This window comes from Medicago sativa, chromosome 5 (genome assembly GCF_051527215.1).
Source record: "Medicago sativa cultivar Bolivia chromosome 5, Bolivia_mono, whole genome shotgun sequence".
Taxonomy (NCBI): domain Eukaryota; kingdom Viridiplantae; phylum Streptophyta; class Magnoliopsida; order Fabales; family Fabaceae; genus Medicago; species Medicago sativa.
The window spans coordinates 74,158,487-74,230,575 of NC_140753.1; the positions used below are offsets into that span (position 1 = coordinate 74,158,487).

Here is a 72,089-nt window from a genome sequence, read left to right on the forward strand (position 1 = left end):
GGTGGGGATGATATCAACACTCGACCTCGACTTTAAATAATCAAGCAAAACTCGGACCTACATCCACATCTTGGTCAAAGCGGAGATTTCTCGTCAAAATTATCACAAATTTGAGTATAAGCATATTGTGTTGTCATACCCAAAAAGGAGAGTTTTCTAAAAGTAATCTATTATACATGAGAAACAAGAGAGTTCAAATCAAGACTAAAATTAAATTACTAATTGGTTGATATGTTTGTACAGTTGATTTAAACTTGTTTACTCATGTTCATAAGGTCACAAATGAGACAAATTAGAGTAGGAATATTCTCGTTCGTTTTAAAGTTCTATCTTACCATGTCAACTAACACCTTTGAGATACTCTTAACTTGGATGCGACTAATCCATATCTATCTTGATATGCATGCCCCACATCTCAGCATAGACTGCATTGCAAGAACTAATCCTACATTCATATCGCTCAAACAAATACTACTCCCTCCGTTTCAAAATGAGTGTCGCTTTAGCCAATTGCACACAGATTAAGAAATGGAATAAAGTGGTCAAATGTCATAGCAATTTTACCAAATTATCCTAATCAACTATTGGTTTGTTTTTCATTAAAGAAAAAATAATACTTTGGAAGTAATGTAACATAGTATTAATTGAAGGGTACAATTGAAAAGAAAAGAAAAAGTTATTATTGCATTGAAAACCGAAAGTGACATTCATTTTGAAACAAATTTTTTTAGCTAACGCGACACTCATTTTGAAACAGAGGGAGTATTATTATCTTGAAGGAGACTCCCATAGCAAGAAAAGTTGAACTAAGTTTTTATGTACGCCATCACAATCGAGCTTGATTCGTCACTTTCGAGATGCCTCGAATCAATGTATAGTATCATTATATATGTTGAGTCCATCAAATAAAGGGTGTTTGTTTGCTCAAGGCTAATCTCCACAACCTACTTGGAGGTATCTTTAAAGATACTCCTGTTCCTCCACACACTCCTTTTGGAATATACATTTTTTTTTTTTTATACTTTTGATAAAAAAATACTACTATCTTAAAAATAAGGATCTTGCTAATTAGTGCCCTTAGAGCAATGGTTAAAGAAACTAAAAGTAGTAGTTTTGCATTGAAATTTATAACTTTTTGACTTTTAAAAAGTTGAATTCAACACTTTTCACCATTTTCAACAAATTATTTCCATTGAAGTTCTCTTAACCAATGCCCTAAGAACATTTTTTAGCATTTCCCAAAAAATAATTAATCACTTATTCTAGTACATACGTTTAAATAGTCGAAAATCTAGTCCGTCCCTTTAAAGAAAAAAATTTGTAATATGATCGGAAGTCACTAACAGAATTCAAATTTGACTTGGCCGGATGCAATTTTTTTTCGTATAGACGGTTTAACAACATATGACTGGTTATCGAATTATTATTTCTTTACCCAATTTGTTCATTGAATTTAACATGAACATATTTGGTTTTTAAAGCTTAACTCAGTTAATACGAACAACGTATAATATATCTAAGATCTAGCGTTCAAACACTGGTCACACAAGAAAAAAAAATGGACCTGGATCCTCTCCTTCCACAATTCTCTCCTTCTCTCTCCTTCACCAAATCTTAACCAATAGATCAACCCAATGGTTGATAATTTAAAAGACAAAAACCTTAAAAATATCCTCCCTCCCAATTTTTAATTGTGCAGGACTTATGTTTTTACACTTCCACAATATATTCTTCATTCATCTTCCTCTATTCAGTGCAAACTATTGCCGCCATATAGCTCATCCTCACCTTTATCGCCTTTGCATTCTCTTCTGTGCCTAATTTCTTACTTAAGTATGTTTTACTGTGAATTTCTTCACTACATAAACAAAAATCCCCTATTTTAGTTTAGAAACACTACCTCTAATTGTTTTTATCATTTAGCATGAAATTAAGCACTTGTTTGTAATAACAAAATCATTGTTTTCAACATATGAGAAACATATTGGTCATCTCTGAAATGAGCAAAAAAGGCAGAAACATAAAAAAATTGCAGAAACATGAGAAGTATATGGGTCGTAAACCACTCGTCAACCGCCGCCGTGCCGCCCGCCTTTATGCCATCAGAAACAAAAAGTTGTTAATTGAAAAAACCTTTGATGTTGGTTGAAGAGAGATTTTCTCAGGAAACAGTGAGAAATGAAAGGAAAGGAAGGGAAAACTGAAGAGACGTTGGTAATTTACATTAATCTTGTTGATGCCGTTGCATTGCTACCACGCCGTCGGTTGCTGCTGCTGTGCAGTCCTAATTGGTGGTGTTGACAAAGCTGTCGGTGGGAAGGGAAGGGAAAGGATTGGAATATTACTTTCTTTTTAAATTTTATTCACTTTTAAATTTTTGACCATGAGATCGATCTAATGGTTAAGATTTAGTGAAGGAGAGAGAAGGAGAGAATTATGGAAGGAGAGGATCCAGTTCCTCATCTGCAGCACTTTCTCTCCTGCACTCCCTGCTGCCCTTTTATGTTCCTATCTCTCACATGATTTCCCTCTCTCTCATCATTTCTTCTTTTTTTATTTATGGTTTCTTTCTCCCCACAAACGTACACCTTCCAGTCATTAATATAAGCAAAAATTCACTTTTTAGATTCATTTAATTAATGATGTATGTGACATATAATAAAGACCACATACATCATTAATTGAATGTATTTAAAAATTGAATTTTTGCTTATATTAGTGACCGGAGGGTGTACTCCCCCCTCCGGTCACTATTATAAGCAAAATTTTACTTTTTAGATACATTGAATAATTAATGTACCTAAACTTTATTATAGACTGGATACATTAATTATTTAATGTATCTAAAAAGTCAAATTTTACTTATAACAGTGACCGAAATGAGTAAGTGAACATATCTTAGTCAAGAGTGTGAAAAAACAAAAAAGTAAGTGAAACCGTCCATGTGGATGGTATAGGCTTTAGATGTCTGCCGACGTGCTTACTTTTCCCAATAAAATAAATGAGATCAAATTCAAGGACCCACTTTGATGTAATAATTAGCATCAAAATCAATATAATCTCACTTCTTAACACAGTTTCTTCATTTCTCTTGCTGACTCATCACTCCAACTGAAAATGGCGGAAAACTCCAACTCCAACGGCAACGGTGTCCACGTGGAACACGAAGAAGAAGAAGAAACAAACAACTTGAAGCGCAGAAATACTAAACCGGTGAAACAAACTTTACCGGAGGTCCTCAACCGTCTCGCGTCCACCATCCTTTTCCCGGACCCGGCTTACGGTACTTCCTTACTTCGCCGGATCAAAAACTCCGTCGCCGATAATGCTCCTCTCATTCCAGAAGCTTCTAGAAACTCTGCCAACGATGTTCTCGTATGGACTCGCCGTGGAAGCCCCCTCCGTGCTCTCCTCGTTATCTCTGTAAGGATAATTCAATAACGCGATGTTGATTTGATTGAATCGAATCGAGTTTTCTCACAGTTTGAAGATTCTTCAACCATTTATAGATCATTTCAGTTCTTTCGAATTGATTTTGTTTTTTCTGATCTCTGATTTTGTAGATGAATTGTGTCTAGTTCATTTTTTTAACTTGAACTAGACACAATAACTCCCTGCATAAATTAAACTTATTATTTACATTAAATAAATAATAACTCATATTTATTTATGCAGGGAGACATAATTATGAATTGTAGATGAATTAATTCAGTCATGTTGATTTACTGTTTTGTTTATTTAATGCAATTTTTTCACTAAAATTATAAATATTTCATTGTTTTTCATTATGTTCTATTTTAAATCTTGGATTTATTTCATATAAAGAAGTAAGTGTAGATGTTTTGTTTTTATATCCATCAATCAATCATAATTCTCATATAATTATAATTTTTTTGACTTTAATCTTAACTACTTATAAATCAGACATAATTTATATGATTGACTATAATATATCAACTACATAAATTGTAAAACAAATCAAATAGGAGAGTGTTTAAGTATGGATGCATTTGACTTGGATTGGGTTCATCTGTGGAACTAGTTAAGTAGTAGTACTTATAAGAAGTTTTATTTCATTCATGAATGGTGCTTAGAGAGGGCTTTTATAGATTTGTTCACATGCAGGGTAGAATCATTAGATTTCCAAGGATGCAAGATTATGATTTCCGGTTTAGATGTTTATTTTAGATCATCACTTGGTTTAAATTTTTTCCTGGAAATTCGTTGTTTTTGAGACTGGTCTCTATTTTAACTATGTTTGTTTGCAAGTTCTGGAAATTAGTTGTTTTTTTTTTTTGAGATTGGTCTCTATTTTAACTATGAGATTGATCATAGCTGAGGTTTGTTTTTCCTTTTTGCTGCAGGTTGGGACGGTTTCTTTTGTGTCTCTAACAGGACTGCTTGTATTTATGCTTTTCTTTCTGACCGCGACCATAAATGCCATTGTCATATCGCTACTGATATCTTTGGCTGCAGCTGGAGGGTTCTTGGCTCTTTTCTTTGCTTGTGCTACTGCTATATACATTGGAGCACTCTCAATAGCCATATTTGTGATCTCTGTTACTACATTTTGGACAATTGTGGCTATTTTGATTACCTCAGGTAACATTTTTTGGCTTCCTCACCCTTTTCTCTTTTATTGCGCAGATATCGGGCATGGGGTTTGATGTTCTTTTGCTACTAAATTGTTTTGAAAACTTTTATAACTTGTGTGAAATCAAGGATTAATACACGTAGAGATATAAACAAATTTGGCAATACGGCAGACATTATGTAGTTTGTTGTCCTTTTCAGTATAGATGATGTGAGTGTACTAGTAGCAATAATGCTACTTTGTTGTCCTCCTGTTTGCATATACATCTTCAAATGGAAATGGATATTTACAATTTTGAGTATAATTGTACTTGTTCTTGGTACATATTCTTATATAAGACCATGTGATGAACCCCCAATGAACATGGGCACTGTAATGTTGTTTGTCCCTTGCTCAAATATTGATATTCTTGCCAATCCAAAGCAGTTCCCACAGACTAGCATTGTCTAATGATGTTCTTACCTTAAAATTTCCACAAACCACCATAGACTATTTATGTGAAGATGACAGCCACAACGGAGGTTATGTGGCATCTATAACCTAACTAACTGCAACTTGACATTTCCTTGATAAATTTCTATAAAACTCTTATTTATCTTTTTAATTTATCTTTTTAACACTGTAATGTTCCTTGGACATGGATATCAATTTGAACCAGGGTGGATTGGATTCTTCTATACTATTTGGCTGATAACAAGAAAGAGCTTTGGGTTTGCTAAACACTCACTGAGCATGACAGGCTCTGCAATCACAAGTTACTCTACTTCTCGAGCGGCCCGTCACCACACAGATTCAAATTAGGGGAGAAGCAATTATGCACAAATAGAAGCTTATGTACAAATATTTAGTTACATTAGCATGTTTTTAAATTATATATACAAGCTTATATTGATTAGTAAGATGCCTTGTATCTAGATCTTTCACAGTTTGGTATTGTTTTGTACTTGTGCACTTGCACATATTTTCATCAATAATTCAGGTTATTGTGTGTTGTATTTGAAGTTTGGTGTTAATATAAGCGACTCTTCTTCTTTAGACTAATGTTGTATATCAGATAGCATAATACCAGTATCAAATTAACCCGCGAGTATATGATCTAATAATTCTCAAACTGAGTAATATTTCCCAGGTCCCTTTAAGCCTTTTTATTTTTTATGTAAAAAAGAAGCTAACCACCCAAACCACAAAAAGGAAAAAAAGAAAAAAAAAACTAATAGCAGTTGGAAAAGGTAAAACACTATCAGTCACAAAGGCAAATAAAGCATAGATGAAAATTTGAATTCGAAAAAGGCATCCGCAAGCCATACTTGGCAAAGACATACGCCACTTGGTTAACTTCATGATATATGTGAGTTGAAGAGACATAATCCAACTAATGCAAGATAACAAGGATTTGATTCACCAAAAGTAAGGAAGGATGGTTAGCACTACAAACATCAATGATTAGGTATTGTGGGTTTTGATCTTCATGCATTGGACTTGTCATTCATTCATGGTATGCCATTTGATTTTGATTTGTGGTCTTCATGCTCCTCATGCACCAAACTACCCACTCAATTTCAATTTGTTTCAAATACTATAATAATGTCATGCTTTATAGATTATTAATTCCTGGGATCCATTGTAAGTTACTAGCTGGGCTGGGCGTAAGTAAATCATTTTTCTATTATTAGTTTGAATTATGGAAATCAATTGTGTGTCAGCTGCTTAATCAATTTGTGGTCTGAATCACATTGCATCGGTTATATCATTTATGGATCCCATCTTCTTTGGTATGAAATGATTTTAATTCTATTAATCATGTACGTGATTCTAAACTTTTTAGTAGAACAACCAAATAATCCATGCCTATAACCAAATACATGTGTTCATGGCATCATTTATGTTATGATGCTTCTTTTATGTTAATATATCTCAAATGCAGTTTGTTTAAAAGAGCATCGGCGCTTCTATGGACCCATCTACAATGCAACCAATGAGCAATCTACCGCCTAGACCCCTGAAAATCAATTCTAGTAGACCACTGGTGCTGCCATATGACTGATGTTCCCTTTCTCGATTCCCCATCTTGACCCAGACAAAGCCGTTGAGCTTCAAATTTTATTTCGCAAATATAAGGTGTGTTTCTCAAACTATTAAATGATCTGGTCCGAGGCTTTGTCATATTACTAAGTTTTTTGTTTTGTCAATTTTGATGTCATCTGTTCTAGAGATGAAATACCCAGGTATACTTTTTTTCCACTTATGGAACACATTGTGGGGAAGGAGATGCTTTTATCAGCAGCAGCAAAAGTCAAAACCGAGTTATGTGGAGTAGATGTTTTATGTAGTGTTGCACATCATAATCCATCTATAGTATAGCAGATGAGCAATCTACAGGTCACAGTCAATGAACAGCCCAGCACCCAAATCAATTCTACTAAATCGGTGCCTTATGACCTGATGCTCCCTTTCTTGATTCCCCATCTTGATGCAGGCAAAGCTGTTGAACTTCAAACTTTACCTGACAAATATAAGGTGTGTTTCTCAAACCAGTTTCACTATCATCTCTTATGTGCTAAAAACTATTAAAGTCTGTGGTGCAAGGCTTTGCCGTATTACTAAGTTTTTTGTTTTGTCAATTTTCATGTCATTTGTTCTAGAGAGATGAAATACCCAGGCATGCTATTATACCACTTATGAAAGACATTGTAGGGGAGCAACTGCTTAGATCAGCAGCAACAAAAGTGGAACAACAGGTAGGTAGAGTGGATGGTTTATGCATTGTTGCACATGATTTTTCTTTATGGCATGAGTTGAACATTGATTTTAATCTAAGAACCATTTTTCTTTTTCTTTTTTGTCTCTTGTAGAAAAGATCCAACAAAGGTTCTTCTGGCACATCTCTCTAAAAGTATGAATGCTGCTATGGACCATTCTCATAATACTTCTTCAGCTGTCCAGGCGAAGAGTGAGCCAACCTAATCAATCATGGACATTAGCCTTAATAGTTAATAATAAATGTTGAATACAACTATAGGCATACGATTTTAAGTTCTATAAACTGCATCCTCTTGAGGTAATAAGGCAGACATTATATCAGAATAATGACTTTAGTAATTTGATGCCCTTTCCGGTTAAAAGGAGTACATGTGAGTGCACTAGCTATATTGCTAGTTTGTTGTCCTCATGTTTGCATATACATTGTCAAATGTAAATGGATGTTTACAATTTTGTTGTCCTTCCTTAAAATTTAAACAAACCAACATAGACTATTTATGTGAAGATAGCCACAAGGGAGGTTCTTTGGCATATATAACTCAACTGCAACTTGACATTTCCCTGATGAATTTCTGTGATGTTTCTCTATTTTATTTTTCATTTTTTTTGCTGTTCTGTAGGATAACACTGTAATGTTTCTTGGACATGGGAACCAATGAACCAGGGTGAGATTGATTCTTACATACAGCTTGCTAAACACTCATTGAGCATTACTGGCTCTGCAATCATGACTTACTCTTTTTCTCGGGCAGTCTGTCACCTAGTAAACAGAGATTCAAATTAGGGGAAAAACAGTTAAGCACAACTAGAAACCTTTCGTTACATTTGCATGTTTTGAAATTATATAAGCCTATATTGGCTGGTGATGGCTTGTATTTTGATCTTTCACAGTTTGGTATCAGTGGCTATCATTTGTTTTGTACTTGTGCATTGTCTCATATTTTCATCAATAATAATCCATGTTATTGTGTGTTATGTTTGAAGTTAATATAAGCGACCTTTCTTCTTAAGCTTGACGTTGTATACAAGATAGCAAAGTACCAGTATCAAATTAACATGTGAGTTGTAACCAAAACAATTTAACCTGAGTAAAGATGATGTAATCATTCTCAAACTGAGTATAATTGTTGGGTCCGTATATGGCGACCTTCTAAAAATGGTTCACCAGGGCACCCGAAAGATTTAAACCTCTAGATATATTATAAGACTAATTCTATGGTGTGCAAGTGAGACATGTTTTGCACTATACACAAACTTGTTTCCACCATTGGATTTAGATCGATAAGTCTTTTACTATTGGATCAAATGTTAGAAACAAATTTGTGCATAACGAAAGAGGAATTTAATTGTACACATTAAACAAAGTCATATTATAAATTTAGTAGAAGGATCAGACGATTTACTTGCTACTAATATAAATTATCCTTGTTGTGTAGTGTAAGCAATAATAATTGTTATTTTTTTTTTGTTTTTCCTTTTGAAATCAATAATAAGAGAAACTTTATTGAAATTATACCAATCTCATAGACAAGGATGGCAGTGGTTACTTGACTCATGGGCAATTTGAAGATAAGTGTTCCTGGAAATTTACATCACATAGGGAGTGAGGAGTACAATGTAAAGTCGACTAATCACTACATCATGGAAAGTTTAATAAATAATAGTGATTAATGAGCTTCTAGTAACCGGATGAAAATATGAAATATGAAAATCCCTCAAAAAATAAGTTTTTTTTTTCTGTGGCACGCGGCGAGGAGCTACCTCCCTACAAGGGATAAACTTCACACTAGAGGAGTTTAATGCACATATAGATGTGTTCATTCTGAGAGATCTTACAAGAATGGTTTGCATGTTTTCTTCGGTTTCAACAAAGTAGAGGAGGTATGGGCTGATGCAAGGTTGTGGAATTTCATTCTGGATAAATTGGAAATAGTTGATGGCTTCGTGGATCTGTTCTTCCAATTGCTTAATCTGTAATCTCATGATAATGTACATGTTTGCTATGACTATGGTGTATCTAGAAGCGTAGGAATGAGAAGCTATGGGATGATGTGGAAACACGACCTGCAATCTCAATTGGGTTGGCACATATATCAATGGCAACATGTACGTGCTAAACAACATCATATGGAGTTCAGTGGCATAAGAACAACTTGGTACATCAGCAACAACATTATTGGATGGAGAAAACCAGTTTTGAGTGAGGTTAAATGCAGGGCCGTCTCAACAAATTCGTAGGCCCGGTTTTAATCTAGTGAGGGATGTACAAAAAATTTAATTTTGGGCCCCAAAAAAAATAAATAAGACACTAAAAAGAAAAATATATACCTTGGTAGGACTTGAACCGAGGTCCCTTCACTCACAACCACACATCCGCGCCACTGAAGCACATTGAATTGTTTGAAACATTTTCGCTTTCTTTCTATATAACAATTATTTTAGTGTCCTTCAAAACAAAAAAAAAGTATTTTGGGCCCCAAAAAATTCGAGGCCCAGTGCCATAGCCCAGCCTCGACGGGCTATGGGCCGGCCCTGGTTAAATGTAATGCAGCTGTCATTTTCAAGGAACAAAGGTGCTACATTGTAGGAATGTGTTTGGGGTGAGAAAACGGCGAGTGCACAGCAGCAAAAACAGTTTGGTTTCAAGGAATTCCACAACCACATGAAGCGGAAGCGTGGAGTCTAAAAGAGGCTATAATTTGGCTTGAAAATCGAGGTTTACCGGCGGTGTCCATAGAACTTGATTGTAAGCAAGTGGTTGACAACATATCCAACAAAATCCATACCAAATACGAATTAGGAGCTATACTAAATTATTGTAAAACTTCACTTTTTAGATTACCAAACTTTAAGGTAAGTTTTATCACGACACAAGCAAGCATTGTGGCTCATCTATTAACATTTAACAAGGGAATCGGGAATAATTGCTATTTGCTAGTTTCCAATATATGTCATCTTGTATTTAATCAGCTAATTTGGTTACCTCAAAATAAAAGAGTTATACATTGAAATGTAGATTTTATTGAAGAAGGAACAATATCGGTTGGATTATTTCTCATACTTTTAACAATTACTAACTCTCAAAATTAATTTTGGGTCTTACCGTACTCGTAGTCGTAGGGCAATAGTTAATTAAGAAATCTATAAATACAAATTTTTTCTTGAAAATACTAAGTTTTTACTTTTGATCAAGTAATAATTACACAATTTTTTATAAATAAGTTATGTGTCATGCTAACTTATGCCTTAAGGGCACAAGTTAAAGAATTAAAAAAAATATAAATTATCAAACTTTTATAAAATTAAACTAACAAGTTTAAAAAAATAATTATATCTTTAACTTTTTAACTTGTGTCTGGAAGTTATTTGTTTAAGTTGTTTAACATTGGTCGGCATTCTACTCTACGCTAATTTTTTTTTCAGGAAAACCAAACACTCTGACGTGCTCACTAATCAACACCCCAATTTAATTTTTTCAGCGGCAGAACCAAACACTCCCTTAACACTATAGTTCAATCTCATCTCGTGTCGTTGCGCGCACATCTCACTGAAAGAGAAGAAGCAGTGCACTTTCCTGTGGAACCATGAAACTCTTGAATCATCTCCGAAACCTAAACAACGGTATCACAATCCACCATCGCAATCGATTTCACCCTCTCTTCTTCAACAACCCCAAATTCTTCTCCGATTCTTCATTGCCTCAACAACCCACCACTCCTCATGTTCAACAACCTTCTCCTCCTTCTTCCTTGAACCGCAATGAGCTCGCCAAGTTCGCTGCCATTGCTGAAACCTGGTAACGCCTTTCAATTCTCCTCTTTCTCATTCTGATTCTAATAAAAAAAAAAACAAATTTTTGAAAGATTATGAAAGTTACTGTCTTTTCTAATATTGCTTAGTCAGGAACATAAGAATTTGAAAGGCTGTGGATTTAGGCCCTGTTTGGATAAATAGCTTAATTTGCATCTTATAGCATAAAATAAGCGCTTATAAATAAGCTATTTGTATCACAAAAGATAAAATAAAGTTAAATTATTTCTGTGTAAGCTGTTTTAATAAGCTATCTTAGAGAACTGGTACTAATAAGCTCTGATGAAAGCAGCTTATGAACATATCATAAGCTGTTTTCATAAGTTCTCAAACAGTTTCATAAGACTCAAATAAGTCAATCTAAACAGACCATTAGAGGTTGTTATAGTAAGAAAATATGGATGATAATTTTTTGTATTTGCTCTTTAATTGATGTATGTATGTATAATAGGTGGGATTCTGAAGGGCCTTTTAAACCATTGCATGTGATGAATCCAACAAGACTTGCTTTCATTCGTTCTGCTTTGTGTCGACATTTCAAGTAAGCAACCTCTTATATGTTTCTGTTTTCCAATATAACTGTTAGTTTTTCCAATTCATTTATTGTCCCTTGCAGTTGGTACCTCTATTTTGAATATGATAGAATGTTGTAAGATGTGTACTGTGCTTTAATTTCATTGTTTTACTTGTGGAATTTAGCAAATTATAAGACATAATCTGGCTGTGCTGGGTTAGAAGCTTAGATACCAAAACCACTATGATGATTGTGTTGCCTTTAAGCACCAAACTGGCTATGCTGTCTGAGATAGTATTGCCATGTGTGTAGAATAGATGTTATAACTTATTGAATCCCCAGTACTCAATATTTGCAATACAAATACAAGGCTAAAAATCTGGTTTAGTGCCAACAATAAGCAAGTGATATAAGTAAACTTCTAGAATCCAATTTAATCATGTGAGACGACTCTTTTGAAACATTCGTCAGCAAAAGCTTTTCTTTTTGATGTAACCCGAATGAGGAAACAAGAGAGAAAAACAAAAGGAAAAAAGCTATCATAGATAATAATAGGTGTTATCAAATAGGGGCTAACGAGGATTTTTTGCCAACTGCTATGGCCAACTTTTGAAGGATGGCAGTTCCATGGCGTTTTATGGTGGAAATGATGGCTTAAAATAACGGACAATAATTATAGGTTCTTTTATATATTTGTATTGTTTCTTTGGGGTATATTAGGACAATAATTAAATGTCCCTCGTCTCAGGAAGGACCCCTACAGTGCTAAACCCCTTGAAGGACTTAAAATTGTTGATGTGGGCTGTGGAGGTGGAATTCTTTCCGAGGTATACATTTTATCCCTTTCCTTGTTTGTGAAAGACATTTTCTTTTTTATCTACTAGCCTGTTATTAACTTTGGGGAGGGGTGTGTTCAAAGGCTATATTGGCTGGAAATGTGGAAATATAAAATTGTATTACTGTATTATTTTTTATCCTCATGGAAATCTGTAACTTTATGATGGGTTGAGAGTCAACTATGTTTGTTAGCTAGACAAGTGGAAACCTAAATTCTTTAAGCAGTATGTATTCTCCCGTCTCTTTTTTGCAGTGTGTTAAATTTTGTGTGTTTAACATCAAAAGAATGCTATTTTATTTTGTTATTTTTACTTATACATCTCTTTTGTTCTTCAGCCATTAGCTCGGATGGGAGCTACTGTGACAGGTGTTGATGCTGTGGAAAAGAATATCAACATTGCCCGACTTCATGCTGTATGCTTAGTGTATAAGTTTGACTATTGATTTTTTGCAATGGTTGTTTCTAGTTTGAAAATTGTCTGAATGAATAGTCCTCTCAAATTGATTAGATTGCCGTTATGTTGGGTCATGCTAACTTGTGCCCTTAGGGCACAAGTTAAGGAGCTTAAAATAGATTTAAAACACAAGTTTTATATTGAAAAGATAACTTTTGAAACTTCTACGACATCGAATGCACAATTTCCAATAAAAAACTTCTACATTTGGCTTCTTAACTTATGCTCCAAGGGCACAAGTTAGCATTTCCCTTTTACTATTACTATCCATTAGTATTAGGTAAACTTGGTAAATTATATCTTCAATATTAGCTGAACCACTTACTGTTGCCTGTCCACAGGAATCGGATCCAACTACTTCAACTATTGAGTTTTGTTGCACAACAGCTGGTACGTATGCAAATCTCAATTGTGTGGGACAAACATTCTTGTACACTTTTGTTTCATATCCATGGTGTGCATGCTTTAAACCTGTTTCCATTTGGAATCTATCCCACTCATGATTATAATTGCATGCCCTACGTTTCCTACTAAATTTTGAAGTAGTCTTTACACGGGTTGCAGTTCTTTGCTGGATAGTTTAGAGATTGAGAAAGTTCTGAACTTAAGATGCTTTGGCAGAAAAAAATATTTGTTACAAATTATTTTTCACTCGGTAGTTGGTATTAGCTTTTGTGGTTCTGGGTCTTTATTTCTTGTTACAACTTGCAATTAATAGCCAATTTATGTTATGTATCTTAGCTTAGAATCAATCTTTGGCTGTGGAGAAATCAAAAACCGAATGTTAACTTTTTGGAAAACCTTTTTTTGTACTTTGATCTTAATTGTCCTAGTAGGGTCTTAAATTGACGAAATAACTCTCTATCCCTCAGCAGTTCTCATCTAACAAGGTGATACTTCTGCATATGAAACCGCTGCCCAAATGGGATAATAAATTTCCAATTCAAAAGATAGTCATTCCTTCCTTCCTTCCTTCCTATGCTTGGAACTTTTCTTTTTTTTTTTCACTTGTGATATTCTTCCAATTTTGTTCTTGGCAATTACGCAGCATGCTTGTTGAAATTTAAACACTCGTGCCTCGTGTAAAAATTAAATGCTGGTTATTGCTTTGGATATCATTTGTAGAAGTAGATTACATTCATCTGGTATATTTATAGTTATCCTTCTGTTTTAGGTTATTATGTATTGTATTTTTTTACTCGCAATTTATAATAGTTTTTCAAAATGACTGATCAGAGAAGCTAGTTGAAGAAGGACGAAAATTTGATGCAGTCATGGCCTTGGAGGTACTCTATCTGCTCATTTCCTCTGGTTGTGTTCTCACACATTGGGTCACATAATGAACCTGGGTTTTGTCACATAATGTAGTGTAAAATCTTAGATTGTAGTACCCAGTACTCGACAAAATAATACCTAAGTTCACAACAAGCATTGGATTTGAAGTGTATCTTGTTTTGGTACTGCTCAAATATATAATGCACACACGCACCTATATATAATTTGCAGGTTCATAGATGTGTATAATTACTGCTGCATCACTGATATGCATGTTTGAGTTGACCTCCTTGTATAGAATAACTCAAATAGAGGCTGGTTCTAAATATGGTTTAGATATTGTAATGATTGATCATTATCCATTTTTGGAAGATAAAATGCTTTGAATTTTGTTATCAATCCACATGGTTTTCCTTGAATTTTTCCAGGTGATCGAGCACGTTGCAGAACCTGCAGAGTTCTGTAAATCTCTAGCAGCATTAACGATTCCAGATGGAGCTACCATCATATCGACGATTAATCGTTCAATGAGAGCCTATGCAACCGCCATTGTGGCTGCAGAATACATCCTACGCTGGGTATTTTATATTTCTCAAGCTCATTCCTTTGTTTTATTCTTAAAATTTCCTCGTTATATTAAAAAATATTGGGGTGGTAATCATCATAAGTTCATAACAAAGAAGGTTATACATCATCAATAAAATATCAACAGAAAGAGTACATGATGAAGCATTACAGTTTCAATTGTTATGAGAAAGTGGCCATCAATGTGACATATATTTGAAACATGGCAGCTTCCAACTGGCACTCATGAGTGGTCCAAATTTCTTACTCCAGAGGAACTAGTTCTGATCCTGCAACGTGCCGGTATCAATGTAAGCAACACCCATTAATCCATAAATAAGACCCTTTTCATTTTGATTTTTTTTTCTTATCATGTTTCTGGTTGTGCACAGGTGGAGGAGATGGCGGGATTCGCGTATAACCCAGTGACAGGAAGATGGTCGTTATCAGACGATATAAGCGTCAATTTCATTGCCATGGGCACTAAAACAAACAACACTGAATAGAATAGGATAGATAAAAAAAAATATTACACTTAGAACTTTCACTTTATATTTATTTATTTATTTGTAAGATGATTTTAAATTTGTCCTGAATGCTGAATAAATACTGAAACTGTTTATTGAGACTAAACACATCAGAACAAAATACTGAAGGGAACTTGGACATGGATTGCTAGTTTCTCTAGATACATTGGGAAATCAGATGTCGTGAAAGCTGAATTGCCTGCTATTCTGCAAGGTCTTTATCCAGCCTGGAGCAGGGGTTCACCCACGTTGTGTTACACTGATTTTGTGTTGTCTGTTTTGTGTCAATCTTGTTAAAAATGCAACTTCAGAGTTTAACAAGTATGCTACCATTATTCAAGTTATGAAGGATATGCTGCTAGCTAATTCACACCCTTAGGAAAGGCAACTGCTATGCCGATTTCATGACCAAGTTTGGTGCTACTGATGATGATTTTCTGACAATTCTCCTCAAGTTATTAGCATTTTAATTCTTGCTTATTGTTCAGGCTTCTCGTTTGTGAGAACCTGATATTTTGTTATTGTCTTTTGCCTTTCTCTGCCAAATTCTACCAAAGAATTAACAAAAAAAATATTGGTTAAAAGAAATAAAAGTCACCCCCTTCTCATTTTAGGGGTCTTATTTGAACTTTGCACACTTAAAATAATTAGTTAATGTTGTTTTCAATGATAAAACCAATTTCAATTACTAAAATACTCTTATTAATAGAAGTTAATATATTTGTTTTCTTAACCATTGCCCAGTTAGCATTTTCTTTAATTAAATACCACTTGAAATGACATCAATAAATGTATATTAGTGGAAAATAAATTAAACAATCAAACTTTTTCTCGAGGGAAAAAACGATCCAGGTGATTTTTAACCTGAAAAGGTGACAACTTTTACTCATTCCACATTTCTAAAAAATCACAAGAATTATACATTCTAATGGCATAAAAACTCTTGCTTCATCTAAAACTACACATTCAACTAATTTGATTATTAAAATTGAAAAGAGAAAGAAAAAAAAAAGTTGATTTTAGATTGATGGAGAGGAACAGAGTTTCCTGAGAGTAAGAGAAGTCCTTGTAGTTTGATCCAACAATTCACCCTTCCAAGATTGATGAAACCCATCTTTCCTATTAATCTCATGCTTCCAAACATACCTAGCCTCACCATACATCATCACCAACGAACCCGGTTCAAGCAAAACCGGAACAGTTTCATCACCCAATGTAAAATCCATAACACAAGAAGATTCCAACGAAACTATCGCAATTCCATCTTCAAACTTTAACAAATCAACATGCGCACAAATTCCTTCGCCTGGTTGATAAACATTCGTTATCATTTGATCGAAAAATGGATACCTCATTGAAAGATTTTGCAGAAAAGGGGAAGGCGAAGAAGAACATGATCTGCAAATTGAATGAGAGAGTTTGATTGCCCAACGAGGAAGATTTTGATGACCGAATCGCATTGATTGATTGATTGATGGTTGTGTGAACCAATTTTCCGATGCGATTGATGAGAGTAAACGGGATTGTTTGTGGGTTGATAGGAAGTTTCTTACTATCCATAACCCTTTTACTTTTTCTATGGGTTCCCATTTCTTTAGATTCGAATAGCAGTTATCGGAATCTGAATCGGAGGAGGAATCGGAAGAGGAGTGGCCGAAGACTTCTTCCAACACTGCTGCTCTATAATGCTCATCGTCGGATGAATCGTCGGAGGAGGAGGAAGACGAGTGTCCGAAGACTTGTTCCAAAACTGCTTGCTGCTCGTACTCGTCGTCGTCTTCATCCTTGCTCATCTTTTTTTTTTCTTTCTCACACTCGTTGATTCTGTTTTCTTTGAAGACTCAATTGTTCATACAGTATACTGTATATGATATGATTATGATAACCCTAATAATTATTTAAATCCTCTTTCTTGTCCAAAAATAAAAAAACTTAAAATCCTCTTTATTTAATTGGATGAAAAATTAAAGGGTCTCATTAAGAAGGGTGAAATAGTAAAATCAATTAAAAAACTATAGAGACATTCTAGTTGATTTTAATGGTTTAATGATTAATTTAATGTGAGAATATTTTTTTTTTAATAAGATAAACTAGTCTATTAACAGAGTGTTCTTTTACGGACTAAATTAACTGTTTGTTCTTTTTTGTTTTAACTCTATAAGTTTTGGAGGAATGTACTAATCCGAAATTTGATAGAGATGTAAACAAAATTTTAACAAAAATTATTTAATCAATGAATCAAAGTTAGCTTCTCTTCAATTATTCATTCTTAAGCATTTAAGTTTGATAATTTTTTTTTTCTTTCATGACCTCATAAAAAATTTAAAAAAACTAGAGAACTATCAAATATATTCAATCACAAAAAATAATAATATAGAGTAAAAGATTTTTTTATATAAAAAAAGAAATGACTGCCAATAATTCTTTCAAGTCATTGATAATTGAGATTGAGAAACAATAGCATATACTTTTAAGTAATCAATGAATTTTATGAATGAAAAAATAGGATTTTTTCCCAACAAAAACATAATTATAAAATATATAAAAATATGCATTATTGATTTTGGTCATTTGATTTCACGAGTCATATCAATAATAAAAATATTCATATCTAATTTAATAAATATGTAGTATAATGCCTAAAAAGTACTCACTCCGTTTCAAAATACATGTCCATTTTGGAGAAATTGTAGTAACCAAGAAACCAAATAAATTTTGTTATTTTTGGTGAAATTATGTGTATGTTTTCTATAATACCCTTAACCATTTATTATTTTATTCTATTTTTTCTCTTTCTACAATAAATATGTAAGAGAATTATTGACAAGACAATAATTAATTATGTATTGAAACTTGAAAGAGACAAGTATTGTGAAACAAAATTATTCTCTAAAATGGACAAGTATTATGAAACAGAGGGAGTATGTAATAAAATAGTTTACATCAATTTTCTTTAACAAACTTTTAATAATATTTAAGATAAGAGAAAGCAAAATTAAAACTATTGATCTTGTGCACTACCTCCGTCCATAATTATAAGACCTTTTCGAGAATTTTTTTGTCTCTTTTTATAAGACCCATTTGCTATTTCTAACTAGATTAATTATTTCTTTACATGCATGTCCATATTTATTATGCATCTTTTTCTTCAATAAGCAATAAATAGCATATGAAAAACATAAACTAACTCTCTTTTAAGGATAAAATTGTAAAAATAATAGTGATAACAAATAACTTTAACTTTAATAATCTCTCAAAAAAAAACAAATAACTTTAATACAAATATCCACTTTCTTAATTTCCGTGATTTTAGCAAAATAATTTTATATATATGGACGGAGATACTTTTAGCTTACCAAATCCATATGAATTATGAAGGTGTTAAGTTAGGACTGAGCAACATTTCTCTACCCGACCGAAAACCGAATAAACCGATAAAAATAATGAACATTCGGGTGGGTCGGTTCGGGCCACGGGTTAAAAAACAAGGAAAATAGGGTTGACATAGATAACAATGGTCGATTTCGGTTTTGTAATTTATCATCCATCGATAACCATAACCGACCGATAAAAGGAGAAGGTAGGATTTATACATGCACAACTAGCACTCTATGTATAAAAGGCTACCTCAATTAGTCAATTATAGTTCCAACACGCCTGGTTTGTCTTGTTTGAAACATAACATTATTAATTATATACTATTACTTATACACATTTCTCAATAAAAAGCATTCCTTGAATTAAGGCTATCTAGACAAAAGCTGCAGTGGTGCACGTTCTCACTTTATTGGTCTTCCAATATTATTATAATTATATTATTAAAAATGGTAATAAAAATGATGAACATTTCTCAATCCTTATATTTTAACATTTGCTTGCCTATTGCAGTTACTTATTAGATACCCTTCTTCTATCCAAAATTATTTTAATGTGTCTAAATGAATGATAATCGAACACCACCTTCAAGAAGAAGAAGAAGTATATTTTGCGGTCTTGATTCATCATGGTGAAGTCTTTGTTGTTTCTATTTGTTTGCTTCCTTTCCTTTACTCACAGTTCCTCTTCTTATTTGAGCTCTTTTGAGTTATTGATGCATACATAAAAAAGGATCCTCTTCTCAAATTGTTCTGTTCAGCTCCGCCACAAACCGAATATAACCACCCGTCCAACCCGCCGTCCGTCCAACCCGTCACCCGCACAAACCGCTGGAAGAAATGGTCGGAAATGGGTGAAGTTTTAGTCTCCTCGGTTTCATGTGGTTGAGCACTTTTTGGACCGAATCCGGCCGAACCCGTCCGATGCTCAGCCCTAGGTTAAGTTACGTGGACCGACATGCATGCCCATGTAGTAGTAGTAGTTTATTCCTTTTCATAATTTTGCGTGCCAATATCCATATATATATATATCTCTATCTCTTCAAACTCTTGTCAATCTCAATCTCAATCCATCCAATTCCATCTCCTCTGCAAAACAAAGAAAATGTCAACAGATTCACAACCACCAGCGGTACTCTCCCTTGCTCGTTTAGCCACCCTCTCAGCTCACCTTCTCCCCTCCGGCAACGAGCAATCCACCGATCACCTCCTCATCCTTCACCCTGTCTTAGCTCAATCACCGCTGGCCAACCTCAATGGCACCTTAACCATTGTTGATGAGAGAACCGGCAAGAAATACCAAGTTCAAGTTTCTCCAGATGGCACTGTCAAAGCCACTGATCTCAAGAAGGTAGTTACGTTATGTTTCTTCATGATCATTAATCAAAGTTTCATTTTTTGAATGTATCTCGATTTTTTTATTGAATTGTTTGGAATTCTATAGTTTCCTATTATTGAATGCTCTTCTTTTTGTTCATTATGGTAGTTTTTCAATATATTGTGATTTGTTTATTCTTGTTGATTATGCCTTGTTTGGATAAACAACTGTTATAAGCGCTTATTATATAAGTGGTTGTTTGGATTGACTTATTTCAACTTGTCGATTGATATAAGTTTTGTGAGACCATTTAGGATAACTTATGAAAACAACTTTTGACATTAATCATAAACTATTTTCAGCTTACTTTCATAAGTTATCAAAGATAGCTTATGAAAACAGATTAAAGCTTATACGAAAACAATTCAACTTTATTTTATCTTTTTGTATTGAAATAGCTTAAACATAAGCACTTACTGTATGTGCTTGTGCTATAGGTTGCAAATAAGTTGTTTATCAGAACAGGGTCTATATACAGACTGTTTCTATTATAGAAGATAAAAGCAAATCAAATTGCGTTCATGTAAGCTATAGGTTGTTTTCAGAAGCAAGTTTGAAAAGCTTATGGAAATAAGTTGAAAACAGTTTATAGACATGTCATAAGCCATATTCATAAACTCTGTCAAGTAGCGTCATAAGTAATTATTATGCATGTAGATAAGTTTAAGTGATTATTATGCTTGTAGATAAGTTTAAATAAACAAATCCAAACATCCCTATTTTATTCTTTTAATAATTAATTGTGTTGTACCTGTGGCCTTGTGTGGTGTTCTCTAACTTTTTGTCTATCTGCAGATATCGACTGGTAAAAATGACAAGGGACTCAAGTTATATGATCCTGGCTATTTAAACACAGCTCCTGTTAGATCAACAATTAGTTATATTGACGGTGATGAAGGGATTCTTAGATACAGAGGCTACCCAATTGAGGAGTTGGCAGAGAAAAGCACTTTTATGGAAGTGTCTTATCTCATTAGTGAGTACTGTTTTTCACTGCCAGTGTGCGTGTATAAGATTTTGTTTATTGAAGAGTAGATAAGACATTTACACTAATAATTCACTTAAACAGATAAGACATTTTATAGTTATTCACTCACTCAAAAGCCCTTACAAAGCTTATAGATTTTTATGAATAAATTAATCGAGAGAGTTTTTAAAAAACGGAGACATACGAAGCTAAATTCAATTTATACAAGAAGTTGTTTAAAAAACCCAGAGTCATAGTAGTTATTATAAGATTCTTTTGTTATATTTTGTTTCTTTTGTAAGTGCTTGCCAAGCAGCTTATTTAAAATGTCTTTAACTTAAACTTCTCTTTTTTCCAAGTGTATGGAAGTTTACCCACCGAAAGTCAGTTAGCTGAATGGAATTTTGCTATATCTCAGCATTCAGCTGTTCCACAAGGAGTTTTGGTGAGTTTTTTTTTTTTTGCTATATCTAGTAACCCTCACAGTCTCATCGGTTTTGTGGTTGGAAAATCCTATCTGCCAAATCATAGCATTTTTGCTTCAGGCATCAACAGCTTTTAGATTTATAAACAACTTCCACTGATTGTATTACTATACAGCTTGAAATTTCATATTGTCGTAGGAATGTAGTGGATCTTTGATAGCAATATTTTTATGAGGTGTAATAATTTTTCTTATGGGGTTTTCTAGAAGAATCTATATTCAGAGTTACATTTTTTCTCTCTCTTTTTCTTCTGGTTGAAGCAAAATTTGGCTGACTTAAAGTAGTTTTAGAACTATAATTCATTTATTAAAATATCACTTACTAATTTTCTAACTGGTTTGTATTTTTATAGATGTATGCTTAGGAATTTCATTTGCAACCATTTACAGGGTTCTTTTGTATTCATCTTAATTTTATTTTGTAGGATATCATACAATCTATGCCTCATGATGCACATCCTATGGGTGTCCTTGTGAATGCCATAAGTGCTCTTTCTGTCTTTCATCCCGATGCAAATCCTGCTCTCCAAGTAAGTAAAGAAAAGCTTCCATCAAGTTACTAATCTTTGAACTGTTACTGCATATCATGCAATTATATGGTACTGTCATCTAATTTTCAGCTGAGTTTCATTCATCTAAATTTTCTTATAATTTATTGCAGGGTCTTGATATTTACAACTCAAAGGAAGTGAGAGACAAACAAATAGCTCGGATTATTGGAAAGGTGTGATTACTCAGTGCTTTTAATCCTTTCATCCCTCTGTCTCTTTTATATACAAGTTACTTTGAATGCTTCTTCCACTTGTTTTACAGCTTGTATATTTGGAATTTTCTTGCACTTATTCCACTGCTTTATTGTAACATACTATTTTTTACTGCAGATTACAACGATTGCTGCTGCAGTTTATCTTAGAATGGCAGGAAGGCCTCCTGTGCTTCCATCCAACCAACTATCTTACACAGAGAACTTCTTATACATGCTTGATTCTTTGTATGTTTTATGGTTCTTTTAGGTCTGATTATAATGTTTCTTTTTTCCCGAAGGAACTATAATTTGATCTTAGATGTCAAAATCTTTATTGTGCGTGCTTTCAGAGGCAACCGGTCATATAAACCCAATCCTCAGCTAACTCGTGCACTAGACATTATCTTCATCCTGCACGCAGAACATGAAATGAATTGTTCTACATCTGCTGTCCGACACCTTGCATCAAGGTATTCATTTTACTACAATACTACTCAACATAAAGTAATCGGTCGAGTATTACTTAACTGTTATCTTGTTTCAGTGGTGTGGATGTATATACAGCTATTGCCGGGGCTGTTGGAGCTCTATATGGACCTCTTCATGGTGGAGCTAATGAGGTGACTATAAGTTGTTAATAAATCTGTTATGATCTTTTATTTATTTCTTGTTCTAATGTAGTGAGTAAACACAAGCACAATAAACAATAGTGTTATTTAACATTTTAGCATGCTAATATGACCTTTGATTCTGTAGGCTGTCCTCAAAATGCTAAGTGAAATCAGAACTGTTGAGAACATTCCAGAATTCATTGAAGGTGTCAAAACCAGGTAGCTGTTACTTTCTTTTTGTTAATTGGGTCTACTACTTTTTCTCGATTTGTTATGGACATCATGATTCGTTGCTCTTGTTGCCTCTTTTGGGGGGTTCTTCCCAAAAATGATAGTTTTATTTGACTTTCTTGTCCTGTATTTTTCTCCAGGAAACGAAAGCTCTCTGGTTTTGGACACCGAGTTTACAAAAACTATGATCCCAGGGCAAAGGTCTTAAAAAAACTGACAGAGGAAGTGTTTTCCATTGTTGGCCGGGATCCTCTTATTGAGGTGTTTATCCAGTTTATATATTAGTGCCGATATGGTTCAGTATAATGAAGTTTGAATTTTAGAAATTCTAACTTCGCCATGCAATTATTTGATTATTCAGGTTGCAGTTGCTTTGGAGAAGGTCGCACTATCTGATGAATATTTCATCAAGAGGAAGCTTTATCCAAATGTTGACTTCTACTCTGGATTAATTTATAGGTAACCTATGATTTCATCTAGTTACTGTGTCTAGGAAAGATAGAATATGTTGCTTCCCCAAGAATATCATACAATGCTTGAGGTAATAAATTTATGCAATCAGGGCCATGGGTTTTCCACCCGAGTATTTCACAGTTTTATTTGCTATCCCTCGAATGGCTGGGTACTTGTCACATTGGAGGGAGTCATTGGATGATCCTGATACAAAGATTATGAGACCTCAACAGGTAATTTCCTTTCTTTAAATAATTTCTCTGGTTAAAAACATCACAATCATTGTCCAATTTATTAAGTCGATTTGAATGTACATTCTGTTTTAGGTTTATATCGGAGAATGGTTACGGAATTATACGCCAATCAAGCAAAGGATAGTCTCAAGTGATGCTGACAAGCTTGGTCAAGTGACCATATCAAATGCCTCAAAGAGGCGACTTGCTGGATCTAGGATGTAGCCTATATGGACTAAGATAACAAGGTATTATTCTTCAGAATGCATAAGAAGAAAATATTTATAAGATATTTTCTTATCTCAAGTTATGGTTTTTTATTATCACAAGTTAATTATGCTATAATCAGGATGATGCAAGGGGCGTCTGTTTCTGCAGAAACAATGCAATTGCGGTTCCAATCCCTTCAATAACCTAATGGAAGAATGATGCTGGTGGATTTGTCATCAATAGTTATACTTTTGAAGTCTCTTTTGTTAAAACTGCCAAAAGAATTACTAATAGACATAGTTTCAATATCTCATGGGTAGTAATATGTATAATTGATTTCATTTGTTGTGTTAAAGCAGTAAATATAATATTCAGTTTACCTGCGTGAGCATTTTCTCTTTTGCCCCCAAAGTTGGGTGCATGAGATAGATAAAGTATGGTGATTTTTTTTTTTTTTTTTTTTTGGTGTTTCATTTAGACTGAGTTTAATATGTAACAAGAATAATCTATTCTTTTAATATTTTTATTAAAAACAGCAATATGTCGATATATATGACTATGTGTGAATGTGTTAGGATGCAATGAATCCATCACTGATGAGATATAACTCTTCATATTAATTTCTCTTTTTTTATTTCTGTATGAAGTTCATCACAAGTTTTTGTAATGAATACATGTTAAGAAACTATCTTCATTTGTCTGATCCAGCTGAGTTAATTTTTATAGGACAGTTACTCTTCTGTTGCAACATGTGAACAAGAGGAATCAGTATTAACAATAGGTACTGACATGCTCTATGGTCTGCTTGGATTCTCCCATAAGTGACTCCTTATACTCTTATGTTTGGAACTTGAACCAGCGGCCGAATACCCCGAATCCGAAAGGAGATCCTGAATGTTGGTCCAACCTTCAAGCATTCTTACAACTTGGCTCACTGTTGGCCTAAATGTAGGAGATGCTTAAGTACACAAGAGAGTGACATTTAGAATTACAATAACTTCCTCAGTTGAATATTCTGAACACATATCTGGATCAACTAGCTCCAGAAGACATTTTCTCTCTTGTAAAACATAGGCCTGATAGAAATTCAAATTTCAAACCAGGGTTACTCTTTAAGAAGTTGGTGCTAGCATTATTAAGCCCTTTGGAATAAAAACTAGCACAAAAATGTGGAGAGGAAACATGAAAAAAATTGAAATCATTTCTAATTACCCAATCAACAAGGTAGTAAAATTCCTGCTCCTCTCTGCAACTTCTATTTCTGTTTCCACTTACAATTTCTAATGCTACAACGCAAAAGCTATAAATATCTGCCTTGTCGGTTAAGTGACCATGAATTGCATACTCAGGAGCCATATAACCACTGCAAAAACACAACAAATCATTTAGATGGAAAATGATATTGTTGAAATAAAACACAACCATGTTATGCCATATATAGACTTTATGATTTGAGTTTATATGAAAAACTTAGACTGTTCCTGCAATTCGGGTGCTGACATGTGTTTTGTCATCTTCAATCAGTTTTGCTAAACCGAAATCTGAAACTTTGGGGTCGAAATTCTTGTCAAGTAACACATTACTTGCCTTTATATCTCTATGTATGATTTTAATTCTGGACTCTTTATAGAATTTGAAACAATTCAGCTTGAGGTCAGTGGCTTTGATAGTACCATCTGGAGAAACTTCAACTTGGCTTTCATAACAAAAAATATACTCTCACACCGGTGACTAGCTGGATCTAGGAGCCTATATGGACTCGAAGTGAATGTGAAAATATCACAAGGTGATATTATTATTCTTCAGAATATATAAGAAAATATTTCTTCGTTCATGGTTTTTTATCATCTAAAGTTAACTTTTCTATAATCAGGGTGATGCAAGGGGTGCATGTTCTGCGTAAACAATGCAATTGCGGTTCCATTCTCTTCAACAGTTCAACCATAATGGAAGAATAGTGTTGGTGAGATTTGTCATCAGTGGTTCTACTTTTGAAGTCTCTTTTATTAAAAACAACAATATGTCACTATAAATCATTTTCAGCTCTAAGTGATTGGTTTACCCTAAAAAAAAATTGATTGGTTTAGTTTTTTTTTAAGACTAAGTGATTGGTTTAGTAATATATGACTATGTGAATGTGATATGTGCTAGAATGCAATGAATCCATTAAGAATGAGATAGAACTTTTTATATTAACTTCTCTCCTTTGTTTTTTGTATGCAATTCATCACAAGTTTTTGTAATGAATACATGTTAAGAAACTATCTTTATTTGTCTGATCCAACTGAATTAGTTTTTACAAGATGGTTGCTCTCTTCTGTTGCAACATGAGAGGACGAGGAATCAGTATAAACAGTAGGTATGGACATGCTTTGTGATCTACTAGGATTCTCCCAGAAGTGACTCCTTATGCTCTTATGTTTGGAACTTGAACCAGCGGCCGAATACCCTGGATCTGAAAGGAGATCCTGAATGTCGGTCCAACCTTCAAGCATGCTTACAGCTTGGCACATTGTTGGCCTTAGCGTAGGAGACGCATTAGTACACAAAAGAGCCACATTTAGCATCACAATGGCTTCCTCAGTTGAATATTCTGAACCAATGTCTGGATCAACTAGTTCCAGAAGATTTCCTCTCTCTTGTAAAACATAGGCCTGATAGAAATTCAAATTTTAAACTAAGGTTACTCTCTTAGAAGTTGGTGCTAGCATTATTATGCACTTAAAATATAAACTAGCACAAAAATGTGGAGTGGAAACATGAAAAAAAAATTGAAATCAATTTTAATTACCCAATCAAGAAGGTAGAAAAATTCATCGTCCGGCCTGTAATTTGTATTGCTCTTTCCACTTATAATCTCTAATGCAACCACGCCAAAGCTATAAACATCTGCTTTGTCGGTTAAGTAACCGCGCATTGCATACTCAGGAGCCATATAACCACTACAAAAAGACATCAAATCATAAAAATGAAAATTACTGTTGTTGAAATAAAACAGAAATTCTCACAAGAACTTACATTGTTCCTGCAATCCGGGTGCTGACATGTGTTTTGTCATCTTCAATAAGTTTTGCTAAACCAAAATCTGAAACTTTGGCATTAAAGTCTTTGTCTAGCAACACATTACTTGCCTTTATATCCCTATGTATGATTTTAATTCTTGACTCTTCATGAAGATAAGCCAAAGCTTTCGCTATACCAAGGCAAATTTTCTTCCTGGTAAGCCAGTCCAGTTTTTTTTTACTGTCTGATCCTTTCCCTGTAGTTGTATGATTGGAAGAAGGATAATCAATTACGTTTATTTCAAAAAATAATTAATTATGGCCAAGTTTATTTATTGTTTTGTGATTATGATCATATAGTTAAGCTTACCAAAAAGAATGCGAGACAGACAATTATTTTCCATATACTCATATATTAGAATTAGTTGGTTCCCTTCCACACAACATCCATGAAGCTTAACAAGATTTGGATGTTGAAGTCCAGATATCATTCCTATCTCATTCACAAACTCACGGTTTCCTTGCTTTGATTTTGATGAGAGCTGCTTTACTGCAATTACTGTACCATCTGATAGCACCCCCTATAACATGAATATTTTTGTCTTACATTACAACATATATAAATGCGGATATATAACATATGATAGGTCTAATGAATACCATGTATTTGGTTAGTTTTTTTTCTTTCTTTTCTTTCTATTTCAATTTATTAATCCACCAAGATAGATCTTAACTTTGATATTGTCTTAAAATTTAGGATTATGCTTAACTAAACCTTAAAATAATAAAATGTCTCATTTCCTATGTCTTACAAGGACTTATTTTGATATAAACTCGAGGAGTATCAAAATACCTTGTAAACAGAACCAAAGCCACCTTCTCCAAGTTTATTTGCTGCATCAAAGTTTTTTGTGGCTACTTTTATTTGTCTTAAAGTGAACAATCCTGTCTGCAAATCTATACCCCTAAGCTCTGAAGAAAAAAAAACGGAAATTCGGATTCAATAACAAAGTTTACAACTTTTCCTACAATTTCAGTCAATTTATATATAATATAAACAAAATAAGTGGAGAAATGTAGTGGTATATTGCATACCTTTATACACAGGATCCTTGCCCCCTAACAATCCCTTCCTCCTCATGACAGCCACCATAATAAGAACAACAACTAGAACACCGCAAACTATGCCAACTGCCAGCAGTATGACATGAGTTCTGTTGCCATGCTCTGATGGAGGTTTAAAATCTGTGAAAAGGAAAAGTATTTATTTATAACCCTTGTAGAAATGAAGACTAAAAACTACCAACAATAAAGGTAAACATAAAAGGAAATAATATTGTACTCTTATTTTCCTACTAATTTTCATTTCTTTAATACATGCTACTTCCTCCGTCTCCTTCTAATTGTCACATTTAGAAAATTTAACTGTCTCAAATTATTTGTTGCTATATAATACCAAAACAACATATAGAACTAGCCTATTTATAAATCCAGGATGTGACTTACTAGGATCCACTGAAATAGCAGATACCAGAGGACCATAAACTCCTCTTGTTGGTATACCGGTGGTTCCTTTCCCAGCCCAGTAGAATTGAATCTTCAAAGTATTTTCTTTGACAGTAGCATTAAATTTTTTAACAATTGGCTTTTCAGCACCACCAGCTTCTCGTTCGATATCAAAATCTCTCAGCACCAATTTCCCCTTAATCATAGAGAACAACAATATATTTCAACTAAATCAGTGAATGGTTCAACACATATCAATTATTTTTCATCATGAATATATCAAGGAATTGTTACCTGGATGTAGACATCGAATATCCGCCTCCCGAGACTGTTTAATGACCTATCATTGATGAAAATAATCTCTGCAAAGTGAAGTTTGATGGTGTAATTTCCATTTATCATACAAAGTCCATAGTATGTGAGAGAAAGAGGCGAAACACGAGCTGTTGTGTATAGTTTCGAGTTGATCACAGAGACATTCAGAACTCTAGAAGTATTGGTCACGATATAGGGATCAGAGTCAATATCATTGTCCATGAAGCTCCCTGTACTGCTAAGAGCCCAATCCTCAGCAGTGATATATAACATTGAAGCGCCTTTTTGTTCTATGTCAGCTGCATAAATATTACCACTAACATTTGCTTCATTACCTCCGCAGTTAATGCGTAGGGAGTAATGTCCTGTTGACAAAATAATGGCAAACAAGAATGAAAAGAAAAAAAAAATACTTGATGCTAAATGTTTCAAGGAAAAGTAAAATTCAGAATGTAGCTACCATAGTTTGTTTTTAAATTTTTAAGATTTTAGTGCATTTTTCGTGAATTTATTCCATAAGATGCAAGTCATGTTGCATTTCTGATAAGTTTCTTAGAATTAGCCAACTTGTTTTAATCTCTCCTTTGTTATTTAATCACTTTGATTTGAGAATTTCTCATCCATATATACTTCATTAAATTTATGGTCGCAAAATTTGAATCACTATTCAAAGAAGCATATCATATAAAAGTATATATTGTAATTTGCATGGTCACACACTTACGTGGATTATTCGACGTGCATGGGAAGTTTCTTTTTAGGCATGAATGAATGTTACTTCTGCAACAAAGAGTGAAAATTAAGGTAAGATTCTAATGCTGCAATCAATGACCTTATTTTACTGAACATTCCTCAAAAAGCAAAAAGGCAGGAACACATTATGTTCAAAGCACACCAACTTACTTCTTTGTCGCAGATAAAGAGTAGCTCTCGACAAGGTTTCTGGGAAAAATTACAAAAACTTGTTACAATGATAACTAATAATTCATTCAGGATAACTAGAACTCAAAGCTTGAATGAAACTTACACACTCCCTCGTTGACATTCAGTTGGACTTGAGCTTTCCCATTCAAAGTTATTGTAAGATACATCACTGTGGACCAAAATATGTATGTCATGTTGTTTGCAATAGTCATTTTTTAATTCCAGTTATATCATATATTAACTTTATGCACGTATTTTTTAATTTCACTGTGCTTTGAAACATATGTCGTTCCTAAAGGTATGTTTACTAAAGGTATTTAACATACATATTTTTGTTATTTTTAAGGACCCAATCCGGTATAGTTCCTGATAAGTTGTTCCTAGTAAGATACCTGCATTATTCAACAAAAAATGTATTTCATCATATGAGATGATCAAAAGAGATATTCCAAAAACATGTTTTGTTCAATCCGTCTACTTACATGAAGTCCACTTTGTCAAGGTCACGAAAAGATTCAGGTATCTTTCCACTCAAGCTATTGAAACTCAAATCTCTATATCAATCAAGATAAACAGATCAACATATTTAGTATGAGTGAAGTGTTAATTTGAAAATAAAAAGATAAAGCATTTTACATCACTTCTAAAACCACTTACAAGACTTTCAGTTTTGCCATTTCCCCAATATATTCTGGAATCTCTCCTTTAATCAAACATTTTCTCAGAACACTGCATTACGATGTTCAAGTAAAAATATAAGTCATTTTAAAAAGACTTCAAGAAAAAGAGAAATATTTTTAGGTCATTGGTTGAACTCACAGTGTCTTCATGGATTTCATATTACTTAGTGGCGGAAAAGTAGATCTTCTACTGCCTCTCAAGTCAGTTATCCTCCTAAGTATCAAAATAAACAAAACAATCACTTGAAAAACTCATTTCCTATGATAAGAAGTTAAATAGATATAGAAGTATTAGAAGCATACAAATCACTCAATCTTGTCAATGCAGATATGCTGGAAGGTATAGGTCCCTCTAGAGAGCAACCTTCAATGTGTCTGAAACCCAAAATCTAAATGTGTGACATGAAAAGTATGGTATATAGAACAAATACATTTAGAAAGAAGTAGGTAGGAATCTTACAGTTTTTCTATCAATGTCCATTTACTAATGAAATCAGGTATCTTCCCAGAGAAGTCGTTGTCACTTATTCTCCTAAAATATTTTTTCCAAAAGATTAGTCAGTAAATTGGTTCAATAATTCATTTACTGCAGATTATAGACAAATTAAATGGACAATAAAGATAGTACTTACAAATCATTCAACTTGGTCAACTTGGAAAACGAGGATGGCAATGCTCCGGTGAATCTATTCGATTGCAGAACTCTAAACAAACATTCATCCATATTAAACACTACAGAAAGAAGCAGAGATTGTGATTCATATAAGAAGACAGAAGTTTCAGAAGAATTACAATTTTTCTAAGTTGATCAGCTTCCCAATGTCTTCAGGAATAAAGCCTGAAAATTGATTTCCTTCAATACTTCTGTAACATTCATACAAGTATTATGTTATTTAAACAAAGTAGTGACATAATTTTGAAATCATACTATAAGCTGGAAAAAGCTACCCTTGAGATAATCCTTTTTCTTTCCTGATTTTCTTTTAAAAACATTGGTTTTATCTTTATGTTGGACGTTTATAATCTCGAGGACCAAAGTGCGGATTTACTCATGTTTGAAAATAAAGAAATAATATAACATACAAGTTTTTGAGGGTTGTAATATTGGTGAGAACTGTAGGGAATGGCCCTGATAATCTGTTTCCCATGAAAGATCTGCATATTCAATACACAAAAATCTTTAGTGTCACTTTTAGTTTGGTTACTTGAAAAAGAAGAAATTTAAGAGGCAATGACCAAAATGTGCATAGCAAAAAGTTCTTACAAGTCAACCAAGTTCATTTTAGCCCATTGTTGAGGTATAGAACCAGTGATGATGTTACGACTAAGGTCCCTGATCGTACAAACCAATATTGTTCGTAAAGTGTCAGTTCAGTGGTAAAAAGTATAAATTGCATGGAAAATCATGCAGAGGAGAATGATAGTTTCAAAGGTGAGGTTCAATAATGTTACAATGCTTTGAGATGAGGAAGCTTGGAAAACTCTGGTGAGAGGGTGCCAGACAGATTTTGAGCCTTCAAAAATCTGTTGAACGTGTGAAATTAAATAAAGCAGAAAATTAGAATTTATATTATGGTTGACATGATTATTGCAAAATAATCTTCCAACCAATAAGGTTAACAGGGGTATAATTTGTAGTTAGTTCAATTACATTTTTTGTGGCTTGAAATCCGAATGTGCTACATTCATGTATGAACCAATTGTGTTTACTAAACCACTAACCACTCTTTGAACATAAACTAATTAATTAATATGTTTATATTTGAAAAATAAGTAATCGATTATTACTAAACACAAATCTTCATTCCAAAAAAGACAGCAGCTTCCTTCAAAAAAAAAAGACAGCAGCTTGGTGGAAGAAAAATACCAAATAGTTTAATTTTGTCAAAAAAAATAAAAATACCAAATACTCCGTTTAAAGTAAAAAAAAAAAGAAAGTTTAACAGAAAAATTAAGACAAGGAAAAATATAATAATTTAAATTTTACCCTTAAAAGAATGAAGACACAAACAGCACATCCTTTTCAAAGTCAATGTTTTGCATTTCTTTATTGATCGGACTGATTGTTGGTTTGACCAATTACAGAAAATTCCAAACCTTATTTTTATTTTTAATAATTAAGTTCAATAATCATTCCCATGTAGACCAACAATGTGACAACCGACAAGCCACATATGTGCATCATAAATCACTGAAAATATAGAGCTAGGCAAAAAATGGAGTACAAAAGTCTTTTGTTTGTTGAATGTTCATTGAATCCAACAACAAAACATGAATTTACAACCAATCAAAACTTTCTTAAAAAAAATGAAACCTTCACTTTGCTAGTTTTTTATGTTAAAAAAGAAATTATATGTATTGCACGTGAAGACTTTATGGTAAAATCAAAGTTTCTACAGTAAAAAATACGTGACCATAAAAACACACAAAGATAATTTAATCCACACTTGTGTAATAAAACATCTTCCTAAGCCTAACTACACATGATTGCACGTGATTTTCTGCTACATGTTTTTGTATTGAAGAATCCAAAAAATTGAAACAGAAGAGAAGATGAGAAAGAAGAGAGGCTAGTACGTACATGCTTACAACATGGCAAGAAGAACTATGGTTGAATGAACAATCACAAATCACAGAACTCTCAAAGCCTTTTCTACTATCAGAAATATTCCATTTTCCTTTTCCACTGCAAGGGTCAACTCCAAAATCCCAATCTTTCTTCCCAATCTTGTTCCCTATCTCCTTCAATGCCTTCACTGCAATAAGAACAAATCTGAGCCATGTGAGATATTAATTCTAACAATAAATCTGATCCAAGCTTAAAAATAATATCTTCTTTAATGGAACCATACACCAAAAAGAAAAAGAACTTGAAACTTGGAGAAATGAATAAGTTTTAGTTACCCTCTTGAGTGTTGAGCTTTAGTGTAGCTGCTGAAGCAAAGTGTGAGATGAAAATCAATGAAGTGAAACCAAAGAGAAGTACAAAAAAAAGTATATTTGACTCCATGAAAGTGTTTTCACTATAGAATTAGATAGATGGAGAAGGAGTGAAAAAGAAAGACTATATATATTTATGAGATTTCATGTCATATAGATAGATTGTGGGTTGCTAAAAAGCATTAATGTTTCTAGCTAAGCTAGTCCTGCTGTATCTGTATTATGGTCCGCATATAGGACAAACAGTAAAAATGTTAATTAATAATAATAAGAACATATATATATATATATATTGCAAAATTGGAGAGTTGCAAGTTGCAATGAGAAGCTATTGTGATTCTGATCTTAGCGCGTTATTAATGTGGCACAAATTAATTTTCATATGAGTGAGTGTTCAAACATGGATCAGTTATACAAATTAATTGAGATGGACCTCACGCGCATACGCATATACTCATTAGTGTACTACGGACTAATTCTCGTACTAATGGCACGAAATACTTGTGTGATACGGTTGTTTTGTTCAAAATCAAATATTACGTGTCTTTTAATTCCAATATATCATTCAAAATCATTTTATCGCCTTTTTTTAAAGTAATTTACTGTATAGAAATTCGGAGTTCAAACTCCGACCTTTGTATATAACAGTAAATGTTCGTGCATTGAACTTAACTCATAAAGACTCATCATTCTTAATTATAAGTCAACATTAAAAGTAACGTTCTTTTTATGCTATTGGCTAAAGAGATGAATTTTCATGTTGTTTTTTGCTACACGAATTCCCTACATTGTGTTTATATCCTCAAGGGAGCCATCTCTCCGATTTCATAAATATGCTACTTTGATTGAAGACATCAAGGATCTCCTCAACCATAACTATCTAGCTTCTATGGGTCACACTCCTTGAAGGCAACAACTGTGTTGACTTCCTGGATAAGTTTGATCTTCTTCTACCTTGAAGAGTTGAAGTTTGTTGTTCACACGTCTCCCATGTTAGACTTATCCGACCTCCTCCTTGCAGACTCTGCCGAAACTTGGTTCAATATATTAGTCTTTTTTTGTTTTTTATTCATTTAGCTTTGTAAAAAAAAAAACTACTATCATAATTATATTTTTAATTATGATCTCATTTCAAAATAGATTATTAATTTCATGACAATAATTAAGAAGAACCAATTTGGTCTTTCACAATAACTAAAAATGGACAGATTGGTCTTTGAAACATAAAAGATGCGAAAATAATTTCTTCTTCAATTTATCACTAATTTTAAGATCAACAAATTACTTTATGCTAATGCAAAAGAAAAGAAGGCCTGTTGATGGAATAAGAGAGAAACACTTGTGTGGACCAGGACCAAAGAATTTTGGTTTGGTCACACACACAAGTTTTTTCATTCTCTCTCTTCTCTTCTCTCTTCTCCATTTTCTCTCTCTTCTCTCTTCTCTCTTTTCTCTTTTTTCTCTTTGTGTGACCAAAGACCACTTGTGTGGACCAGGACCACACAAGATTTTCTCGGAATAAGAAACTATTTAGAGATCTTTGGAAACAACTTGTCAGTTTTTCTTGTGTTTCTTATAAGTTCACTCCATTGAAGGTATGTATTATCAAACACTAAATGTGAACAACACCTAAAATTCAAATATTAGTTCGTCGTATGTAGGAGTCTAACCTCTTCTGGCTCAGATTCATGATTCAATATTTGCTGGTCAATTATTATTGTTGTTGTTGCTGTTATAGCTTTATCTTTTGAAACGATATCATCTTAAAAAAGAAAATTAATCTTTTGATAATAAAATTGTAGAATATACCTTTAACATATACAATTTTATCATCGCAAAATCACATTCTAATATATAAGATTTGGTATCTAACAATTGCTAATACAAAGAAGAAGAAAAAGTGGCGGTGACCTAGGGTGCGTTTGTTTCAACTCAAAAAAAAAAAAAAAAATTTTGGGTTAAAGAATCTAGAAATTTTGTTTTAGAGATTTTAAAAAAAAATATGAAGCTACTTCTGTTTGTTTACTATCATAAAAATCATTCTTATAAAATTTTAAGCTCTTATACTTGAGTTTCTTGTTTTTGGAGAAAAATAAATTTTAAAAAAGAAAACAGGAATAACTTTTCATTTTGAAGCTATTTTTTTTTTTACAAAATAGATTTTTTTAAAATCTGAAATAAACACTACAAAAATAAAAAAAACGATTTTTTGGTTTTGAAAACAGATATATTTTTTTAAAAAAATCCCGAACAAACGGACCCCTAGTACCATTAGCAACGCTATGAAAGAACAACTACTTTCAACTTCTTTTTCTCCAGCCTAGTCAAGTCATTTTATCTTCCTTCTTTTTATATCTACCCCTTAATTAACAAACTCTTAGAATTTCCCATCAAAGTCCACTCCATTGTCATCCAACAACATAACAATCTGAAGCACTTTATGAAACATTCTTGTCTTGCCTAGCACGTCTATCATTAGCTTATACTCCCTCCGGTCCTTATTATAAGAAAAAGTTGACTTTTTAGGTTCATTGTGTAAGTGATGTATCTAGTCTATATTTATAACAAAATACATTAATTATTCTATGAACCAAAAAAATCAATTGTTTCTTATAATAAGGACCGGAGGGAGTAACTAGCAACATCCATCTTTGACTTCTTGATCATTAGGTCAAATGAAGACTTGGCATCATCAAATCTTTCAAAATTTAATTAAACCCTCAACCCAAGTAAAGTTACCCCTCAAGCCCGACTCTACCATTTTTGTAAAAAAGTTATGAGCATTATCAAGTATGTTCTCTTTGATATGCAACGTCACTCATTTTTTTCCTCAGATTTTTCATTGCACTCCATGCATGGATTCTTTCTCCATTCACTTTAGAAAGTAGCTCTTGATTAAACTGAACAAAACAACTCTGCCAAAATTCTCCTACAAGCAAGCCAAATTCTCCATTTTACATAGATTAAGAAATGCAGTTGTATAGGAAAGAGTAATTGTGTGTTGTTTTACAAAATTATCCTTCATTAATGGTATGAAAAACATAAATTAAAAGAATTGGAAAAAGATAAAGTAAAAAATAGTAAGGGACATGATAAAAATATAAACATTAATGATTTCTTGATATTGTAAAGTGACATATAATTTGGAATAGACAAATTTTGCTAGAATGACAAATAATTGGAACGGAGGGAATAGATTGTTAAAAATAACAACTTGTATTTTCTATGATATGACTTTGATCTCACTTAATAAATTTTTTGGATCCGTCCTTGCTTACGGGTCCCCATAAACCCTAAAAAACCATACCCATAATGAAATGTAAGCATGACCCAATATTAGATAATGATAAACATATGGATCAAGGGAAAACCATTTGACTTCAGTTTGGTCTTTGATATCCATGGCATAGTCAAGTGTATTGTGGTGGACCAAGTCCTTTACGAGAATGTGGAAGGTTGCACGAGAGATAAGTGTTATGGATACTTTCTTTCTAACATTCTCTTTTTAACATATGGATTGTTGATGAACATGTAGAAATGTTCTAGGCCTATCTTTGGTTGGTGGCGATCGAGATATATTTGAAATATTACATTGTACGCGTGATCATGTTGGGGATATAGTTGCTTTAGATAGTGAAGTAATTAATAAAGGGAAAAGAATTTGAGATAGTGACACTGTTGGAAGAGGAGTGAGTACTGCATTGTTGGTGAAAATAGAATGTTCTTCATGGATTCATATATTTGTATACATTTTTCAATTCCTTTTTTCCCATTATCTAGCTAATTCTTGATAACGCAGTAATTAAGATATGCATGCATGTATAACTCTCGATAGCTAAATTAATAACAACGATTTAGATTTAGAAATTATTATTTAACTTTTTTTTACAGAATTTAGAAATCACCATTGGTGCTGTCTTATTAATTTGGTTTTGGTGGAAGAAAAAAAAAAGGAGATGGACTAGCGTGTGGGGACACATTAAAGAAAGTCCAGACATACAAAGTGGTAGCTGCAGTATCTGCGTGGGGCAGAAAATGAACCACCGCAAGATGGGTCCTTTCTCTCCAAAATTACAAATTTATAGACTAGAATTATCTTAACATACAATTTGTTTTAAAATAGGGACGTAAATGCATGCATAATTGCAAAAGCATATGAGATTGATAAACTAATATATTTATCTAGCGGAAGTGAGAAGTGATAGAGCGTGGAATATATGAGAGTTTATCCATACGCACGTAAATGCATGCATAATTGCAAAAGCATATGAGATTATGATCATAGATTCAAAGTTGACTATGAACATACTGCTATGCCAGCTAGCTTATCTTAGAAGAATGCGACGTATAATTTTGGAGTCTACCTTCTTTTGATCATTACTTTGGGTTCGACCTTACTACTGCCTCGGTCAATTGTGTTTGCTGGGGTGGATACGCGTTAATTGAAATGGACCATATGATATGATATATTATTCGAGATTTTCGTGTGGGGCTAATATATTATACATTATCTCAGTTCCTTATACTTTTCGAAGTATCTTTCTTTAATTAGTTTGGGTTCTTCATTTTTGTTTCTGAATTTTCTTAAAGTAGAAAATCTTATCTTACAATGTTGTGACATGTCATTGTTTATCCTATATTAATTGTATTCTGGTTTAAGTCTTGTGCTAGTTTTGTTCTTCTTCAATAAAAGTTTGCCTATAAACAATGTAAAAACTACAAAATGTTTTTTATGTTGAAATTGGGGCCTAACTCATCGTCACAAAACCGGCTTGTAAGGTGAGAATTACCTCCTCTATATAAACTCTTATCAAGAGTCTTATCTATCCATTGTGGGACTTGAGTTTTTCTCAATACACCCTCTCAAGCCCAGCACTCTTTAAGCTTGGTGCGTGAATAAGTAGGTGGGCCTTGAATTCGACAAGCTCTGATACCATGTTGAAATTGGGGCCTAACTCATCATCACAAAACCGGCTTGCAAGGTGAGGATTGTCTCCTCTATATAAATTCTTACTTTATAGGTCAAATGCATCATGAACTTTTAAATTTAGTGTTTCTATCGTTTAAAATATATCATGTCCTTTAAGTCATAAAATATATACAACATTACTTTTCTTTTATCTAACTCGGTTATAAAGTGCTTATGTGGTTTATTGTTTAGCCAATGGTTCCAAACTATATGCTCTCAAAATTAGAGTTTATTTCAGTTTTAGTTTGAAACAAAAGTGATTGATAATTTGATTTATTACGTTGTTGAAATTAAGATATTTATTACATTGTTGAAATTAAGATTGAATTGAGAAACATAGAAAAGAAAATATAGGTAAGTAATTATGTTTTGTGTCATAAACACTTTTTAGATCTTCCACCTCAATGTTAAATGATCATTTAGACATTTTTTTTAACAAAGTTGAATGAAAGGATCAATTTGTCAAAATTAAATAAATTAAAGGATTAACTTGTTCACATTTACTTTATATAAAAAATCAGTTTGAAACTAAAATGACTAATCGGTATAAACATTAAACTTAAAAGATTTCGGAATCTATTTGTCTTTTATCTTCATTTTTCTAACAAAATATTTCTTATCTTTATTACTCCCTCTGTTTCAATTTATAAAAGAAAATTGGGTTAATAAAAATTGATCTATTTGGTTAAAAATTCAGTCCATATATATTTATTTTTGTTGATTCAATTTTCTCTTATAAAATATGATCATGGAAGGAAGTATATTTTTTTTGTTTGTTTTGATTATGAGTTCCTAAACGTATTGTCGCATGAATCACGGAAAGCTACGGTTGTAACTTATAATCACTTGAATAGGTTACATACAGAACCATCAGAATACAAACTTTTGTAAGATAATCAGTCTAAGAGTGAATGGGACGGGACCTAAAGAAAACTGAGATCTAGGAATGTATACTGAAAGGTATTTTTTAAATTAAAATAAAATAAAATATCACTAATATACTAAGGATTTTTTTTAGTAGAATGTTGACGAGTGCTCCATAAATATTGGTTAAACGATTAAAATAAATAAGTAGAAACTTATATTTTCAAGACAAAATTTATGTTTATGAATTATTTAACCAATATTCTTAGGGCACTAGTTAACAACAATTTTTTTATAGGCCCAAACCCTAATTAATGCATTTGCCAAAGCCTTGGATACGACCGTGAAAATAAAAAAGAGAAATTATTTTTTCATCCTACACATCTTTCAGGTGTCTTCAAAAATTTATATTTCACCATGTTTGTATTATATAATTTGAAAGTGTTTAGAACATAAAAAAAATATAAAAATCGACCATTAAATCACATTCTACCACTACAACAACAACAATATAGTTTAACCATAATATTTTCAATAACAGTAGTATTAAACATAAACAAAATCATGAATCAACCAAACAAACTTCATCTAGTTCTTTCATGCAAATTCTGATTTCTTTGTATGTATTAGACCGAATCTAATTTTTCTGAATTCTATGAAAAAACCTCTCTAAGGAAACGTTTAATTCGATCGGTCCCTTCAAACTATACTGACCAAATTTAGAGAACATGGTTCCCACATAGTTGTTGTTCTGGAACTTCATTTAGATGAATTGAACGTTTCATATGAGACGATCGACGGACAACGATTCTCAATATTGTCCACTCTTTTTGTATCTCCATGGTTGAGACAACCATTAATTTTATACATACAGAGCTATGCCCTGACTTTAAATGCGGCCTCAAGTGATCTGATCTCTAAGTTTAACAACTTATAGTATCAATCCGGTCTCGAAGTTTACCCACTTACTCTCAAATTAGTTCTTAACTTGTTTTTTGAATGATTAATATAAGTAAAGTTTGAGAGGATAATTATAGACCAATTTAATGCTTTACCTATTATTTATTTTTTCTACCAAAACTATTTTTCAAAATGAGCGCATGAATGATTTCTTTCGAAAACTAGTTAGTTTAAAAAACGCAAAATATATGCCTTCTATAAGGAAACCTTTATTTAATATATTTTTCAATATAACAATACATATTGAATATAGTTAATTTTGAATGAGAGATGCATATAAAAGAATGTTCCAGGTAGACACCAATGAGTGCAATCTTTGTTATGCATTGCCTTCCATGTCTTGTATATATAGGGTGACCATCTTTCCGCAACTGTGATAAGCTGGTAATATTAAGCAAATGAACTTGCTTTGACATGGATCCAACTCAGCTTGATGTGAATATCCTGGATACTTGGATCCAAAATTTGGTTGTTTTTGTCCCTCACATTTTGTAAATGTAGAGTGCTCCCAATTTGGTATACTGAAATAAGTATTCGAAGTAATTGAATTCCAAATCCACAACTTGTACATTAATTTATTGTTCAATTAATTTTTATAATCTTCTATGATCTTATTAAATGTTTTCCCACCTGTTCAATTTTCCAAAGCAGGGCACACATTTTAAATTAGTAGTATATATAGTGATTATTTAAATTGTACTATTGTTGTGATCTAATATGAATGGATTTTTTTAGGGACAGTCTAACAAAAATGCTAGGTTCAATTCGGTAAACAGTTAAACTAATTGTGCACTTTTTTTAAAGGGTCCTAATTAAAATCTAGTTTTTTTTTTTTTCTTTTTCACATGCGTTATAAGCGCTTGTTTGTAATTTATCAGCAAAGTTTATTGAAATATATCAAAAAGAAATTAAGGGTTTGTTTGAATTGGTTTATTTTTGAGCTTATGAAAAATAACTTATGCAAATAAATAAGCTTTCGTGTTAATTTATAAATTCTAACGAACGAAAATCTTACATTTTACTTGTGCGTAATTTTTCTGCTGATCTAATTTATTTGTAGGTTATTCGTGAATTTGGCTTCGCTACAAGTAGCAAAGCTCATTTATAAATTGATGCGGCATTCGCAATTTGGAAACATTGTCTCGAAAACTTAAACATGTTCAACTCATTCACTCCGAGCTTATGATAATATTAAAATCTAGTTTTTTTTTTCTTTCTTTTTCATATGCGTTATAAGCGCTTGTTTGTAATTTATCAGCAAAGTTTATTGAAATATATCAAAAAGAAATTAAGGGTTTGTTTGAATTGATTTATTTTTGAGCTTATGAAAAATAACTTATGCAAATAAATAAGCTTTCGTGTTAATTTATAAGTTCTACGAACGAAAATCTTCCATTTTACTTGTGCGTAATTTTTCTGCTGATCTAATTTATTTGTCGGTTATTCGTGAATTTGGCTTCGCTACAAGTAGCAAAGCTCATTTATAAATTGATGCGGCATTCGCAATTTGGAAACATTGTCTCGAAAGCTTAAACATGTTCAACTCATTCACTCTGAGCTTATGATAATATTAAAATCTAGTTTTTTTTCTTCTTTTTCATATGCGTTATAAGCGCTTGTTTGTAATTTATCAGCAAAGTTTATTGAAATATATCAAAAAGAAATTAAGGGTTTGTTTGAATTGGTTTATTTTTGAGCTTATGAAAAATAACTTATGCAAATAAATAAGCTTTCGTGTTAATTTATAAGTTCTAACGAACGAAAATCTTACATTTTACTTGTGCGTAATTTTTCTGCTGATCTAATTTATTTGTGGGTTATTCGTGAATTTGGTTTCGCTACAAGTAGCAAAGCTCATTTATAAATTGATGCGGCATTCGCAATTTGGAAACATTGTCTCGAAAGCTTAAACATGTTCAACTCATTCACTCTGAGCTTATGATAATATTAAAATCTAGTTTTTTTTTTCTTTCTTTTTCATATGCGTTATAAGCGCTTGTTTGTAATTTATCAGCAAAGTTTATTGAAATATATCAAAAAGAAATTAAGGGTTTGTTTGAATTGATTTATTTTTGAGCTTATGAAAAATAACTTATGCAAATAAATAAGCTTTTGTGTTAATTTATAAGTTCTAACGAACGAAAATCTTACATTTTACTTGTGCGTAATTTTTCTGCTGATCTAATTTATTTGTAGGTTATTCGTGAATTTGGCTTCGCTACAAGTAGCAAAGCTCATTTATAAATTGATGCGGCATTCGCAATTTGGAAACATTGTCTCGAAAGCTTAAACATGTTCAACTCATTCACTCTGAGCTTATGATAATATTAAAATCTAGTTTTTTTTTCTTTCTTTTTCATATGCGTTATAAGCGCTTGTTTGTAATTTATCAGCAAAGTTTATTGAAATATATCAAAAAGAAATTAAGGGTTTGTTTGAATTGATTTATTTTTGAGCTTATGAAAAATAACTTATGCAAATAAATAAGCTTTCGTGTTAATTTATAAGTTCTAACGAACGAAAATCTTCCATTTTACTAGTGCGTAATTTTTCTGCTGATCTAATTTATTTGTGGGTTATTCGTGAATTTGGCTTCGCTACAAGTAGCAAAGCTCATTTATAAATTGATGCGGCATTCGCAATTTGGAAACATTGTCTCGAAAGCTTAAACATGTTCAACTCATTCACTCTGAGCTTATGATAATATTAAAATCTAGTTTTTTTTTTCTTTTTCATATGCGTTATAAGCGCTTGTTTGTAATTTATCAGCAAAGTTTATTGAAATATATCAAAAAGAAATTAAGGGTTTGTTTGAATTGGTTTATTTTTGAGCTTATGAAAAATAACTTATGCTAATAAATAAGCTTTCGTGTTAATTTATAAGTTCAAACGAACGAAAATCTTACATTTTACTTGTGCGTAATTTTTCTGCTGATCTAATTTATTTGTGGGTTATTCGTGAATTTGGCTTCGCTACAAGTAGCAAAGCTCATTTATAAATTGATGCGGCATTCGCAATTTGGAAACATTGTCTCGAAAGCTTAAACATGTTCAACTCATTCACTCTGAGCTTATGATAATATTAAAATCTAGTTTTTTTTTTCTTTCTTTTTCATATGCGTTATAAGCGCTTGTTTGTAATTTATCAGCAAAGTTTATTGAAATATATCAAAAAGAAATTAAGGGTTTGTTTGAATTGATTTATTTTTGAAAAATAACTTATGCAAATAAATAAGCTTTCGTGTTAATTTATAAGTTCTAACGAACGAAAATCTTCCATTTTACTTGTGCGTAATTTTTCTGCTGATCTAATTTATTTGTGGGTTATTCGTGAATTTGGCTTCGCTACAAGTAGCAAAGCTCATTTATAAATTGATGCGGCATTCGCAATTTGGAAACATTGTCTCGAAAGCTTAAACATGTTCAACCCATTCACTCTGAGCTTATGATAATTTTAGCTCATTGTTGCAAGGGATGTGAGACTAAATGAGGTAAACTTGTTATACACAGTCTGAAAATTTAGGCCAAATACCTCTTTGGGTCCTTTAAGTTTCACGTTTGTTTCAGATAGGTCCTTTAAGTTTCTAAGGTTTCAGATAGGTCCTTTAAGTTTCTAAGGTTTCAGATAGGTTCTTTAAGTTTCGAGTTTGTTTCGGATAGGTCCTTTAAGTTTCTAAGGTTTCAGATAGGTCCTTTAAGTTTCGAGTTTGTTTCAGATAGGTCCTTTCTATCAAATCAACTTTGGCTTAACATATGTTGATAGAAACGACCTATCTGAAACAAACTCGAAACATAAAGGACCTATCTGAAACCTTAGAAACTTAAAGGACCTATCTGAAACCTTAGAAACTTAAAGGATCTATTTGAAACAAACATGAAACTTAAAGGATCCGGGGATGTATTTGGCCGAAAATTTATTTAAATGGTGTGAACAAACGGGGTATTATAGTCTACATGACAACGGTTCACGAAGTGAACAGCCTGTGTAGACATTTTCTGTTCAGTATATTATTGTATACGAGCTCAAGATTAATCCATCATATGTTCATTACAGTATACTATATATATACACGATTGGACACATATATAGCTCATACAGAGAAGTAACAACAGATTTATGTGTAGAACATTGCCAACTCTACTATGATCGGCAAATGCATTGTATGATCAATATTACTGAGCTTCAAACTTTAGGAATTATAATTTGTAAAAATCCATCCCTGAAAATGCAAAAAGAAACAAAAACAGATCATCAGTTTCCAATGTATATATACATGTACAAAACAAACATGCGAATGTGTGTTATCAACGAGAAGTCTACTCAGTGGTAAGACTTTGATCTTGTAATCTTATAATCAGAAAGCTTACCTCATCTAATAAAATAATTTTGAGGTTGAATTAAATCCAACTCAAATTCTAATAAAAATGTGTGCATGTATCTTAACAAACAATCGAGTATTAAGTTCGTAATTCTTTATTATTAAAGTGATGCAGTAGCTAGGCTCTTAAATTTGTTTCAGAAATGTGATCTTAAGTTCTTAATATGCATGAGGAACACCACCTCAATTAATTTTTAGTCATTTGAACTGCCAAGTTAGGGGGAAAAAAAATGAAAGGAACTTGTTTCTAGGATTTATGAATCAAGATTTAGTTTCCTTGCCTCCGATATAAGCATGAACATCAGCAAAGATACAATTTCTCCATAGTTAGAATATTGAAATGACCATTTTTACTTTTCTACTTTCAGGATTGTCAATCTAGAATTTAGAAGATGAAATAAATAGAGGTTTTTCTTTAAATTATAGCTAGTGAAATCAATTAAAAAAAAGAGACTATAGTCAAGAACCATGTGAGCAAAACTAAAATATAACTTACAAAAATTCAGCTGATACATTGTCCTTGTTCACACGAGGAGGAAGTGGCCAAACAACCTCATATGGTCCATACAGTATCTCCCTCTTGTGATATGAAGAAAATGAAGCATTTGGACAACCTGCTTCTCTCCAAGAACTAGTAGAGCGTCTACCTTTGATCGACAATCTGTCAAAAATTCACATTTGACTCTTTTATTAGAATAAAATGAGATCTAATACCTAATAGTACCATAAATTGCAAAGAGCGACATAGCACTGACCCATAGACCAACTCCAGACACAACATCGACACAAGAAATATTTTTTAGAAAATGAATTAATTGAATGTAATCGCATGTGTCGGTGTCGGACACCCCCACGTGCCAGACACTAGACAAGCCTTGCATCAAAAGTGTCAATGTGAAAATAATAAACTGCTGCTTACTTTTGATCATCAACCTCCACTCTTATGTCACCCACACTGACACCAGGAACTTCTACCATGATAACATATTTACTTTCTGATTCTGCAACATCCATTCTTGGTGACCACTCAATTCCTGTAAAAGGGAAAAAAAAGGGTTACACAAATAATATACTTCTAACCATATTTAGCTAACCATATATTATAACTTGTAATCATTAATTTTCGAAGTTCAAAATGCTAATCACCAATTTCAGAATGGTGTATTCTTTTCTCATTATTTAGCTGTTCTCCTTGTATATTCTGTTTGCTTGGCCTAGAAAATGAAGGTGGCTCAAGTGAATCAAAATTATAGCCTTGCATTTTAGTCATTGGTTGGACAACTGAATTTGAAACGATTGATTCTTTCCTTGCAGGTCTTGCAAAACATGGCTCTCTTGCATAATTAGGACCTTCATATTTAGCCACATTGGTTTTAGGAGCAACAGAGGATGTTAAGCCACCCTGAAAATTCGTCGTACTAAATAAGCCGATGTAAAGTTAATAATTACAAGAGAAATAAAATACATAAGAGCAATGAATTTGGATTGCATGCAGTTGGAATATGCAATTTCATGGAGTCAGAACATCAGTGGCCATTATATCAATATCGAGCAGTGCAAAATACCGAAATTGAAATTTGGACCATCCGATCTTGCTCCTGACTGCATGACTGCGCGAGATTATGACTTCATACAATCCATATCCAAGAGCAATATTGAGGAGTATTCATCAATAAGAACAGTGGAAGTACCTCTTCAGCTGATGTCTGCCTCATAAAATGACCAAAGGAAGCAGATGCTTGGCGTGCGAAATATACCTTATTGTCACATCTCCTAAGCACAGAGTTCAGACTACCACTGCAATTCTGATAGGGAGAGGAAAATTGATTGATGAACAAACAATTTGGAAACAGATTCATCAAAAATAGGATAACAATTGGTTTTGGTCCCTGGTTTCTAATAGGATAATTATTGCTTTTGTTCCCTGGTTTTCTGAAATGGATCAAATTGGTTTATCTCCATACTCTTTTGATCTCTGGTTTAGTCAATTTTTATTGTCTGATTAAGAAGGACCAATTATGATCATTTTGAAAAAGGATAGACAAAAAGCAACAAAACTATAGAGACAGTGCATGTTTGAATTGGTGGTGTGTTTGGCAAACTATGATTTTGCAAAACCAACACTTTGAAGCATCAAAAAAGTCACCCTGATTTTGCCAAACCCACCGTGATTTCAAACATGCACAAAAACATATATTGCTTGATGGACTCAAAACATGTTTAAGCCTTATTTTATTGAATATTATTATGAAACAAGAAACAAAATTAGAGGTATAGTAAGAAGAGAATAGAAGTAATTTCTATGTGCTAATAATAGCAAGTGCAGAATATGGAAATTCTGAATTAGGGTCTCAACTCAAACAATTAAATTCCCAATCTTGAACTTAGGGTGATTAATTAATTGTAACTTGCATAAGACTTCAGAGACATGCATAAAGATATTATTATTCTTAATTATATACCAAAGTTATATAAATATCACCATTAATACAAGATATAACTTTTCAAAAATGCAAATATGCAATAATAAAGTAGTAGTTATTATGTTTGCATGTAATTAGAACAAGATATGATAGATTAGATTACCATAGGCAGAAGATGGGTAGATGAAATCTCATCACTGGAAGCAAAGTGGGCTGCAATAGTATCAATTCTGCGTTTCACCAACTCATTCTCCATTTCTAGCTAGTTAACGTGGTTCTCAAAGACTTCACATAGTAAATGGATAACGCAGAATGTGGCACATATATGGAGGGGAAGTGAATTGTGTGAATAGAAGAAATTTTTATGACAAAAAATAAATAAAAAATCGTAAGTGGGACCTAATCGATGTAAATAGTATGTCCGGAAAGAGACAAAGATAGATTTCACAAGGACTGTGCTAGCTAGGAACAAAACAAAACATATCAGTTTCCGTTGGCAATTTAAACTCTTCATATTTTTTTTTGTGGAATATGATTTTTTTTTCATTTAGATTGTCAATGCACTTCAATTTAAACTCTTCGGCCTCTTTTACTCGACATTCTTATCTTAGCCATCTTCGTTGAAACATGTTTACTGGGAGACTAATTCTTGTGCAAATTTCCTTACGAATTTGAGTGATCACCTTGAATGATTCTTCAATCTTCTTATTCTTTTTTAACCCTTAAACCTCGCTATAATGTATGATTCGTTTAGATTGACTTACTTATGAATTTATCCTTAGATTAGTTTTTTAATATTCTTTTGTAATTTCATTATCTCGTAAAATAAAATTGTATGATAATTAGACTCATAATCGATAGGTCTAATTAGAATACGTTATGTTTTACAAGTCTTTAAAGAAGATATCACAAAAAAAAATGTCACGTCCAATTAACTTTTCTCTTTATTAATTTCCTTACGAAAACAAGTTATGGAACTATTAATTTGTACAACCTGTGACCCAATAAGAAAAGAATCAGTAAAATGGTATATTTAATTAACTCTTTTAAAGCAACTTTTTACAATTTATTTACTATAAGAATCTAGCCACGAAACTATTTTGAAAAATAAATTCGATTTTTGTTTTATCTACTGGAAAAATATTTGAAGAATCCATAATTTCTAGCTAAACCGACAAATGAGAAAATTATTAGGATGAAAATTCACGATGTTCCGAATTTGAACTCAAAATCTTTCATTTGTGTGTGTACGTTTCAAATGGTATTTATCACTTCGTTTGCGACACAAATCTAGAATTGTTTTTTGTGAATGGTAAATCCTCTGCGCACAACTGTAGAAACTAATCTTTTGAGGTGGGTTAGACTGCAAAAGGTGGTAAAACTCTTCCACAAAAGAATTTAACATTGTTGTATTTGCATGGATGAATTCAAACTTATGCCTTTGATTAAGCTGGACAAATCCCTCACCGTCTCATTACACAAATATATTCTTAAAGAAAGAGTCAACACCTTAAAAAAGAGGGAACATTTGATACACACCCAAAACCCAATTGACACCTTGATAAAGGCGTCTAAATATTTGTGATATGATAAGAAGAAAGATAAAGAGAAAAATAGATGTTGAATGTGTGTAAGAAAAAAAAGGGAGTCTAAATATCATTACTAAAATATGTTATTTTTAGACGATGGTTAAAACTATTAAGTCTCGTGGGGATTTTTTTCAGCGGCAAGTCATAGGCAGCGTAAGTTAACTCGCGCTTGGTATCTAACGTGAACTAACTTGCACCAAAAAATGGTTTTAAATTTAAGAATGAAGATGATATGTTTACCCTTGCATATTTTATGTATTGTCCAAACCAACTGAGCTAAGCTCACGAGGACAATTTAAAACCACTTTGATAAAAGCATAAGGATTATGAAAAATAGTCTCTGCACTAAAGTTTTTTTTTTTTTTTTTGTTCAAGGTCTTTGTACTAAAGTTAATTCCTGCATCTTGAATTTTGAAAATAGTTTTATAAAAAAGACAAAAAAAAATTGCAAAAGAGTCTTATATATAGAAGGGGTATTACTACCTCCGTCCCTTATTATAGGACCCTTTTAGAAAAAAATTTTGTCCCTTATTATAAGACCCTTTTGATATTTTCAAGTACATTAATTATTTCTTTACAAAATTACCCCTATTTACTCTACATATTTTTTTGAAAAGCAATAAATTCTTTTTTTCTTTGATGAAAGAACAGCAATAAGTTTAGTGGGAAAAAAGAGTGATTCCAAATTTTGTAGAAAAAAAAGAAAAGAAAGGGAAAGGTTATTCACGTTTCAACTTTTTGTGCTGTTTTCCAACTAGTCTACATTCAATATACAAGGTTCATTCACGTTAATTTTCAGTAATGGGTACAATGATAAATTAATTTGGTGCATTATTCAAGTAGTAGTGGGTAATTAATATAGGAAAATAATGAATTGTGATTTCAATTATTAGAAGGGCAAACATGGAAAAAAATATCATTTGTCAACAAATTTAACACAATAATCAACTTTCTTAAAAACCGTATTTTTTCTAAAAGGGTCTTATAATAATGGACGGAGGTAGTATATATTATTAAAGTTCATACTGATTTAAAGATGTAAGGGACTTGTAAATTTCTAATTGGCTTTGTAATTTACATGCTGTTAAATATATTTACCTCATTATTCAAAAAAATAAAAATATATTTACCTCATTTTTTAACCTTGTTTTTGCTCTCAGGTTTGGAGAGTGCCTTAAGTATTGAGACCCTTTATTGAATCAAAAAAAATTTAGGCTCATAAATTAACCTTTACATTAAGATTAATTAAATGCTTTTCTATATCAGCCAGAACACCAAGCATCTCATTATGGCTTAGAAACTTCCTGCTGTGTAAATTATTTTCACATATGAATTCATCTCTCAAATGATCGTTAAATAACAAAGATTGTCCAATTAATTTAAACAATACTGTTCATGAGAAAGTTATTAATGAAAGGTATTTTACTTAAATCCTTCTTTATAATGTTCACGAGTATTGGTATTGCATTTATCATTGATATTAGTTCTTGTTTGCTATGGCAGCTTCAATATATGCTAATCACACAATTGGCAAAGTTTCATGAATATTTTGTTAATTTGATTACCAGAGGGAAAAGGAAGCTGAGTACATGAATGTAAGGCATTCACAATTTATGAAATGAAAGTGTATGACATATTCATGAAATGAACTTGAGTTTCAAGGAGCTGGAAATTAAAATCAACCACACACAGTATGAGGATAACAGACAAAATTGAAGATTAGCTACACACAGTCAGAAACTTACTGTAGTTAGAAACTTTTGTTAGGCTGAATGTGCCAACTGCCAAGTTCACCTTCAAAATCAATCAGATCATACAATTGATTGTTTTTAGGTTTTAACTGGCATTATCATTTTGTTTAAGCGAAACTATGGAAATAAGAGTAACAAATCTGGCTGTTTGCTAGGATGTGCATTGGTTGAACACTTTAGCTGGTATATATATGCATGATTGATTATCTACACTGAATAAAAATGTTGGTTGATAACACTATTTGTCCTTTAATTATCTTGAATTGTTTCATGTGATCAGTTTTTTATTTAATAATTGGAACTACTGACTATTGATTGTTACGTAGTACATAACTTTCGTTTTATGTACAAATTACCACTAAACGTTGATGATAATGTGAATGGAAGTTATATGGAACGTATACTGAGGTAAGGGGATCCTTTCTCGGATAAATGATGAAATTGAGATATGCATGGAAATTAAATTAGGAAGAAAGAATATATTTGTTGCTTCTTTGCTTTAATGTATCACAAGAATTTAAGCCATTGTTCCACTGATGTTTTTGCTTTGTTTGTGTGACTGTTGGAATAGATACTAACATCATTTTGTTTTCATCAAGACTGCCAATGGAGGAAATTTTCTTTCTCACACCGAAAGCAATTTCCAGTCGAATTAATGAAAAAGGATTGCAGAAGCTTTGGTAGTATTGCCAGATGTTGCTGAAGTAGTGTCACGATGAGAATAGTTTCAAATGCCACTGCTATACCGTAGAGTTTGAGACAACTTTTATTGATCATATGAAACGCAACCATTGATTCAGCCGTGTGGCTGCAACTGTAGTTTATAATGAATACATAAATGATAGAAACCATGTTCTTATAAGCTCAATGCAGCGGGCTACACTTACTGAGTTTTGTTAAGTATTCCGGTTAATTTCTGAATCTCTATAGAACAGGAATATTGCTTGATATATTAGAACTCTGAATATGATTAGTGTAGAAAAGAACTTGATAATTGTTCTACTCTAAATGCTCTGAAACCCATCTAGCATTTGGGGAAAAAAATGTTTCTTGATGCCTTATTCAATGTGGCTACTGAAGCAAATATCTAGATGGAAGATTGAAAATTGGACATAACTACTAGTTTCTAACGCTCCCTACGGATTTCGGATTTTATAATCCAAAAAGCGTAAACATCCTCCAAAACCCTCCAAAACATGTTAAAACACCCTCAGAAACCCTTCATTTTTTTCAATTTTATAATATGAATAGGGTCTGCGAGAAGAGAGAAGGGTGGGAAAAGATATTCAGTTTAACATAGTACACATTTTTGTTATTTCCGGGCTCAAAATCTCATTAGCAATAAAGATAAGTTACTGAACTTGTTTATTACAAGGAAATGGTTGGTATCAGAAGAAAAGGCATTTTATATTCAACTATAAGATTGATAAAAAGAAAACGTCCTCCATTTTCAAGTGCAGAAAGTGTCTACAATGTTCTTCATAATATTACTTTAACATTCACAAAGTGATACCATGTGCGCCTTTGAGCAAGATCTATCCATCAATAGAGCAACAACTGTGGTTTTAGTCCGAATTCGGTACTCAGGCTGCATTCTCAATAGCTCGGCTTTGTTGTATTCTTTTATCCTATTTATGTCTATCCTTAGTAATGGTTAAAGGTAGCTAGTATGCATCAATCAATTATTTTTGCTAGTATGCATGACTAAGTTTAAGACACACTTGTTCTAGAATATAATACAATTTTTACTCAATAGCTATGTCAAACCAGTCCCAAATTCTTTATATTCACCAACTTTCTTCTAATCTCTTTCATGAAGTTAGCAGAGTCTTCAAGTTGTTGGAACCTCAATTATGCAAGGTTGAATGTAAGGCACCAACAGTTCACCTTATAGTTCCCTAAGTTGGTTAAACTAGTCAAATTCCCTATTTCCAAAATCCCTTCGTAATCTCATAAATAAGTATAAAATCTTGTCTCATCAGTGCATTAGGAATGTAGATTTTGCAGCAATACTGGATTATGCCACTCTTGCACTAGAACATGGCTAGTTTTAATTTACTTGTTTTCACTTAAGATTAGTAGACTAGAGGAGTGACCAAACTGTATTAATACGTGATAAATCCTTGTTACTATTTATAGATGTTATCCTATATCTTAAACAACATTAATAACGTGTTACAGTTTCACCATGCTGCTGTAATGTGTTCATATATCTCTATTTTTTGTTACACAACTTGCAAAGGCGGCATTAAGTGATATGATTTATCAAGGAACTCAAATGCTTGCATTAAGTGATTGATATTACCCACTTTATACTCTAAAAGCTCACTTTAGAGGAGCCAACTTCATAGTGAACTATACTTATTATATGGGATCATTCAACTCTTTAAAACAAATATTTTATTTGGCTCTTGATAATGTTTAAAACAAAAACTTTTCACTTTATACATTTGTGACAATATTTATGTCGTGTATGATTTAGAAAAAAGAAATTAGTTGATGTATTATAATTTTGCTTCACATTGTTATCTAGAAGATATTCAAGACACACACTAATAGCAAATAATTAAGCATCCTTCTTTTAGCAAATTGACACAAGAAGGGTAACATTTTAGCTGATTGGCCAGTGATGATAATTTTTCTCGTGAATGATTTATATAGTAAACTAGCAACAGACCCGTGCTCCGCACGGGCTGATCCTTAAATCGCGATTTATGCGTCAAAACGCATTTACAATATTATTTACATTGAGAAATAAGAAAGAAATTATTATCAAGATGAAGATAATAATAAAAACATTGAAATAGTTGTTATTAAATAATATAAAGTGGTAGTCTAAAAATATGTGAAACTATTATAAATAATAAAATCACAATAATGATAACGGGGACGTTAATAAACCCCGTGATTTTTATATATCATTGAAAAATATTTGTAATTTTTTTAGCATTTTTTTATTTTTATATGAATTTATAAACAATGAATATGTATATCCTGCAAGATTCTTATATCAAATTATAATTAGTATATTATAATTACTCCCACTATTATTTAGAAGATACAATTAGGCATGACAATGAGGCGGGTGGAGATAGGTTTTATCTTCCTCGTCCCCATACCCTACTACCATATACTTACCCGCTATCCTACCCATACCCAACGGGGATAAGAAATCAAATCTCATTCCCGTCTCCGACGGGTTCGGGTATCCCAGCCTCATCCTCGCAATGGATAATTTTTTTTAATAAAATAAAAGTATTTTTCTGCCTCAGACGCAATGTTGCAATGCATTATCCTGCAAAGAAATGGCAACGATAGATCATGGCTATGGTGATGGAGAATAGAGAGAACTCTGAGAAGTGAGTATCATTTGATAAACAGAGACTCTGATTGTGTGACTGAAATGACTTATGGTTTGAGTTTCTTTTTATATAAAAGGGGCCTATAAAATGTTTTTCTACATTTGGGACGAGTTTGAGTATGGGTTTAGGGTGGGTATACCTATTTTCCCGTTACTCATCCCGTACCCGTGTTTTAAAATCGAGGAAAACCCAAACCGAGTCAAAAAGGGGAAAAATACATCAAATTGAGTTCGGTTCGGATGGGTACTCGCAGGTATGGGTTTTGTTGTCATGCCTAGATACAATACATAAAAAAAAATCAATTTAACTAATTAATATGTGACTGATTGCTATCCCATGTATGATTTGTACAACAATATTAGTTTGTGTCTAATTAATTAGAGAGTAACGTTTGTCTTGTGTTTTTTTAAATAGTCATTCTTTGAAAGGATATAATGATTAATAATGAATGACGATTAAAAATAATAATTTTATAATATGATATTAAGATAAACCAAAAAACGTATGTAAATCATTTATACAAAAGAAGTAATCTGGAAGATGTGTAATTTTATGTAAAGTAGTTGTATTTCTCATAATAAATACTAACCCCGTGTATAATTTATAAATGAGAAAGATTTTGTAACTCTCTCAAAGTTATGTTATTTGTGCTCATTCAATTGGATATACTTGAATAAATTTAGATGTAAAAACACGTATCAGTGAGAAATAGTCCTATGATTTTTTTGTCAAAAAAAGTCCTGTGTTTTTTTTTCTTTTTTATTTACTCTTTTTTCCATGTTTTTTTAAGTATCGGTATAAAATGTTTCTCCTATATTTTTTATATTATTCATAAGTGAAATGTATTTATTAATATTTTTTATTAGAAACACACGATGAGGTAAAATCACATGTGTGTCATATAGTTTATTTATAGTAAATGTAAATTAAATATATGACAAATTTGTTACGAAATAAAAAAACGTCATTCAATAATTTATAGATATTTTTAGCATGATAAAAACCACCTCTTTATGGCCTTTGACCCTCTTTTGTACCAAAAAAAAAACACCTCTTTAAAAAGAACAATTCCGAACCCGTTTTGTTACAAATTAAAATAAAAGTGATTTTGATATCTATTATTTAAGAGAATTTATAAAACAAATCACGATTTATTTTGTTTGGTTATTGTAATTAAAATCACATGTTTTAAATAATTTAATTTGTTTCGATACAACTATAAAAAAATGGTTTTTTTTTTGTTACAAAACTACATCAACTTTAATAATTAGAGAAAGATTAACTTTAATAATTTGAGAAAGATAATAGATTGTAAATTGTTTTTAACTCTTTAGATATTTAGAAGTTGAATTATAGAAAAATTTATTTTGATTGGGATTAAGATTTAGTTTGTTTGTTCTTAAAAAAAAAGATTAAGTTAGAGTATTTTTTTTTTTGGGTACAAAGTTAGAGTGTTTTATCAAGTGAGTTTGTTTTAATTTGTTTTTAAGAGAGAAAATATAGGAGGAGGTTGAAGCAAAAGACATAAAAGAATATAATTTTGATGATGACTCAAAAAATTAAGAAGGGGTAAGATTGTATTTTTGGTGCACATTAAGTTTCATAATTAGAGAATACACCCTCCGGTCACTAATATAAGTAAAAGTTAACATTTTAGATTCATTCATTAAATGACGTATGTGATCTATAATAAAGACTATATACATCATTAATTGAATGAATGCAAAATGTAAATTTTTTGCTTATATTAGTGACCAAAGGGTGTAGATAATTAGAAAATAAAAGATTAAGTTTGTTTGTTATTTAAAAAAAGATTAAGTTAGTGTGTTTTATCGAGTGAGTTTGTTTTAGTTTGTTTATAAAAGAGAAAAAATAGAGGGAGATTGAAAGAAAAGACACAAAAGGATATAATTTTGATGACGTGTCAAAAAATTAAGAAGGGGTAAGATTGTATTTTTGATAGACATTAAGTTTCATAATTAGAGAATGATTATAACTACTGTATTATAACTTTGTTCATGTTTGAAAAACACATTTCTCATTTAATTAAATAATTTGTAAAGAAATCATCTTTAAACTTAATTAGCAGGGAAAAAAAAATTGTCTTCTACAATTTTTAAATTTTACAATTTATAAATATAAAATACCCCCTCCATCACTGATTATAAGTCCTCTTTGACGAATTTTTTCCGTCTTTAAATATAAACTCATATTCAATTTACTACACGTGCATTTATTACTTTTTTTCTTCTTCTTTAAACACGCCCTTATTAATACTACTAGTTTACCTATGAAAATTAAAGCTATACATTGATATAAAGTTAATATACAAGGGATATTTGAAGAAAATCAACATATAGATTTGACATATTAAATTCACTAACTACTTTTCTTTTTCTTAACATATGTGAAAAAAGTAAGAGAGATTTGTAAAAAGGGGCGGAGGGGTAAATTATAATTTGTATATAATATTTTTCTTTGTATTTGATATACACATTTATCTTTTAACTATTTTATTCCTAAAAAGTCTATTTTTTAACTATATGACAAGTGACAAACATTTTTTTTTACATAATGTAATTCACGTATATCATTAGCTAAAATGTGTCAAATACATGATGATACATCACTATAAATATGAAAGTTGGGATTAAATGGGGCTGTCTGAGCTAATTCGTGAGCCACCTCAAAAACAAATGACAAACATTTGTCTTGCCTACGATTTATCTAGTATATTATAGGGTTAAATATACTTTTGGCCCCTATAAATATTCAAAGTTTTCGATTTAGCCCACCTAAATTTTTATTTTGGCATTTTAGTCTCTTAAAAGATTTTCATCACCACTTTTGATTCCACCTTATAAGTCAACTTATGTGTATCACTCAAATTTTGAATTTTTTTCGTAGTCATGTTTAGTACATTATACAATTAAACATAAAAAGAGATGAATTAAATATGAATTATTATGTTGTTGGTGCTTAAAAGTTCATATTTGATTCATGTTTTTGTTTAAAAAATCTATTTTATATTCTAATGTTACTGTAAAAAATCATTAAAAAATATGAATGTTGCAAATAATTCTTGTAATACTCAATTAAGATTGTCCAGATTTTATTAATAAAGCACCGAAATCTCGTGGTATTCAATTAAAATTTTCACAATTTATAAAAAGTTTCCTAGTATTAAAAAAACTAACTCAACAATCACACAAACACTTGCGACTTGCGAGTTTCCCACAAATTGTTTTGCTATTGTATCTTCAAAGTTGAGACGATTTAGGAATTTTGATAAGTGGGGAAAAAATAAACGGAAAATACTTGGGTGACATAATGTCACCGTGACATTAAATCTGGGCCACACAAATGTACTCATGGATGTGTTGTGTGGCCCAGATGCACATGGAGTGGTATGGGCCACGGAGTCAATATCGTTTGGTATGGGCCATGGAGTCAATATCGTTTATTTAATATTCCTTGCATTTTATAAGAGATAAATGAATCAATAAAAATTATGTTATTTGTGCACACGGATATAAATGAGAAAGATTTTGTAACTCTCTCAAAGTTATGTTATTTGTGCTCATTCAATTGGATATACTTGAATAAATTTAGATGTAAAAACACGTATCAGTGAGAAATAGTCCTATGATTTTTTTGTCAAAAAAAGTCCTGTGTTTTTTTTTCTTTTTTATTTACTCTTTTTTCCATGTTTTTTTAAGTATCGGTATAAAATGTTTCTCCTATATTTTTTATATTATTCATAAGTGAAATGTATTTATTAATATTTTTTATTAGAAACACACGATGAGGTAAAATCACATGTGTGTCATATAGTTTATTTATAGTAAATGTAAATTAAATATATGACAAATTTGTTACGAAATAAAAAAACGTCATTCAATAATTTATAGATATTTTTAGCATGATAAAAACCACCTCTTTATGGCCTTTGACCCTCTTTTGTACCAAAAAAAAAACACCTCTTTAAAAAGAACAATTCCGAACCCGTTTTGTTACAAATTAAAATAAAAGTGATTTTGATATCTATTATTTAAGAGAATTTATAAAACAAATCACGATTTATTTTGTTTGGTTATTGTAATTAAAATCACATGTTTTAAATAATTTAATTTGTTTCGATACAACTATAAAAAAATGGTTTTTTTTTTGTTACAAAACTACATCAACTTTAATAATTAGAGAAAGATTAACTTTAATAATTTGAGAAAGATAATAGATTGTAAATTGTTTTTAACTCTTTAGATATTTAGAAGTTGAATTATAGAAAAATTTATTTTGATTGGGATTAAGATTTAGTTTGTTTGTTCTTAAAAAAAAAGATTAAGTTAGAGTATTTTTTTTTTTGGGTACAAAGTTAGAGTGTTTTATCAAGTGAGTTTGTTTTAATTTGTTTTTAAGAGAGAAAATATAGGAGGAGGTTGAAGCAAAAGACATAAAAGAATATAATTTTGATGATGACTCAAAAAATTAAGAAGGGGTAAGATTGTATTTTTGGTGCACATTAAGTTTCATAATTAGAGAATACACCCTCCGGTCACTAATATAAGTAAAAGTTAACATTTTAGATTCATTCATTAAATGACGTATGTGATCTATAATAAAGACTATATACATCATTAATTGAATGAATGCAAAATGTAAATTTTTTGCTTATATTAGTGACCAAAGGGTGTAGATAATTAGAAAATAAAAGATTAAGTTTGTTTGTTATTTAAAAAAAGATTAAGTTAGTGTGTTTTATCGAGTGAGTTTGTTTTAGTTTGTTTATAAAAGAGAAAAAATAGAGGGAGATTGAAAGAAAAGACACAAAAGGATATAATTTTGATGACGTGTCAAAAAATTAAGAAGGGGTAAGATTGTATTTTTGATAGACATTAAGTTTCATAATTAGAGAATGATTATAACTACTGTATTATAACTTTGTTCATGTTTGAAAAACACATTTCTCATTTAATTAAATAATTTGTAAAGAAATCATCTTTAAACTTAATTAGCAGGGAAAAAAAAATTGTCTTCTACAATTTTTAAATTTTACAATTTATAAATATAAAATACCCCCTCCATCACTGATTATAAGTCCTCTTTGACGAATTTTTTCCGTCTTTAAATATAAACTCATATTCAATTTACTACACGTGCATTTATTACTTTTTTTCTTCTTCTTTAAACACGCCCTTATTAATACTACTAGTTTACCTATGAAAATTAAAGCTATACATTGATATAAAGTTAATATACAAGGGATATTTGAAGAAAATCAACATATAGATTTGACATATTAAATTCACTAACTACTTTTCTTTTTCTTAACATATGTGAAAAAAGTAAGAGAGATTTGTAAAAAGGGGCGGAGGGGTAAATTATAATTTGTATATAATATTTTTCTTTGTATTTGATATACACATTTATCTTTTAACTATTTTATTCCTAAAAAGTCTATTTTTTAACTATATGACAAGTGACAAACATTTTTTTTTACATAATGTAATTCACGTATATCATTAGCTAAAATGTGTCAAATACATGATGATACATCACTATAAATATGAAAGTTGGGATTAAATGGGGCTGTCTGAGCTAATTCGTGAGCCACCTCAAAAACAAATGACAAACATTTGTCTTGCCTACGATTTATCTAGTATATTATAGGGTTAAATATACTTTTGGCCCCTATAAATATTCAAAGTTTTCGATTTAGCCCACCTAAATTTTTATTTTGGCATTTTAGTCTCTTAAAAGATTTTCATCACCACTTTTGATTCCACCTTATAAGTCAACTTATGTGTATCACTCAAATTTTGAATTTTTTTCGTAGTCATGTTTAGTACATTATACAATTAAACATAAAAAGAGATGAATTAAATATGAATTATTATGTTGTTGGTGCTTAAAAGTTCATATTTGATTCATGTTTTTGTTTAAAAAATCTATTTTATATTCTAATGTTACTGTAAAAAATCATTAAAAAATATGAATGTTGCAAATAATTCTTGTAATACTCAATTAAGATTGTCCAGATTTTATTAATAAAGCACCGAAATCTCGTGGTATTCAATTAAAATTTTCACAATTTATAAAAAGTTTCCTAGTATTAAAAAAACTAACTCAACAATCACACAAACACTTGCGACTTGCGAGTTTCCCACAAATTGTTTTGCTATTGTATCTTCAAAGTTGAGACGATTTAGGAATTTTGATAAGTGGGGAAAAAATAAACGGAAAATACTTGGGTGACATAATGTCACCGTGACATTAAATCTGGGCCACACAAATGTACTCATGGATGTGTTGTGTGGCCCAGATGCACATGGAGTGGTATGGGCCACGGAGTCAATATCGTTTGGTATGGGCCATGGAGTCAATATCGTTTATTTAATATTCCTTGCATTTTATAAGAGATAAATGAATCAATAAAAATTATGTTATTTGTGCACACGGATATAAATGAGAAAGATTTTGTAACTCTCTCAAAGTTATGTTATTTGTGCTCATTCAATTGGATATACTTGAATAAATTTAGATGTAAAAACACGTATCAGTGAGAAATAGTCCTATGATTTTTTTGTCAAAAAAAGTCCTGTGTTTTTTTTTCTTTTTTATTTACTCTTTTTTCCATGTTTTTTTAAGTATCGGTATAAAATGTTTCTCCTATATTTTTTATATTATTCATAAGTGAAATGTATTTATTAATATTTTTTATTAGAAACACACGATGAGGTAAAATCACATGTGTGTCATATAGTTTATTTATAGTAAATGTAAATTAAATATATGACAAATTTGTTACGAAATAAAAAAACGTCATTCAATAATTTATAGATATTTTTAGCATGATAAAAACCACCTCTTTATGGCCTTTGACCCTCTTTTGTACCAAAAAAAAAACACCTCTTTAAAAAGAACAATTCCGAACCCGTTTTGTTACAAATTAAAATAAAAGTGATTTTGATATCTATTATTTAAGAGAATTTATAAAACAAATCACGATTTATTTTGTTTGGTTATTGTAATTAAAATCACATGTTTTAAATAATTTAATTTGTTTCGATACAACTATAAAAAAATGGTTTTTTTTTTGTTACAAAACTACATCAACTTTAATAATTAGAGAAAGATTAACTTTAATAATTTGAGAAAGATAATAGATTGTAAATTGTTTTTAACTCTTTAGATATTTAGAAGTTGAATTATAGAAAAATTTATTTTGATTGGGATTAAGATTTAGTTTGTTTGTTCTTAAAAAAAAAGATTAAGTTAGAGTATTTTTTTTTTTGGGTACAAAGTTAGAGTGTTTTATCAAGTGAGTTTGTTTTAATTTGTTTTTAAGAGAGAAAATATAGGAGGAGGTTGAAGCAAAAGACATAAAAGAATATAATTTTGATGATGACTCAAAAAATTAAGAAGGGGTAAGATTGTATTTTTGGTGCACATTAAGTTTCATAATTAGAGAATACACCCTCCGGTCACTAATATAAGTAAAAGTTAACATTTTAGATTCATTCATTAAATGACGTATGTGATCTATAATAAAGACTATATACATCATTAATTGAATGAATGCAAAATGTAAATTTTTTGCTTATATTAGTGACCAAAGGGTGTAGATAATTAGAAAATAAAAGATTAAGTTTGTTTGTTATTTAAAAAAAGATTAAGTTAGTGTGTTTTATCGAGTGAGTTTGTTTTAGTTTGTTTATAAAAGAGAAAAAATAGAGGGAGATTGAAAGAAAAGACACAAAAGGATATAATTTTGATGACGTGTCAAAAAATTAAGAAGGGGTAAGATTGTATTTTTGATAGACATTAAGTTTCATAATTAGAGAATGATTATAACTACTGTATTATAACTTTGTTCATGTTTGAAAAACACATTTCTCATTTAATTAAATAATTTGTAAAGAAATCATCTTTAAACTTAATTAGCAGGGAAAAAAAAATTGTCTTCTACAATTTTTAAATTTTACAATTTATAAATATAAAATACCCCCTCCATCACTGATTATAAGTCCTCTTTGACGAATTTTTTCCGTCTTTAAATATAAACTCATATTCAATTTACTACACGTGCATTTATTACTTTTTTTCTTCTTCTTTAAACACGCCCTTATTAATACTACTAGTTTACCTATGAAAATTAAAGCTATACATTGATATAAAGTTAATATACAAGGGATATTTGAAGAAAATCAACATATAGATTTGACATATTAAATTCACTAACTACTTTTCTTTTTCTTAACATATGTGAAAAAAGTAAGAGAGATTTGTAAAAAGGGGCGGAGGGGTAAATTATAATTTGTATATAATATTTTTCTTTGTATTTGATATACACATTTATCTTTTAACTATTTTATTCCTAAAAAGTCTATTTTTTAACTATATGACAAGTGACAAACATTTTTTTTTACATAATGTAATTCACGTATATCATTAGCTAAAATGTGTCAAATACATGATGATACATCACTATAAATATGAAAGTTGGGATTAAATGGGGCTGTCTGAGCTAATTCGTGAGCCACCTCAAAAACAAATGACAAACATTTGTCTTGCCTACGATTTATCTAGTATATTATAGGGTTAAATATACTTTTGGCCCCTATAAATATTCAAAGTTTTCGATTTAGCCCACCTAAATTTTTATTTTGGCATTTTAGTCTCTTAAAAGATTTTCATCACCACTTTTGATTCCACCTTATAAGTCAACTTATGTGTATCACTCAAATTTTGAATTTTTTTCGTAGTCATGTTTAGTACATTATACAATTAAACATAAAAAGAGATGAATTAAATATGAATTATTATGTTGTTGGTGCTTAAAAGTTCATATTTGATTCATGTTTTTGTTTAAAAAATCTATTTTATATTCTAATGTTACTGTAAAAAATCATTAAAAAATATGAATGTTGCAAATAATTCTTGTAATACTCAATTAAGATTGTCCAGATTTTATTAATAAAGCACCGAAATCTCGTGGTATTCAATTAAAATTTTCACAATTTATAAAAAGTTTCCTAGTATTAAAAAAACTAACTCAACAATCACACAAACACTTGCGACTTGCGAGTTTCCCACAAATTGTTTTGCTATTGTATCTTCAAAGTTGAGACGATTTAGGAATTTTGATAAGTGGGGAAAAAATAAACGGAAAATACTTGGGTGACATAATGTCACCGTGACATTAAATCTGGGCCACACAAATGTACTCATGGATGTGTTGTGTGGCCCAGATGCACATGGAGTGGTATGGGCCACGGAGTCAATATCGTTTGGTATGGGCCATGGAGTCAATATCGTTTATTTAATATTCCTTGCATTTTATAAGAGATAAATGAATCAATAAAAATTATGTTATTTGTGCACACGGATATAAATGAGAAAGATTTTGTAACTCTCTCAAAGTTATGTTATTTGTGCTCATTCAATTGGATATACTTGAATAAATTTAGATGTAAAAACACGTATCAGTGAGAAATAGTCCTATGATTTTTTTGTCAAAAAAAGTCCTGTGTTTTTTTTTCTTTTTTATTTACTCTTTTTTCCATGTTTTTTTAAGTATCGGTATAAAATGTTTCTCCTATATTTTTTATATTATTCATAAGTGAAATGTATTTATTAATATTTTTTATTAGAAACACACGATGAGGTAAAATCACATGTGTGTCATATAGTTTATTTATAGTAAATGTAAATTAAATATATGACAAATTTGTTACGAAATAAAAAAACGTCATTCAATAATTTATAGATATTTTTAGCATGATAAAAACCACCTCTTTATGGCCTTTGACCCTCTTTTGTACCAAAAAAAAAACACCTCTTTAAAAAGAACAATTCCGAACCCGTTTTGTTACAAATTAAAATAAAAGTGATTTTGATATCTATTATTTAAGAGAATTTATAAAACAAATCACGATTTATTTTGTTTGGTTATTGTAATTAAAATCACATGTTTTAAATAATTTAATTTGTTTCGATACAACTATAAAAAAATGGTTTTTTTTTTGTTACAAAACTACATCAACTTTAATAATTAGAGAAAGATTAACTTTAATAATTTGAGAAAGATAATAGATTGTAAATTGTTTTTAACTCTTTAGATATTTAGAAGTTGAATTATAGAAAAATTTATTTTGATTGGGATTAAGATTTAGTTTGTTTGTTCTTAAAAAAAAAGATTAAGTTAGAGTATTTTTTTTTTTGGGTACAAAGTTAGAGTGTTTTATCAAGTGAGTTTGTTTTAATTTGTTTTTAAGAGAGAAAATATAGGAGGAGGTTGAAGCAAAAGACATAAAAGAATATAATTTTGATGATGACTCAAAAAATTAAGAAGGGGTAAGATTGTATTTTTGGTGCACATTAAGTTTCATAATTAGAGAATACACCCTCCGGTCACTAATATAAGTAAAAGTTAACATTTTAGATTCATTCATTAAATGACGTATGTGATCTATAATAAAGACTATATACATCATTAATTGAATGAATGCAAAATGTAAATTTTTTGCTTATATTAGTGACCAAAGGGTGTAGATAATTAGAAAATAAAAGATTAAGTTTGTTTGTTATTTAAAAAAAGATTAAGTTAGTGTGTTTTATCGAGTGAGTTTGTTTTAGTTTGTTTATAAAAGAGAAAAAATAGAGGGAGATTGAAAGAAAAGACACAAAAGGATATAATTTTGATGACGTGTCAAAAAATTAAGAAGGGGTAAGATTGTATTTTTGATAGACATTAAGTTTCATAATTAGAGAATGATTATAACTACTGTATTATAACTTTGTTCATGTTTGAAAAACACATTTCTCATTTAATTAAATAATTTGTAAAGAAATCATCTTTAAACTTAATTAGCAGGGAAAAAAAAATTGTCTTCTACAATTTTTAAATTTTACAATTTATAAATATAAAATACCCCCTCCATCACTGATTATAAGTCCTCTTTGACGAATTTTTTCCGTCTTTAAATATAAACTCATATTCAATTTACTACACGTGCATTTATTACTTTTTTTCTTCTTCTTTAAACACGCCCTTATTAATACTACTAGTTTACCTATGAAAATTAAAGCTATACATTGATATAAAGTTAATATACAAGGGATATTTGAAGAAAATCAACATATAGATTTGACATATTAAATTCACTAACTACTTTTCTTTTTCTTAACATATGTGAAAAAAGTAAGAGAGATTTGTAAAAAGGGGCGGAGGGGTAAATTATAATTTGTATATAATATTTTTCTTTGTATTTGATATACACATTTATCTTTTAACTATTTTATTCCTAAAAAGTCTATTTTTTAACTATATGACAAGTGACAAACATTTTTTTTTACATAATGTAATTCACGTATATCATTAGCTAAAATGTGTCAAATACATGATGATACATCACTATAAATATGAAAGTTGGGATTAAATGGGGCTGTCTGAGCTAATTCGTGAGCCACCTCAAAAACAAATGACAAACATTTGTCTTGCCTACGATTTATCTAGTATATTATAGGGTTAAATATACTTTTGGCCCCTATAAATATTCAAAGTTTTCGATTTAGCCCACCTAAATTTTTATTTTGGCATTTTAGTCTCTTAAAAGATTTTCATCACCACTTTTGATTCCACCTTATAAGTCAACTTATGTGTATCACTCAAATTTTGAATTTTTTTCGTAGTCATGTTTAGTACATTATACAATTAAACATAAAAAGAGATGAATTAAATATGAATTATTATGTTGTTGGTGCTTAAAAGTTCATATTTGATTCATGTTTTTGTTTAAAAAATCTATTTTATATTCTAATGTTACTGTAAAAAATCATTAAAAAATATGAATGTTGCAAATAATTCTTGTAATACTCAATTAAGATTGTCCAGATTTTATTAATAAAGCACCGAAATCTCGTGGTATTCAATTAAAATTTTCACAATTTATAAAAAGTTTCCTAGTATTAAAAAAACTAACTCAACAATCACACAAACACTTGCGACTTGCGAGTTTCCCACAAATTGTTTTGCTATTGTATCTTCAAAGTTGAGACGATTTAGGAATTTTGATAAGTGGGGAAAAAATAAACGGAAAATACTTGGGTGACATAATGTCACCGTGACATTAAATCTGGGCCACACAAATGTACTCATGGATGTGTTGTGTGGCCCAGATGCACATGGAGTGGTATGGGCCACGGAGTCAATATCGTTTGGTATGGGCCATGGAGTCAATATCGTTTATTTAATATTCCTTGCATTTTATAAGAGATAAATGAATCAATAAAAATTAATGTATTCATTCTTTATTATAAATCGAATACATTAACTTTTATCGACTCATTTATGTTTTATAAAAAAAGACCAGATAAAATATCTACTAAAAAAATGGTCTGGTTAACTAGTGCCCCCGGGACACTAATTAAGGAAACAAAAAGAAATATTTGCTTTAAAAACATCATTCTTTATACTTTTTAAATTTTGTTTACATAAGTTTCATGATACTTATACTATGTATTTGGTTTTCTTAACTAATGCCCCGGGACACTGATTAACATTTTCCAAAAATAAAATAGCTAACGCTAGCGGGGGACACGTCCCCAATATGGCAAACGACACTTTCACTTTCATTTGCTGACTACAAATCCATTTTTCCTCGGCTTATATCTTAAGGGTCTTGTTAACCGGTGCCCCCGGAGCACTGGTTAAACATACCATAAAAGGGAATTATTACCATAAAAGGAAACTGTTTTTGATTTTGTTATAAATTAATTACACAATTTCAATGCATTAACTACTATATAATTTCATTTTGGGTAAAATATGCTTTTCGTCCCTGTAATTAGGGGCCATTTGAATTTTCGTCCCTGAGCTTACTAATCCTCCCATCTTGTCCCTGTAATTCTTAATCATTTGAGATTTCGTCCCTCGCCCCTTTTAATCACTGCCACGTCAGCAAATTACCAAAATGGCATGGGAAATGACGAAAATACCCCTGTCTTATTTTTTTTTTTGTTTTTTTTTCCTTCAAAATTTTATTCCCAGCTTTTTCCCGAATTTTTTTTTACGATTTTTTCTCCGAAAAATTTCAGTTTTTTCAGTTTTAATTTTAACATTTTTTTTCCGAAATTTTTTATGTTTTTTAATTATTTTTTCAGATATTTTAATTTAAAAAAATAATTTTCACAAAATTTTTTTTTCCCAGTTTTTTCCCGAATTTTTTTTTACGGTTTTTTCTCCGAAAAATTTCAGTTTTTTCAGTTTTAATTTTAACATTTTTTTCCGAAATTTTTTATGATTTTTAATTATTTTTTCAGATTTTTTTAATTTAAAAAAAGAATTTTCAAAATTTTGAAATTTTTTTTAAGGAAAAAAAAATAAGACAGGGGTATTTTCGTCATTTCCCATGCCATTTTGGTAATTTGCTGACGTGGCAGTGATTAAAAGGGGCGAGGGACGAAATCTCAAATGATTAAGAATTACAGGGACAAGATGGGAGGATTAGTAAGCTCAGGGACGAAAATTCAAATGACCCCTAATTACAGGGACGAAAAGCATATTTTACCCTTTCATTTTTCATATTGTTAGGAAACATGATATTCAAGGAAGGAATGAGAGAAAACTCAAATAATGTTTGTATTGATGATAAAAGTGAATATTACAAAATGATGAAGTTATCCCACTAATGAGGTTATTACAAGTATATATACTACTACAAACTAGTACCTAACATATATCTCTAATAGTCCCCCCTCAAGTTGGAAGGTGTTCAAAACACTTCCAACGTGAAATGAGAAAATACAAGGAAAGATGCCGGGAACACATCGGCTAAAAAAAAAACATAGTCATCAAACAAGTGCTTATCCAACAAGAAGCAACCACAACTCAAGGTTGAACCAATTGAAGGAAGAAGCATCAAAGCAACGCTTAACCACAATCCGGTAGAAGCAATCATCAACAAAGCCAATTAAGGCACAACGCTTAACCATCAAGAGTTTTCAATAACTCAAGACAGAAGCACAAGAAGAAGAAGAGAAACTACGTTTAACCATCCTTGGACAGAAGCACAACGCTTAACCATTCATGACGGAAGCTTATCAACGTGGCTGATCCATCATGAACAGAAGCACAAGACAAGAAAAACAATGTTTAACCATCCTTGGACAGAAGCACAACGCTTAACCATTCATGACAGAAGCTTATCAACATGGCTTAACCATCATGAACAGAAGCACAATACAAGAATCAAACAGTGAACCCAAAATGAATCCAACAAATCAACGAGCCGATGGGGAAGAATAGCCATGTGATGTGTCTTCAAACCATAGAAAACAAATCCATGTTGATGCATTCAACCCATAGGCAAAGCCAATGCTTTCAACAGTGAAGCTTAACAAAAATCCAAAATAAAAATAGTCTTCAATCTTCACAATTGTAGACAACCAAAAGAAGGAACAAAGTGCAGCACTATTGTTGCACAAAAGAAATTCAAACAATCAGACCAGAGGTGTTAGAATGAACTCAAGGAGATGCTATATAGGTCTGCCCAAAATTCATCAACGATCCAGGAACAAAACCATCCAAAACTGAGATGGCACCATAAGCCTCACCAAATACCAATTCAACAATCAGTCCTCTGAGCAAGAACTTGAACAGTCCATGTACACAAAACAAACAACATGTATAAAGTAGATTGGCTTCAAAAAAACAGAGATCAATAATCCAATCAACCAAGGGATACCACAAGTCTTTACTTGTGATAGGAAAAGAATTGAAGCCTTCACCACATGATTTCCTATCTTGTAACAACCATATCACGGTTCCAAAAGAGGGTCAAAACAGACCAAAGCAATAAACCAGAAAACCAAGAACCATAAGCCAGTATGTGATAAACCAGAAGAAACAACTTTGATCCTTGTGTAAAGACACCTTTAGGCTTCAAAGTTCCACTTGCACATCAGCAAAAAAAAACATAATGGTAGATCCAATCACACTAATATGATGAGAATATGAATGCCCAAATAACAAGTGAACCAATGAACAAAATGAATACTCCCAAGATGTTGCAATGATGTTAAACCAAACTTATCAAAGATGGCCAATCCCAGCAACTTTAGGAACACAAGTTCCATCAATAATAAGAGAAATAACAACAATCCACACAATTTGTCAATAAAACTGATGTAGAGAACCAGAAGCAAGCAATAACCAAAGCTCAAGGATGTAGTGCAGCAGTGACATATCAATGAACTCAAATCTGACTTCAATTTCACCAGTTGTAGACAAACAACATGAGCTAATTCTCATTATTGCCATCAAACAAACTCACGTTTACAAAGAACTTGATGAACATATCCATAAATCACAACTAGAAGTGTGACCAGTTAAGTCCACGTTCAAAGATAACTTGTATCAAACATCTTGTGAGCACCATATTGCTTCACACATAATGAAGATATATGCAGAAAAATGCAACTCAAACCAAAGATCAAATTCTTGCGGATCTTAACAACTTCAAAATTCATATTCACCAAACTTAACAATCAAAATAAGAGAGGATATGAGAAGTTACCAAAACTGGTGTGTACAAGAAGCTTCATCAAATACCAGTTGGACAAAGAAATTCTGAGCAAAAGCGTGCATATCTCTGATATGGACGTTTACGACTACCGAAGTTGGCGCGACAAACAATAGTTATCACAACCTTCAACAAAATCTCAACCGACAACATAATCGCAACTGAAAAGAGATCTTCAAACCACTGAAATTGAGCCACAAACCGAATCGCAAACATAATTGCAAAATGAAACAGAACCACAAACAGTAATGAAATGTGATGGAAATGGAGTCGCGAACGCAAGAACATGAGAAATCAAATTACGAAATCGCAAGATTCACAAACTGGAAATTGCAATTGATGAAGAATTCGAACAAGACTTACGAATCGCACGTGAAATTGAGCCAAACACTAACAGAAAGTAACAAATCATGGAACCCTAGAAATTAGGGAAAATTGATGACAACGAATTCTAACCAAATTGCGAACAGAATCGCAAAGGATAAGACATGAGAAACAAAATTGAGATATGAATCGTAGACGAAAATGATCGAAATCAAAACGAAGACAATCAGATAGAAAAAACGAAAATGAAATTCAGTGAGAAGAAACAAAATCGATCAAAAATGATCAAGAAAGTGAAACCGAAAACTTAATCATGAATTGTAATCCAATAGAGAAATCGAAATTGAATCCGAAAATGGAAAGAAGAATGACGCAAACAAACGTAACCGATGCAGAAAAGAAAAGAAAAATGAATAAGAAAGGAAAGACGGAAAAGGAAAATGAAATGAAGATGAGAAAATTGAATTTTCTCGAGAAATTGCAGCGGAAAATCCTTCACGGTGGATACCAAGTTAGCTCTGATACCATGTTAGGAAACATGATATCCAAGGAAGGAATGAGAGAAAACTCAAATAATGTTTGTATTGATGATAAAAGTGAATATTACAAAATGATGAAGTTATCCCACTAATGGGGTTATTACAAGTATATATACTACTACAAACTAGTACCTAACATATATCTCTAATACATATGCTTAACCAGTTTCCCGGGGGCACCGGTTAGCATTTCCCATATCTTAAACAAGCATGAACTCCAAGGTAATTTGCTGACTTCATTCCATTGGTTGATGCGTGAGTGGGGTCAGCTTGGTTAATCCTTATTTATTAATTTTGTTAAGTCTGCAGCAACTTAACCTAATTTTTTCCCGCTTATTTGCAAATTAGGTTTGCAATTATTTAACCTAACAAATTCCATCTAAAAAATGCATCGCACCAATTTTATTCCTATCCTCTTGCCTTTTTTTTTTTTGAAGCAAATATTTTCTACCCTAATCCTTATTTATTAATTTTGTTAAGTCTACAGCAACTTAACCTAATTTTCTTTTATAATATTTTCAGATTTCATACATTTTATGAAGTGATTTATTTTGTATATTTTGTTAAGTCTACAGCAACTTAACCTAATTTTCTTTTATAATATTTTCAGATTTCATACATTTTATGAAGTGTTTTATTTTGTATATTTTGTTAAGTCTACAGCAACTTAACCTAATTTTCTTTTATAATATTTTAAGATTTCATACATTTTATGAAGTGTTTTATTTTGTCTACTATAGATTATCACATGTTATTTTTTTTCACCGTTACCAATTATATATTGCATTTTATTATTCGTATGTCAATTTCTTTACAATAAACCCGAGCGAGCACACGGATAAAAATCTAGTTGGAATTAATTTTCGGTTAAGAGACTTAATCGGTCGTCACTGATGCAAGTTGCAAGCTTTTAATGTTTGATCTCTCATCCGTTTCCTCCTCCATTAATTCACCCGATTTGGACTTAGTCATAGCACTCTGCCAGCGTTATTTTTTATCCTGAATTATTGATGATTCGTGATGACATTGATTGTATATATTTTGTTGCCGTAACTGATTTGAAAACCTGAGATGATGCTGCAACCTTGGATGTGCTATTCTCCTCGCGCAGCTGTTTGGACTTGGAAATACTCCGTCCCTTTCACAATACACTTCGTTTATGGAGAATAATTTTATTTCACATTACTTGTAATTTTTTTTAATGCAATACTGTCCCTTCGGAGACATCCGATAAAATTGAAACGATACAGAGAAGTTTAATGCAATATTAATAGAATGAAATAATAAATAATAAATGGTATTATAGAAAAACACATAATTTCATCAAAAATAACAAAATTTATTTGATTTTTTAGAATGTGTAAATTCCTCAAAAACGACGTGTATTGTGAAACGGATGGAGTAATTCATAACAGAGGTTCAGAGGATTACATGTCTTGAAGATTACGGGTCTAAAGGATAATGTGTCCTCGAGGATCATCATAGACGATGTGTTGGTTTACTAGTCTAGCGTATTGTTATTATAATGTATATACTATATATTATTTAGTAGTTAGTTGGATAAGATGAAGTTATTTAGAGACTAACTTTATTTAGAGACTAACTTTACTTGTTAGTTAAGTAACCATAGCTAGCTGCAATATGTTTTGCATTTTTGTATATACGAGACACATTGTATTGAGAATGTATCAATCATTCAAGTTGAGTAAACAATTTAGAATTCAATAATCACTTTTCACTTTTTCTCTCTTTTTTTCTCTCAAATCATATTTCTCTCTTCTCTTCGTTTCACTTGAATTTTTTCACAAATTAAAATCTTATCCCAACAGCAACCACCATGAGTAAGAACCACTAGGCCTCTCCTCTAGTCTGCTCGAAGATACAGACTACGCATACGAGTACTATCATGAGAATTGGGGAATAGGCTGCTGCAAAAATCTTTTGTGGCCAAGCATG

General features: G+C 31.4%; 6 protein-coding genes and 1 pseudogene across 8 annotated transcripts; 4 read left to right on the plus strand and 3 right to left on the minus strand.

Moving 5' to 3' along the window:
• Positions 1-3,084: 3,084 nt before the first annotated feature.
• On the plus strand, positions 3,085-5,629 carry LOC146924911 (uncharacterized). The gene is made up of 3 exons (XM_085709866.1): positions 3,085-3,423; positions 4,365-4,602; positions 5,253-5,629. Exons 1-3 carry the CDS (start codon positions 3,118-3,120, stop codon positions 5,393-5,395), a joined length of 687 nt encoding a protein of 228 aa, XP_085565992.1. The 5' UTR covers positions 3,085-3,117; the 3' UTR covers positions 5,396-5,629.
• A 916-nt stretch (positions 5,630-6,545) lies between these two features.
• Positions 6,546-8,300, plus strand: LOC146924912 (transcription initiation factor TFIID subunit 4b-like; annotated as a pseudogene). The gene is made up of 4 exons (XR_015011205.1): positions 6,546-6,712; positions 6,959-7,111; positions 7,237-7,332; positions 7,447-8,300. The product of XR_015011205.1 is annotated as a transcription initiation factor TFIID subunit 4b-like (transcript).
• A 2,419-nt stretch (positions 8,301-10,719) lies between these two features.
• COQ3 (coenzyme Q 3) lies at positions 10,720-15,964 on the plus strand. The gene is made up of 9 exons (XM_085709871.1): positions 10,720-11,150; positions 11,616-11,705; positions 12,427-12,505; positions 12,852-12,929; positions 13,312-13,360; positions 14,207-14,256; positions 14,674-14,823; positions 15,040-15,120; positions 15,202-15,964. The coding sequence occupies exons 1-9, from the start codon at positions 10,939-10,941 to the stop codon at positions 15,313-15,315; spliced, it is 903 nt and encodes a 300-aa protein (XP_085565997.1). The 5' UTR covers positions 10,720-10,938; the 3' UTR covers positions 15,316-15,964.
• Positions 15,965-16,147: 183 nt separating this feature from the next.
• On the minus strand, positions 16,148-17,204 carry LOC146924914 (2-oxoglutarate (2OG) and Fe(II)-dependent oxygenase superfamily protein). Its single transcript, XM_085709872.1, has one exon. It carries the CDS (start codon positions 17,127-17,129, stop codon positions 16,356-16,358), a length of 774 nt encoding a protein of 257 aa, XP_085565998.1. The 5' UTR covers positions 17,130-17,204; the 3' UTR covers positions 16,148-16,355.
• A 1,991-nt stretch (positions 17,205-19,195) lies between these two features.
• LOC146924915 (citrate synthase, glyoxysomal-like) lies at positions 19,196-24,401 on the plus strand. 2 transcript variants are annotated; one of them, XM_085709869.1, is made up of 14 exons: positions 19,196-20,061; positions 20,884-21,064; positions 21,415-21,500; positions 21,965-22,069; positions 22,201-22,263; positions 22,421-22,530; positions 22,635-22,754; positions 22,829-22,904; positions 23,041-23,114; positions 23,267-23,387; positions 23,488-23,585; positions 23,689-23,812; positions 23,906-24,060; positions 24,162-24,401. In XM_085709869.1, the coding sequence occupies exons 1-13, from the start codon at positions 19,816-19,818 to the stop codon at positions 24,035-24,037; spliced, it is 1,536 nt and encodes a 511-aa protein (XP_085565995.1). In that variant the 5' UTR covers positions 19,196-19,815; the 3' UTR covers positions 24,038-24,060; positions 24,162-24,401. The 2 variants fall into 2 exon arrangements, with proteins under 2 accessions (XP_085565995.1, XP_085565996.1); XM_085709870.1 differs by having other exon boundaries at positions 24,191-24,401.
• A 1,787-nt stretch (positions 24,402-26,188) lies between these two features.
• On the minus strand, positions 26,189-33,573 carry LOC146924916 (Leucine-rich repeat transmembrane protein kinase). Its single transcript, XM_085709868.1, has 24 exons — positions 33,354-33,573; positions 33,031-33,205; positions 31,902-31,973; positions 31,714-31,782; positions 31,533-31,604; positions 31,242-31,313; positions 31,082-31,153; positions 30,910-30,981; positions 30,753-30,824; positions 30,589-30,663; positions 30,427-30,498; positions 30,252-30,323; positions 30,096-30,161; positions 29,873-29,938; positions 29,749-29,787; positions 29,570-29,625; positions 28,825-29,210; positions 28,531-28,726; positions 28,120-28,269; positions 27,878-27,996; positions 27,395-27,605; positions 27,041-27,281; positions 26,814-26,964; positions 26,189-26,676 (listed from the first exon to the last, which is right to left on the minus strand). The coding sequence occupies exons 1-24, from the start codon at positions 33,457-33,459 to the stop codon at positions 26,290-26,292; spliced, it is 3,069 nt and encodes a 1,022-aa protein (XP_085565994.1). The 5' UTR covers positions 33,460-33,573; the 3' UTR covers positions 26,189-26,289.
• A 10,527-nt stretch (positions 33,574-44,100) lies between these two features.
• ACD32.1 (alpha-crystallin domain 32.1) lies at positions 44,101-47,277 on the minus strand. The gene is made up of 6 exons (XM_085709874.1): positions 47,148-47,277; positions 46,253-46,366; positions 45,708-45,963; positions 45,481-45,595; positions 45,058-45,222; positions 44,101-44,402 (listed from the first exon to the last, which is right to left on the minus strand). The coding sequence occupies exons 1-6, from the start codon at positions 47,238-47,240 to the stop codon at positions 44,366-44,368; spliced, it is 780 nt and encodes a 259-aa protein (XP_085566000.1). The 5' UTR covers positions 47,241-47,277; the 3' UTR covers positions 44,101-44,365.
• Between the last annotated feature and the right edge of the window lie 24,812 nt (positions 47,278-72,089).

Coding starts and splice junctions, on each gene's coding strand:
- LOC146924914 (XM_085709872.1), bottom strand. CDS start 17,129: ATGAGCAAGGATGAAGACGACGACGAGTACGAGCAGCAAGCAGTTTTG.
- ACD32.1 (XM_085709874.1), bottom strand. CDS start 47,240: ATGGAGAATGAGTTGGTGAAACGCAGAATTGATACTATTGCAGCCCAC. Junction 45,964..46,252: donor GGCAGACATCAGCTGAAGAG/GTACTTCCACTG, acceptor ACGAATTTTCAG/GGTGGCTTAACATCCTCTGT. Junction 45,596..45,707: donor AATACACCATTCTGAAATTG/GTGATTAGCATT, acceptor TCCCTTTTACAG/GAATTGAGTGGTCACCAAGA.
- LOC146924916 (XM_085709868.1), bottom strand. CDS start 33,459: ATGGAGTCAAATATACTTTTTTTTGTACTTCTCTTTGGTTTCACTTCA. Junction 29,939..30,095: donor CTTAAAAATAACAAAAATAT/GTATGTTAAATA, acceptor TTTGGTCCACAG/TGATGTATCTTACAATAACT. Junction 27,997..28,119: donor CAAGGATCCTGTGTATAAAG/GTATGCAATATA, acceptor TTTTTTCTTCAG/AGCTTAGGGGTATAGATTTG.
- LOC146924911 (XM_085709866.1), top strand. CDS start 3,118: ATGGCGGAAAACTCCAACTCCAACGGCAACGGTGTCCACGTGGAACAC. Junction 3,424..4,364: donor GTGCTCTCCTCGTTATCTCT/GTAAGGATAATT, acceptor TTTTTGCTGCAG/GTTGGGACGGTTTCTTTTGT. Junction 4,603..5,252: donor GGCTATTTTGATTACCTCAG/GTAACATTTTTT, acceptor AATTTGAACCAG/GGTGGATTGGATTCTTCTAT.
- LOC146924915 (XM_085709869.1), top strand. CDS start 19,816: ATGTCAACAGATTCACAACCACCAGCGGTACTCTCCCTTGCTCGTTTA. Junction 23,388..23,487: donor GCCGGGATCCTCTTATTGAG/GTGTTTATCCAG, acceptor TTGATTATTCAG/GTTGCAGTTGCTTTGGAGAA. Junction 23,586..23,688: donor TACTCTGGATTAATTTATAG/GTAACCTATGAT, acceptor TTATGCAATCAG/GGCCATGGGTTTTCCACCCG.
- COQ3 (XM_085709871.1), top strand. CDS start 10,939: ATGAAACTCTTGAATCATCTCCGAAACCTAAACAACGGTATCACAATC. Junction 11,151..11,615: donor GCTGCCATTGCTGAAACCTG/GTAACGCCTTTC, acceptor TATGTATAATAG/GTGGGATTCTGAAGGGCCTT. Junction 15,121..15,201: donor TGCAACGTGCCGGTATCAAT/GTAAGCAACACC, acceptor GGTTGTGCACAG/GTGGAGGAGATGGCGGGATT.